Source organism: Bidens hawaiensis, unplaced genomic scaffold (genome assembly GCF_021521415.1).
Source record: "Bidens hawaiensis isolate Kalapana, Puna unplaced genomic scaffold, B.hawaiensis_p1.1 tig00000416_1, whole genome shotgun sequence".
Lineage (NCBI taxonomy): Eukaryota > Viridiplantae > Streptophyta > Magnoliopsida > Asterales > Asteraceae > Bidens > Bidens hawaiensis.
In genome coordinates this window covers 352,409-424,497 of record NW_027491029.1, presented here as the reverse complement: position 1 = coordinate 424,497, position 72,089 = coordinate 352,409, and the positions used below count along the sequence as shown (strand labels likewise).

General features: G+C 36.0%; 1 protein-coding gene across 2 annotated transcripts; it reads left to right on the top strand.

Annotated features, from left to right (window-relative positions):
- The first annotated feature begins 43,197 nt into the window (after positions 1-43,197).
- LOC143624710 (NAC domain-containing protein 54-like) lies at positions 43,198-50,662 on the top strand. 2 transcript variants are annotated; one of them, XM_077095275.1, is made up of 6 exons: positions 43,198-43,405; positions 44,060-44,337; positions 44,425-44,751; positions 47,798-48,214; positions 48,671-48,746; positions 49,903-50,662. In XM_077095275.1, exons 1-6 carry the CDS (start codon positions 43,249-43,251, stop codon positions 50,493-50,495), a joined length of 1,848 nt encoding a protein of 615 aa, XP_076951390.1. In that variant the 5' UTR covers positions 43,198-43,248; the 3' UTR covers positions 50,496-50,662. The 2 variants fall into 2 exon arrangements, with proteins under 2 accessions (XP_076951390.1, XP_076951389.1); XM_077095274.1 differs by having other exon boundaries at positions 44,419-44,751.
- The last annotated feature ends 21,427 nt before the right edge of the window (positions 50,663-72,089 follow it).

The following is a 72,089-nucleotide window of genomic DNA, read 5'->3' as shown; positions in this document are numbered from 1 at the left end:
TGCTCGAGGAGACCTGGGAATTACTGCAAGCAGGGATCGTACGTGAAGTAAAATATCCCCAGTTGATATCGAATCCCGTTATGATTGCCAAGTCTGACGGCAGTTGGCACATGTGTGTCGATTTCAAAGACCTGAATAAGGCTTGACCTAAAGATGCGTATCTCCTATCCGAAGTGGAGAAGAACATAGAATCCCTCACCCAGTTCCCTCTAAGATGTTTCCTCGACGCGTAAAAAAGGTATCATCAGATCCATATGGACCCTATGGACGAAGAAAAGACGGCGTTTTACACCAATGAGGGGACCATCTTTTATACCAAGATGCCTTTCGGCCTGAAGAACGCGGGGGCAACATACCAGAGTTTCACGGATCAACTGTTTGAGCCACAAAGAGAAAGGAACGTGGAAATATATGTAGACGAACTGGTCATTAAAAGCACCAATGAAGACATAATGCTGGAGGATACCAAAGAAACTTTTCGTACACTGAGGGGGGCCAACATGAAACTCAATCCGGGCAAGTGTTTGTTTGGAGTTGAGGAAGGCAAGTTTCTGGGGGTACTCGTGACCAAAGAACGCATCAAAGCTAACCCCGAGAAGGTAGAGGCCTTTCTCCATATGAGCCCTCCAAAGAATATTAAAGAAGTCATGGGGCTCAACGGGAGATTGGTAGCCCTAAATCTCTTCCTTTCCAAGATCGCAAAGGGAATCATCCCATTCATGGTCGTCCCAAGGATGAGCACCAAGAAGAAAAAAATTTGCTAGGACATCGAGGCTGATAAGGCTTTCCATGAATTGAAAATGCATCTGTGCGAGCTCCAACAATCGTCTCCCCGAAGCCAGGGGAAGTACTTATCCTGTACTTATCTCACACAGATTGGACCATCAGCTCAGTTCTCATGGTCGAAAAGGGGGACGCTCAGATACCCATATACTTCGTGAGTCGCACCCTAAAAGGTCTAGAGGAAAGGTACTCAGCCATAGAAAAGCTTGTGCTATCACTTATCTACACAGCTAGAAAGTTAAGGCGATACTTCCAAGTTCATGTGATATGTGTCTTGAATGATAGACTCCTCCAGCAAGTTCTCATGAAACCCGAAGTCTCAGGGAGATTGGCCAAATGGGCAATTGAATTGGGAGACCCTGCCATCGAATAAAAACCTCGAACCGCATTCAAGGGTCAGGTTTTGGCCAATTTCATCACTGAGACAACTTCTGAGGGAAGTGCTGAACCTACAGTCCAAAAAGAGCTCACAGAGGTTCCTCTGGTCGAATCGCCCAACAACCCCGAGGAGCCTCTCTAGGATCTTTACACTGATGGAGCCTCTAACGAAGATGGAAGCGGGGCAAGGCTTATCTTCATCAGACCTAAGGGAATTGAACTAACCTACGCTGGACGACTAGATTTTCCCAGTACCAATAATGAGGTTGAGTACGAAGCCCTTATGGCTGGATTGAGGATGGCACAGAAGGTTAAAGCCTAGCAAATCAGGGCCCATGCGGATTTGTTACTGGTGGCAAACCAAGTGAAGGGGGACTATGAGGCGAAAGACACCAAGATGATAGAGTACTTGAAGAAAGTGAAAGAGTTGCTGCAAGGGGTTAAAGAATCCAGGGTCATACACATTTCCCTGGGGCTCAACAAGAAAGCTGATGCCCTGAGCAAGTTCGCATCAGTAGCATTCGATCATTTGGCCAAAGATGTTAAGGTGGAAACCCTCAAGCAGCCATCGATAAGGGAAGCTACTGTGGCACATGTAGAAACACCTGGGGAAAGTTGGATGAACCCCATATTCTTATACCTGCAACGGGGTATTGTGCCTGAGGACCGACAAGAGGCATGTCGGCTTAGAGTTCAGGCACTCCAATACGAAATAATTGAGGGGCTTTATATAGGAGGTCCTACCTGGGACCCTCACTCAAATGCATAGACCATACGGAAGCCGAATACGTCATCCGAGAGATACGTGAGGGGATATGCGGGATGGACATGGGGGTCAAAATGGTAGCAGCTAGAGCTATGAGAGCTGGTACTACTGGCCAGCTATGTTTCTAAGTGCACTAAAAGAGATACAAAAATGTGATAGTTACCAAATCTACGCTCCCATCACCTGTCAACCAAAGCTCAACCTCACACTTGTCAGCTCATCATGGTCGTTCCAGAAATGGGGGATTGATATAGTGGGACCCTTTCTCGAAGGGTCCAGAAAGGCCAAGTTCTTAATAGTAGCTAGTGACTACTTTACAAAACGGGTGGAAGCTAAACTATTGACGACCATTACGGGACAGCAAGTGAAGAGGTTCGTTTGGGAAAACATCGTGTGTCGTTTCGGGCTCCCTCGCTTTATTATGAGTGATAATAGGAAGCAACAGGTGGTCTTTTTAAAGAATGGTGTCACCAATTGAAAATCAAGCAAATTTTCACATTCGTGGCTCACCCTCAAGCCAATGGACAAGTTGAAAGGGCGAACCAAAGTATCGTGGAGGGAATAAAAAACAGGCTCGGGTGACAAAGAAACTCATGGGTGGATGAGTTTCTCTACGTTCTACGGGCTCATCAAATAATGCCCAAGGTCAACCACGGAGAAACCCCTTTCAGCTTGACTTACGGAACTGAGGCTATGATACCTGTCGAAATCGGTTTGCCAACTAACCGAACTCAAATGACGGAGCAAGAAAACGAGAGGGATCTCAGGTTAAATCTCAACATGCCGAAGAGATAAGGGAAATGGCAGCTCGAAGGGAAGTCGAGTACAAGAAGAAAATGGAAAAATACTATAATTCAAGGGTTAGAGAGGTCAAGTTCATAGTTGGGGACTTGGTTTTAAAGGAGAACGAAGCAAGTAGACAAGAAGATCAGGGGAAGCTGGGACCCGATGGGAAGGTCCCTACCCAGTCATCTGGGCCGGGGATAAAGGCTCATACAAATAGACATACCATACGGGAGGGGAAGCCCATAGGACTTGGAACTCCATGCATATAAGGAAGTATTACGCATAAATCCCTCAAGGGGAAAGAAAGGTGATTGCGTTAGGTCACCAATACAATGTTTTGTGATATCAAAAGGGCCACGCGGGCTCAAAGTGAAGCATGAAAATTCCATAATAAACTCTCCATGAGTACGTTAACACATGGAAACCCGTTTTGATTAGCATTTTTTGTAACTTATATGTGTAAAATGTAAACAGGTAACAACAAAAAAAATTTGTTGAAAAGGTAAGTATCAATAACATGTTAACACGGGATGATTCCCCACAAATAATCAACAAAAATCCGTTGAATAGTCTAGCGGAATTCACCGTCTCTCCGAGAGACAAAACAAATGGACCCGTCCATATTACTAACATCTATACCTTTATACCCTTAAGGGTGTAGAGAAGGCCTCGCCGGTAGGCTATACGGTTAACCAAAGTAATAACAAGAGTCAAATGACTCCAAAGGAAGTCACAAACAAATGCGATCAATGCATAGCACAATAAACATACGATATCACAAGTCTTACTTAACCCCGAGGGGCAGGATACCAACATAAAGTCTAAGCCTCTGCGAGCTTAATACACAACAGTCATCCAAAACATAAAAAACAGGAAAATAGTTCAATAAACATAGAAACACCAAACAACACGTCAAACCCCGTCACCTTGGCAAGGGAGAAGGAGGATTCACTACGGAAGCCAATGCCTTTATCTCACCAATAGAAATACCAGGAGCAGCGAAAATTTGAGTCAAGATTGGAGGAACATGATTGTTGTAAGCAACGAACGCCTCTCCAACTTTGGTTACGACTGTCTCGGAAAACGAGGGAACTTCAAGAATGGGAGTACCCCGGGCACTATGATCATAACCAGCTTGAAGACCATGCTGGAAGCCCGAAAAAAATATTTCTCGGTTCAGAACATCTCTCACATGGCAAGTCTCACGACATAACTTGGCCCTGCCATAAACAAGAGTAAACCCTTCAGTCACCATCCATGTCATGTCCGCCTGAGCTTGGTCCAGGTTTTGCTGCAACTCCTCCCTGCCTTGACGAAGTTCCCCGATGTGCTCATCCTGCAACCTTCATCTAGATATCTTCATGCTGTGCCTGCTCCTGTTGAGGAATAGCCTCCAGCTGAAACCACAGGATTATCACTAAGGTACTAGTAAAGTATGCACACCACGAGTTAGCACAAAATTAAAAAAGGGGAGAAGGAAAGAAAACTACCCTCTTGAAGCTTCTCCCAAACCGCCTAATAAGTAGCATAGTTGGCCTCCAATTCTACCATACGATTCTGAGCAGCTAAAAGATCAGCCTCTAGGAGCACGACTCGAACCTCAAACGCCTTTAAACATGCTTCCATAGACGAAAACTCCAAGATCCTCTCTTGTGTGAGAACTACCTTCTGCCCCAGGTCTTGGATTTTCTGCTTATCTTTTTCTGTCGAACGCTTCAAGCAAGCAATCTCTTCTTGGTTTTTCCGAAGGGTCCGATCCACATCAATCACGGCCTGACGAGTAGCAGCCCCTAAGGCCAAAGCACGATAGAGGTGGGTCCCAAATTCTCCCACTAAGTAATCAACCAACAATGACTGGATGTGAGCGTAGTCAACTGGGAGAACAACCTCAGTAAGGAAATCATGAGCTTGCCGGGGAGTAAAGACAGAGGCTTCCACAGTGAATTTCCACTTGGGAATGAAAATATCACCCGTCGAAGAACCACCGGAGTCTGAAACTGGAGGATAACTTGGAAATGAGAGAACCACTTGAGCTTGCTTACCTTTAGGTTCAGGCTAAACATCTTTAGTGGGTCCTACTTTGAGGTTCCTTTAAGTAGGTGAAACAACAGGAAAGGCGAAATCCGAGTCCAAGTCTACGACCACATGAGAAAACTGAGGAGCATGCGAAGAAGAGGATGCCTTACCAAGGTAGGGACGCTTGGAGCTTTGCAGCCTGTCCTTCAAGGAAGCATCAAAGATGTCTGATAATGGGTTCTTCTGTTTAGGAGAATCCTCTACGGGAGTCTTAACAACGGAATCAGGAGCGGAAACATCCAAAGAAGCAGAACTGGCTGGGGCACTCACCTTTGAGCTAGTTGGGGGAGAAACAGGAAGCTTAACAACCTCTGCAGCTTTCAACGAACCTTTTTGATAGATTTCCATCAAGCTCATTTCTGCAAAAACAATCACAAACTTCAGTGACCAGCGACACATAACGAATTAAGACAAGAAAGTGCAAAATAATAAATGACCTCGGCCACCCTCGATCATAGCTAGACGAGTTGACGGATCGGACCATATATGACTCAACCAGGTCATGTATAACAAGGGTTCGGGGTAAGTCATGGCCTCCGTTCAAAGTTGGGAGAGACAAAGAAAAAACTATCTATCCACTCACGGGGGTAAAATCCAATGGGCATTTTGGAATAACAAGACAGGTATTTGTCAATCTAACTACGTTCAAAAGTAAAACAGTCGCCATCAGACTTCAAGCGGTAAAATCGACAGAATAAAGGAACTGAAGAGCCTACATAGAAATTGGGCTCTTGGAATAGGATAACAGCCCACCAAGCTACAAATAAGTTATTGACCCAAGAGACAGGTTCAAGCCCAAGAAGGAGAACATATAACAAGACAAGAACCTTGGTCAACAGGAGGTGAGGTCACTATTGGCCTAGCAGGGAGAAAGGTCCAAGACACACATGCTCCAAAGGATGAGAGCAAGATCCAGCAGATAATAGGCTGCCTCCTGCAACCCCTGAGGGGAAGTAAAGAAACCGCAGGATAAAAGATCAAGTCAAAGGCCCAAGGGATAAAAGGGAGTCCCCTTGAATCTTATATTAGAGGAAGCTTGATTCATATTTGAAGGAGATCAAATCTTGTAACATAGATACTAATTCATCATAATAATAATCACTCTTCTCCTATTATAGATCACCATTCTTATCTAGAACCTTCACTGAATCCTTGCTTAATTACTCACGGTTCAACTAGGGTTCTAACATTGCGCCATCCGTGGGACCTTCTTGATTGAATGTCTCACCAAAATCTTGGAAGAATGGATGATCAAAGCCTGAAAGGAATACCACTACTCTTTCCTTCCATCTCGGGCGACGACCACCATCAAATACACTGTCGCCTTCGTTGTCTCACCGGCAAAAGGTTCTCGGTGTTGTATGTCCACTGTATCGATAAACAATTATCAACCCAGTTCAGATTCTTCAGCGTTTTTCCGTTGCCGGAATCTTTTTCCGACCTTTCAAAATATTCCGTGAAGTCAAAAAATCTTGACATATTCTCCGGCGAGTCTTAAAAAATATATATAAAAAAATCAGGAATCTTGAAATACTCTTCGGAGAGCATGCATCGAAGATCAAAGGCGAGAAGAAAATGGCAAACGCCTACACGTTATTTAGATCTACAAACGTCCGATTGGCAAAATCAGGAAGCGAGCTCAACTTTGAGCCATTCTTCTCAAATTTTAGTCCTTTCAGCTCAATTTTGTAGCCCCCATCAACTCACTTTTAAGCCTTTTTAGTCTTCCCAGGCAAGTCTTCTCGTGGGACTCCATCCAAAGGGACGACCAGACCTTGCCAGTATCTTTGAAGGTTTTTTTACGGTGACACCGGAGACACCCCGCCGGTATCTCCACCCCTAACAAAAATAATTGGTATGTTCTCTCTACCTTGTTACGTAACTTTAGCACATCATATAAGTTATAAGAATTTTTTTACACCATCATTAAACTTGAAGTTCCACTAAATCACCAAAGCATGAATTTCTATATGAAAACACAAAAAATTTAAAAATAAAAAGTAAATGAATAAATAAGGAAAGAAAAGTAAGGTCAAATCCAACATTGGCCTACTTGATAAAGTTTTTGTTATCATAAAAGGTTGAGAAGTCACCTTTGGAAAGTATTAATTAAATATTAATGTGTTGTAAAAGAAGAGACATAGTCACATGGTGAAGGATGTGTGTTGGAATCTTCAAACACAAGCTTCACGATTAACAAGGTCAGAGGATGGGAAGTCTGCATTTTTCAAAGTTGATGTGACTTAACCCACAAGCATACATCTTTTTGGACAACCATTATATGCCCATGCATTATTAAAGTTTATTTATATTCTAAACATTGAAAAAATTTGAAGGCGAACCCCTTGCCAGGGGGTGTCCTGGGACATTTACTTTGATATGAAGGCCCTTCTTGTGATTCAGAACAAATCTCCTTGCAAAATAACTCCCCCAAAAATAAGGTCCCTTGCGGGACCATCTCCTCAAAATGAAGCCCCCTATTGAGAAATTGCTCCAGAACTAACCCCCTTACTAAATAACCCCTCAAGAACAAACCCCCCGTGTAATATAATTTCTTTAGAAAAATGTCCCTTACTAAACAATCCTTCATACCAAAACCCCTTCCAAGACAAGAAAGTCATAACGGAGCCTCCTTCCAAGGAGGAAACCTCCTTTCAAGACAATTTGTATATAATGATGCTCCTCCCAAAACAATCCTTTCAATAAAACCACTCCTCCCACACAATCCCTACAGAAGCCTCTTGCCATATTACAAGAATCTTTTCCAAAGAAGAAGATTTCCTTTCAAAGGAAGGAGGTATTTAAAAACTCCCTCCAGAAAAAAAAAAAGTATCATTTGGGCAAGGGTTTCCTGCAAAGGAAAACAACATCTTCCAGATTTTCTTTCTCAAGAAGAATAATCACTTTCCAATTGAGGAAGTATTTAAAAATTTCTTCCCTACGTGGAAAGAGAGCTTTATATAACAACATCTCATATTGAAAAATAATCCCCTTCCATTGGACGAGGTATTCGAGAAGCCCCTCCTGTTAGGAAGGAGAGCATTCTACAACAACTTTTTGCATTACAAGAGTTTTATCTGAAGGAGAATAAACCCCTTACAAGGGATGGAATGTTTGAAGGGGACGACACATGTGAAAGGTTAATTCCATTCAGAAGGAACCACCTCCCTACACCAGCATGGAGCTGGGGGACTAATTTGACATTGCATCATTGTGTCGCGGGTTTTCGTCATTGACAGCTCTTTAATAAAACAAGAGGAGCCCCGTTCATTAGCTTCTATGCATGAAGACGTATCTTATAAAGAGATCACCATTTTAGAGAGACTTCCAAGGAAAAATAATTCCCTTCCAATGAATGAGGTAATGGAAAAGTCCCTTCCAATAGGAATGAAATATTTTTACAGCAACATCTCATATTTCAAGAGTGTCATTTTGAAGAAGAAGAGTTCCACTCTAAAGAGTGATAAAGTCGTTGTGAATGGAAAAAAAGCCTCATGTGGTAACACTTCACATTCCAAGAATTTTCCATGGAGAAGAAACTTTCATATCCCTATTATCTTTTATAAGAAGGGAGTGGGCCCCTTCCGGTAGCCCCTTATAGCATTCTTCATGTGTAAGACTTTTAATATATATTTAAACTAATTATGCTTTTTATATTTATGATTAACAAATATAATTGGTCGACCATAGTTATAATTCCCCCAGATAGGATAAAGCCCTCTAAAAGAGGCATCATACTTATAATTCCCCCAGATGGGATAAAGCCCTCCATAGGAGGCCCCATTCTTATAATTCCCCCAGATTGGATAAAGCCCTCTAAACAAGGCACCATACTTATAATTCCCCCAAATGGGATAAAGCCCTCTTTAAGAGGCACATCACTTATAATTCCCCATTAATGAAAAAAATGACATCAATGCTCATTCACAAGTGTGAAAGGAAGACCTGGCTGAGGGGCTAAGATCCATATACAAAATTAACCTCATCCATTAGGTACAATACTTATAATTACCACGTGTGAAATAGCCCCATCCATGAGGCTCAATAATCATAATTACCCCAGAGGAAAATAGCCCCTTCTAAGACTCTTAGAACTTATATTTCCCCCAAGTGGGATATGGCTCCTTGTATGCAGCTCACAGCTTATATATTTCCCACTAAATGGGACACCATACATATACCCCCCCTCCCCCTTCCCAAGAGGGAAAGACAATCGAATCTTCTTCACAACGAGTCAAAGGAAAGCCCGACTACAAATCGATAGCTAACCTACTACATCCACCTCACAGGTTGTAAACCTTATAATCCATTCGCATACATATTGAAAACATCATGATACACCCGTGAGCAAGAGGTGAACCATATAGCCCAAAATGTGTTTAAATGCACCCTTTTAGTCAAAACACAATATCCACTAACATCTTTAACTTTATTTATTCATATTTACCGACAGGAGAAATATATAGAAATAATTCAAATCATCATGATTAATGTCGGTGGTTTGATACATTTTCATCATATATTATCACATTGGAAATTGTTTGTGTCTTCGTTTCTATGTCCAATAATAGTAAAGTAAGAATAGCAAGATCATTATTAGAGCTTGTTAATTGGCTGCTAACAACTTTGGGAGGGTTATTCAATAAGAAGAAAGAGATTTATTACAACCAACATAACTACCCAAGAGAGAAAACTTAACGTTTTCTTGGTTATGTTAAAGAAACTTGGGTTCAAAGTCTCTTATCCCAATCATAAATAATTAGCATTAGGGGACTGGGAACTTGAAGAGACAATTACTGGACTGGGCCCATTGTGCGGGGATGAGCTTATAATGTTTGGTCCTTATCTCATCTCATGACTTCGCCATCTCAACCTTACTAGGTCCAAATTTGATCAGAAAAATGGAATCAACCCATTGTGTTTATGGCTTACTCATCCTTTATTATATAGAAGAGGGACTGTGTATTTATTTCATGGTAGATTTAAACTATCAAGAGACTTAGGTCAGGCTCATGGGAACTAAATATCATCTACATCAGCCTGGTATCGAAAAAGGATCTCGTCCGAAACTAGCCCAATGAATGAGTCTAAAAAGGATGAACATATCCCGTATGTGATGAGAAAGATCAGCTGGGACTGCATTAGTCTCTTGTCCTTATCATAAAGAACAAAGACTAGGGGGCTTGTAAATCCTTCTATAAAAATGGGTCTTCGTCCCATGATTGGGACCAAGTCAAGAAAGCCCAGGAGAAACCAAGATACATAGAAAGTACTAGTTACTCCAACCAAACATCCTACCAGTCAGATAAGAAGGAGATATGAAATATAAATTTGAAAGTGGGAAAGGGTGCCAACAGTTAAGAGAAAGGCAGATGATTCGAAAGGTATCATGACATCTTGAGGGAAGCATGAGAGGCTATTTCAAAATGTCGTCGGCTAAAGTGTGGGCCAGTAATGGGCTGAAAGGATAAAAGGGGATCAGATAATATAAATCAAAGAAAGATAAGGATGAGCCGGGTCGGGGTTTAATCCATACCTTTATCATAAGTTATAAGGATAATAAACAGGGAACACTTGAGGAAGCTACCCTGAAAACAAGCCCAAGAATAACATTATCACTCTTGCAATCACTAAGATAATGGTGATATTGACAAAGGATATCGGCACTAACCATGTGAAGAAAGTCTAAAGATGGACAAATGTCTTTAAAAGGTAAATAGAGAAGTGTTGAGCTCTTTGAGATAACTCGAAAGTCGGGTCAATAGAGAAAACAACATCTATAGACACCTCCAAAGAATAAAGAAAGAGTCAGGGAGGGTGAATTAAAAATGTAACGGGGGACTAATATAAGTCCATTACGCTTTTCATAAATAACAAGCAAAATGGACTGGGGAGACTTGAAGGTGTTACCTTAGAAATGGGTTCTCGGAATGATAAGAGAAATATGCCCACTAGCAAACACGGGCCTAAATTTAGTATGGCTAAAGTAAGAGAGCCCAAAAGAGTGTATTTAAAAGACCTCCCAAAGTAAGTAAACGAAATCAAAGGTTCTAGGGGGGTTAAGGACTTACCCAATTGATCTAAACAAGTTCTTAGCATCAACCCAAAGGAAAAGGTTAGAACAACACATGTGCCTGGCCATGTTGTTGGAATGGATGGGGCCTAAGTTAAAGAGAAAAATGGTTTCAAAAGAAAATTCCCATGTCAAGAACCAACATCCGATTGAAGTTTAAGGTGGATCACTCAAGAGGTCACGACAGAGGTAAAATAGAGACTTATTATGAGTCCACTGTACTCGTCATAAATAACGAGCATAATGGACTGGGGGGCTTGAAGAGCCTACATAGGAATTGGGCTCTTGTAATAGGATAACAGCCCACCAAGCTATAAATAAGTTATTGACCCAAGAGACAGGTCCAATCCCAAGAATGAGAACATATAACAAGACAAGAACCTTGGTCAACAGGAGGTGAGGTCACTGTTGGCCTGGCAGGAAGAAAGGTCTAAGACACACACACTCCAAAGGATGAGAGAAAGATCCAGCGGATAATAGGCTGCCTCCTGCAACCCCTGAGGGAAAGTAAAGAAACCGCAGGATAAAATACCAAGTCAAAGACCCAGGGGATAAAAGGGACTCCCCTTGAAGCTTATATAAGAGGAAGCTTGATGTATATTTGAAGGAGGTCAAATCTTGTAACACAGATACTAATTCATTATAATAATAATCACTCTTATCATATTATAGATCACCATTATTATTTAGAACCATCACTGAATCCTTGCTTAATCACTCACGGTTCAACTAGGGTTCCAACAGGAACGGTGGCAAAGCCCCCAATGGTTCGACAAGCGATCTCGAAATGGGTCACTCGTAAATACCCAAGTAGATGAACTTGAGAAAACCCTAATCGGTGATGCTTTAACAGGGCCATCTTAAATTCGGTAAGCAGGTATCGGATACTAGCACATTCGATGTTTTTGGTATAAAAAGCTATGAGGTTCGGGCGGCTGATCGCCGTTTCACCCGGATCAGGCAACATGGGAGATAGAGACAGTGGAATATGATATTGAGCATAGGGAAAACATCTTCTCTTGGGAAAGCAAAGAGGTTGTAGTGGATAAACCTTCGCGACTCATTATTTAGAAAGTAAATAAAGAAAAATCGACACTAACCTGGAGAAAACACACAACGAAAGGATGCCTAGAAGGGAGACGAATGATCGATGGAAAAGTAAAGAAAGGGGAGAGAAAAAAGTAACTGATGGGAAGTAAGTATGATGGGATGAGGGCAGGGTTATAATGACGCTATGGGAAACCGTGTAAGTTCAATATAAACCACATGTTTTACCGCCTAGATGAATTGGCCAACCATGGGCCTGTGAAGCAACCGGATGAACAACAATGTGGGTTGGGCTAACTATGAATAAAGAAAATACCCAGCCAGTCCATACTTATGAGAAGGGGTAATATTATTAAGACCCAGGAAAAATAAATGGAATGGTTAGACTGAGTCCATTATCATTGTCATATATAACAAGGATAATAGACTGGGGGACTTGAAGAGCCTACTTAAGAATCAGGCTCTTAGGACTGAGCTGTGGCCCACTTGAAAAGCTAACAAAATGGGCTTGAGCCTAGAAGGTAGGAGACACAACAAGACAAAGACCCAAGTCAACAACCAGGGAGGTCGTTATCAACCTGACGAAGGAAAGCACCTAGACGCATAAGCTTTAGAAGAACAGGAAAAGGTCCAGTGGTCAATAGGATGTCCCCAGCGAACCTGACAAAGCATGGAAGTAATTACTGGGTATAGGAATCTCCGTTAGACCCCATATTATGAAGGGACACAATAGTATAATGGCCATATTAGAGACACCAACCCTAGTAGTCTCAACCAACCATTGTAAACCTTACAATCTTTGTACTCTTGGCTGGATTTTCTAATAATATCGATAACCACACTTGAATCACCATTTCTCTCTTGAACTATATACGAATCCTCACTTATCATACACTATTCAATTAGGGTTCCAGCACCTATCATAATTTCTAGGCATCGAGGTTCTTCCTCAATCTGATGGCCTTTTCCTTTCCCAAAGCAAATACATACTTGGTCTTAATTAAAACCAACATGAGCGATTTCAAACCGGCACCTACACCTATGACAACATCGGTCCATTATAACACCACCGATGTATCTTATTTACCTAATCCTACCGAATGAATATAGGTCCATTGTTTAGGCCTTATAATACTTATCATTAACTCGTCTTGCTATTGTTTTTGCAGTAAATAAATTATCACAATTCATGCACCGCCCAACAAACATCCATTGGGAATTTCTAAACGGATTGCTTCGTTATTTACATCGCTCATTTCATCATGGTTTGCTCATTCGTCATAATTCCCCTTTACAATCACATGCTTTTACGAACGCGGATTGGGTGGGTGACAAAGAAACATATAGAAGTACAACGGGACATATGTTTATCTTGGTTCAAACCCAATTGCATGGAGTTCAAAGCGACAACCAACCTTGGCTCGATCATCTACTAAAGCCGAATTTCGAGTCGTTGCATCAACTACAACCGGGGTACAATGGATCATTTCTTTAATGACCGAGCTAAGCAATAAAACTGTTGTAACCCCAACCATCTATTATGACAATCTAAGTGAAACCCACCACTCAACAAATCCTATGTTTCACTCAAGAATGAAACACCTTGCACTTGATTTTCATTTCATTCGTGAAAAGGTGCAATCCGGCACTATACCGGTAACGCGCATTAAAGAAGATGATTAATTAGCGGATGCCTCAACAAAACCGTTACTCAAAACACACTACGAGTTATTATCCAAGATTGGACTTCGTTCTCGGACATCGATCTTGAGGGGCCATATTAAGATCCAACCAGATCCGGTCAACAAAACCGAGCATCACCCTACGATTTTCCCCAAGACCATATTTGAATTTTTGTAACTTCCTGATTTTTAACATCTTGTGTTTATTTCCTTTGATCTTAGGCCTATTATTATGCTGTTCTTTTTTTATTCTCTAGTATATGTAACCTCAAATTATAATTGAATAATCAAGTAAATTGACGATTTTATACTATTGTACATGAACAAATGATATAAACTTATGGTGTATGAGTTTGCCTTTCAGAAAAAATAAATAATAGAATTGCATATTGAAGTTCCTAGTATCCAAGCAAATTCAATCAAAACATTTTTTTCTTTTCATATTACAAACCTTTCAAACACGTTTTAGTTTTTTTAAGATGTTTGGTTAAGAAATACCGTTTCACATTTGTGTCATGTTTGGTATAGAGTAATGTTTCATGACTTGTTAAATTGTAATTAACTATTTTATTGTAGAAACAGAATCAAAACATGAGCAATTTTTAATATTTTGTTTGTGTACATACTGGTTGAGGGGGGGGGGGGGGGGGGGGGGGAAGAATAGAAGAATATTGAAGGAAGCTTAAAACTTAGAAAAGGGGAAAAGCACATAAAGATGGTTTGATGAAAAGTAAAAGAAACCCACCACATGGGCCCACTTGCATTCACATGCCGAAAGTTGGACCCACTCTGTCTTCATCACCGTTAACTCCTGACTATCATCAGTTATCATCCTCCTTTTTACCTTCATTATTCCAACCTTATGTTTCTTGGAGGGTGGGTTAAAAACTATCGCTATGCCATGGTTTGTTTAAAAACCAATTGTTTTTCAGTTAAGCTTTAAACTAAATCACCTTGTATGTTGAATTGTTCTTAAGTTATTAGCTGAAAATGAGAAGCGACTGATAATGAGACCATAAACCATTTAACATAACAAAAATTTAATAACAGTTATAAGACCATGGTCATGTTATGGAATAGAAAACGAGCTCATAACGAACCCGTCAAAACCTTAAGAACGAACCTTAACTCACATTTCAACTAAAAATAGTTTGATTGTTGCTATTTTTATTATGTGACACGATCCGAACCGTTCAACCAGACAGGATAGAAAAGCGCGAACGTTAGTGATAGATAATCTGTCGTCCGCCCCTCGAAAATTTCCAAGCCATAGAAAAAAAGTATCCTCGCTAGTCGTTACACAATTGCATATATACTCTTTGTAAGCTATGTATATAGTTTTGATTATTATAAGAATTTAAAGAAACGTATGAGAAATTGATCCAAACTATATTTGAAGTTACCCGTTCTAATATTAACTTGTTTTTCCCTATAAATCTAGCAATGAACTTTGCGCGTTCGCTAATACTACGAGCTTACAAAATGGATTTTATGACTAGTATAATAATCTTTATACATAGTGTAAAAAGATATTAGGCTATCTGTAGTGAAGGGACTACAAATTGGGAGAATTGTGACACGGGACGTCCAATCAACAAATTGTAGGAATTTGTATTTTGGGTGTAATGGTGTTGTAGGCTAATATATACATAAATCATCTTACATTTATATAAAACTGGTCTAACCTATAAATAAAATCAAAACAAATATATGCATACAATGTTATTTCTACTTCTCTACATTTGTTCAAAATGCTTCCTTGATAACGTCTTTAAAATCTTCAAAATCGCATATGCATATTCTTCAATAGTTTGAGCAAGAAACCCTATTTTCTTCCCTTATTCTAGTAACACTGTGTACATTTTCGGTCCAGCTAAAGATAAAAACAACACATATCAATTCCGCAAAATATAAGTAGATTAGAATATCTATCAAAATAAGGACGCCAACCCTATAATATATGTTAAAATGGAGCATTTAGCCGTTTACATGAGACTGCAACTTTATCAAAGTAGGTTTTGGTTTAAGCATTCTATCAAACAATTAGTTTGCATTATCTATACTATATAATAAATAAAATTTACCAAGTGACACATGTCATCACCAAGTTGATACTTATAAAATTTTTTCCTCCTCTCTCATATTAAATACCTTTGACTATTCTCTTTCTTATTAATAATTTGTATTTCATTTTTTTTTACTTTTTAATCTTTCATTTTCTCTTTTTAATAACTCTTTGCTATTAACAAATTTTGTATTTCGTTTTTTTACTTTTTAATCTTTCATTGTTTCTTTTTAATAAATCTTTCCTGATTTAAACAATTAAATACCAACATAAATATGTTTTTTTTTGTTTTATAAAATATATTATATTAGTTATTAATATTATGTTAAGTAACCAATTTTCACGTTAATATTGAATAATGATTCAAAAAATTAAGGTTTTAAATATATTAGATTAATTAAGGTTTTATAAGAAATGATATTATTGGATGAAGAGACAAAATCAATTTTAAAATTAAATTTCAATAAACTTTAACTTATTAAATATATATGATTATATACTAAATTAAAAGTCTTTTTCTTTCCAACCCTGAAAAGACAAATTCACTATTGATGTATTCTTAGTGTTTATGTTAACTTAAACGAGCGGGTTTCTTTAACCGGTTAAAATATCAAACATGGTTCAAGTCAAAATAGTTTATGATTAAAATGAGTTTCGGTCCACGGGTTGGTTTAAAAAAGTAGTCATTTACTCTTCTTTTTAGTTAACTATTTAATCAACTCATCATTTATGTTAAGTTTATAATCTTAAAAATCCACAAAAATATAAACATTAGATTACATGTTTTGGTTTTTAAGGTGGATAAAACAACTTGTCTTTGGAATACACATGTTAGACATTAGCACACTATTAATCATATGATAAATTGACTTTATATATTCTTCTATTATTGAAGATTTAAAAAAAACAGTTTTCTTTAGTGACCGAGTTATACTTGCACCGAAAAACAAGGTCGCTCAAGAAACTAGCAACCGTTCGCTACCCATGTTCTATCAGTCATAAAATGATACGTTAGAAGAAAGTATTAATCTCCTGATGTTTTAAATGACCTTAAAATCGAAGGTTGTCAAGTTATACATTAGTTCTAAAAGTCGACGTTGAAGTAATGTTGCTTAAAGTATTAACTAGAAAATTTTTTTATGCAATTAGACTAAACAATATGTGAAAATACAATATGATAACTGTGTTATAGAAGCTGAAATCATATCCGAAAGTAATATTGAAACTCACATTTTTATTCTTAAAAAAAATCTTATACCTTTAGATAAATTGATTAACTTCAAAGTATGAATTTTTCACTTTATAGTTGTTTTGCATTAAAGATTAATTAAAGCTAAGGTCAATTATTATAGATGTTTGGTTTGTTTTTTAGACAATTTATTTTAACTCATGGTAGTTATGTGAAACTACTAAGTTTTTATATAGAAATAAAGTTACAAATAAAATTACAAGTATTGCGTACAAAGATTTATTTAGAGATATATGAATTTCTAACAACTTTTTAATTCCATATTGTGAAATGTATAATTTATTCTAACATACATATATCTTTATATCTTTTGAACATATTTTTTTTATTTTATATTTTGTTATTATTTAAATAAATTTATTTATTCTAACTTGTGTGCTACACGGGTAACTAACCTAGTAAGTTATATATGAAACAAACATTAAACAAGTTTAAAGGTAAAGTGTGAAGTAAAATAATATATGAAAACTACAACACATAATAAATTCAAAATGTCTATAACACAATTAAGTTTATGTGAAAGTTACTTTGTGTGGCCCAATAAGTCATATTGTATTGGACTAGAAAAAAAATAGTTTTAACGTTGTTCGAATCATACAATGTTTATCACAAGCATCTCCTTTACATGAAGTAACACTATATAATTCTTATTTAAGTTATTTATCAAACACTTGGTGTGCATTATGTTTTCCTATAATTTTATGCTTCTTTCATTTTCAAATAACTCCAAAAACAATATATCACTTTCTTTTTTAAATATTAATTATACAAACAAATAAAACTTTAAAAAGTCAAAAGGACGAGACACATACCTATAGTGAATTATTGCAGAAGAAGCTTCTTCCTTTAATCAATAAATATATGTTTAGCGAATGAAGGCAATCATGGAATGGATATGTAACTATGTAACTACATCATAGACATCAAAAAATCAACAAGCTCACCATAACGATGACCCTAGACAGATGCAATATTCCAGTCAGTAAACATAAGCACATAAACAAATCCTTACTAAAATTACGTAAAGAAAACAGAGTTCAACTTTAACATAACAAAATCAAGCTTCATAAACCCTAACTAAATTATAAACAGAATCAACGAAATATACCTCATTTTAAGAAAATTTGTAAATGCGTATGCAACTTGAACAGTGGATTGAGAGAGGTAGAGTATTAAAGAAAGCCAAATTTAAAGGTTAAAGAGGGAAGATAAAGTTTTTGAAATTTGTCAAAGGAGAGAAATTAAAACATTATGCATTGATAGAAGAGAACCTAAAAATCTTAAATAAATCTAGTTTTTAATAAATAACGCTACTTATAATAAGTTTAATAAACAATGATATATTTATCTTATTTACAACGATATTCAGTGGTGGGAGGGAACCTCAAAACATTAAACAACGCTACCATTCAATAAACAACGCTAATTTACAATAAGTTAAATAAACAACGCTAGTTTTCTTCTTATCTGCAACTACAGGAGGGAACGTTAAAACTTTGAAAAACGCTAGTTTTCAATTAATAATACTATTTTTCAATAAGTACAATAAACAACGCTAATTTTCTTCTTATTTACAACGATATTCACTTATGGAGGAAAACTCAACATTTTAAACAACGCTAGTTATCAATAAACAACGTTATTTTGCTATAAGTTCAACAAACAACGCTAGTTTCTTCTTATTGACAACGGGTTTAGAAAATTGTTCTTTTTAAAACAATAGATTACATCTTATTCAACGGTTGACTATCATACCGTTGTAAAGCATCTTTATGATTGTTTGTTAATAGACATTTTCGTAGTAGTGCGAGCTCCTCTATCAAATGGTTTTAAGATAATAATAATAGCCGATTACTCGCATTGTTCACACGGTCTCTATCTACCTTATTCAACAAGTTTGAATGAAATGGAGAAAGACGGAGGCTAGTTATTAGGGTTTCCTTATTGAGTTTTGTCATTAATACAATAGAAACTCAAGCTTTCATATATGTATCATCCACCTAAATGTAAGGCCCCGATCCCGGTACGCTACTTGGACATTGGATTTACTCATAAACATAGTTCTAAATATCAGAGTTAATTAAAACTTTTCGCGGAATATAAAACTTCAAACATATATTAGTTAAGTCTTAAATTTTTATACAATATAAAACATGTCTTTAAGATCAAGCAATATTAATTAAGTCTTCAGATGCCAGCTTCTTTATTCTTCTGTCATGTGTCATTCATCAAGCCAGCTGTCTCATCATACTCAACTGCGTGCATACTAAAAGTCAGCTATGCTGAGTGAGTTCTAGTTAACGAGACAGCATACACTACATTCACATACTTACATATATACGTATCCGAAGATACATATAACATACTTATATGTTCGCTACATTCGCATATATTATTAGGGTATGTTCCATACATTCGCAGATATTATGAGGGTCTGTTCCCTACATTCGCAGATATTATCAGGGTCTGTTCCCAACATTCGCATATATTATCATGGTATGTTCCCTTCTTAACCATACAAACAATTCATCTCGCTAGCATTCATACCTTTCCTTATATATATTTATATATAACTTTATGAATTCTTTTAACCTTACCACTTAAGGTAAGTGTATTAACTATTCACATCGATTATGCACAAAGCCCCGAAAATAACAAGGAAATAGGGCTAGAAACTCACTTGTATTATGTTAGGTTCGGAGCTAATCATAATTCTCTTCCTTAGCTGTGCACGACTGACTGTAATAAGGCACATAAGTTAACTACTACCCTAGTGCTCGTTTGCGTCCTTGTCCCTTCTTTCTAGGTCTTTCTTATTTTAAGCATTACCTTTCATTATTAATTGGTTCCTTGTTCTTAGTGTATATTCCGTATAAGTCCATATTCGTATATTCTATACATACATAAACGTTATACATGCCTTCATACAGATACGTTACACGTGCATATACGACATACTTACATACACGGCGTATATACATATTCATTACACATATACATACGTGGCATACATATACGACATACATACATGGCGTATATACATATGCGTTACACATACATACACGACGTACATATATGGCATATATACACGGCACACATACATATGTGTTACACATACATACACGGTGTACACATACCGCATAGATACATATGCGTTACACATACATATACAGCCGTCAGCCGCCATTAACCACCATGGTTGACCGGAGTTTGATCGTTTATGACCCAGGTAGCTTCGGGGGCTAATGTGACCCTTAACCTCGTTTTTGGTTGGTTAAACACCCAAATAAAGCTAGATCTAGATTCAAACGACTCATTCGGCATCCCGGGGCTACGGTGTCGGGTTCTAATTTGTTGGTCAGCTGAGATAAACGATTTCTTACCTTCGGTTGGTCTTGGATCGTTTAATAGAATAATGTAGAGAGTGTTTGGATTAAGTGTGTTTTTTTATGATGTAGGCTAAGGTGTAGAATGATGGAGATGGAAAATATTTAGGGTTTAAGGGGTGTTTATACTCCCTAAGCCCATGAATCTTAGGCCCTTCGCATATATTATTTGGGCCTGTTCCCTTCTTAATCGTACAAACATTTCATCTCATAATCATACATACCTTTCCTTATATATATATTTATATATAACCTTATGCATATTTTTAAGCTTTTCTATATCGTTCATATAACATTCATACATCATTCATAGCAATCACATATCATACACTTCCCACTTAAGGTAAGTGTATTAACTAATCGCATCGAGTATACACACAACCCCGAAAACATAACAAGGAAATGGGGCAAAAAAATCACCAAGATTCTGTTACGTTCGGAGCTAATCGTAATTCCCTTCCTTAGCGGTGCACGACTGACTGTAATAAGGCACATAAGATAACTACTACTCTAGTGCTCGTTTGCGTCCTTGGCCCTTCTTTCTAGGTCTTTCTTATTTTAAGCATTACCTTTCATTATTAATTGGTTCCTTGTTCTTAGCGTATATACCATATAAGTCCATATTCGTTAACAATATACATACATATACGCTATACATGCATACACGCATATACATTACACGTACAAATACGACATACTTACATACACGGCGTATATACATATTCGTTACAAGTATACATACGCGCCGTACATATATAGCATACATAAACGGCGTACATACATATGCGTTACACAAACATACACAGCGTATATACATATGCGTTACACATACATACACGACGTACTTATACGACATACATACACGACGTACATATATATGCCTTACACATACATACACGAATTACATATACGGCATACATACATATGCGTTACGCAGACATATACGGAATACACAGCGTATACACAAATACGTTACACATACATATACGGCCGTTTATACATATACCCCCGTATATGTTCTGTTCAGCCGTCTTTTTCGCGATTTTAGGGGTTTTCTTCAATTCCGGCGTTGTCAGCCGCCGTTAACCACCATGGTTGGCCGAAGTTTGATTGTGAATGACCCAGGTAGCTTCGGGGTGTCCAGATCTGAGCTAAGGTGACCCTTAAGCTCGTTTTTGGTTGATTAAACACCTGAATAAACTAGATCTAGATTCAAACGAGTCATTCGGCATCCCAGGGCGGTGTCGGGATCTATATTGTTGGGTCAGCTGAGATAAACGATTTCTTTCCTTCAGTTGGTCTTGGATCGTTGAATAGAAGAGTGTAGAGATTGTTTGACTTAAGTGTATGTTTTTGATGGTGTAGGCTAAGGTGTAGAATGATGGAGATGGAAATGATTTAGGGTTTAAGGGGCATTTATACTCACTTAGCCCATGGACCTTAGGCCCATCTTTGACGTGATATCGAAGACTCACTCAAAAATAAACCAAATACAACTAATTAGATAGCGGTAACTGGGTATCGAACACAGGGAGTTTGTGGAAAATGCGTTATTAAGTAGCACAGTAATTATTCTATATTAAACTAAGTGCAAAAGTAAATTCAAAGATTTGGTTGTTTGGTTTTGATTAACAAAAAGAACTAAAGCAATAAACGAGTTTTAAACAATATAAGAAACAATGCTCTCTCACGATTTCAGGTTTTCAATATTAATAAAGTTAATGTTTACATTTGGGATGAACAACATACACATAATTCATGAAAGTGTGTTTGAAAGTGATCAAAGAGGACTAAGTACTTGGATTATAAAAAACGCAAGGTTATCACTCGATAATCAGTATGATACAGTTAACCCTAATTCTCTTCTACTAAATCTCGATTGCCTATGGCACCAAGAACGTATAGTTAAGAATACGAATGTATACTATACTAACAATTACAAGGCAAACGCACAATCACCATAGCAATACAATCAATTGATCAAATTACTATCCCACAAATAACATAAACAATTCACAAATAGTCAATTGAAACCTTACAATTCGGGAGAGAACATAAAGATTACTAGTCACTCATCATTCGATTCATCATCGCCTCAATTAAAGTATGTAGCTAAATCTAAAATACCAATTCAATGACTACAATCACCAAAATAAAGTACTTGCACTCCCAAAATCATCCTAGAGGTGTTTAGAATGAAAGAGAGAAGAAAAGACATGAAAAAACTACTACAAATATAATGAGAATCGGGCAGTTACGACCCGCACCGTGGCCCACGGTTCACACCGTGGGTCACGGTGTCTCTCTGCATAAACTGGACCGTGGCCCACGGTCACCATCGTGGGTCACGGTGGTCTTCACGGTGGAGCAGAGGCCACGGTACGGTGGCCTCTATCCACTTTTGACATTTTGGACCGTGGCCAACGGTCTCAACCGTGGGTCACGGTGGACTTCAGCCTCAAAACTTCATTTTTCCCTTTGTTTGATCTTTTTAACTCGTCGGTTCCTTCGGTTTCTTCGTTATACACCATAACAGCTCCGGAACCTCCTCTTAACCTGCAAATAACCGAACACACCGTAGTTATCTAATTCCACAAGATAAACCATTTCAATACATAATTATTACGGTTTTAAATCACTTAAGGGTTGTCCCATGGACCACACGTCAATCTTCATCTTAAGTCCATAATTAATTCCACATATTCTAGCCCACCATCGTTTTATCTTTATTATTAAATTATTATTATTATTCAACTAACTCAAATTAATTCTTCCGGCGAAAATAATATTTTAATATTACTCAAGGAAATCTTTGGATGTTACACTAAATAAACAATTAAATTTCCTTTAATAAAGTTTTTAGGACGTTACAAGTCTACCGTCCTTATAAAAGGTACAAGCTAGACAAGAATGGGTACAACTTTTCATTTATTCTTTGAATTCTCAAGGAGATACCCTTGGATCCTGATTTCCAATGCTTCCAAAATACCTTAAATTCACTTATAACTTTGCTAAGTAGTTGTTTTACCTTTCGGTTGACGATGGCTGCAAGTTCATCAACGTAATTTAATATGTTATGCACCTTTATTACTTCCAATGGTAAGTTTCTTATAAACAGATATACATATGGGTATATTATTTGAAAAATGAAACCTCAAACCCGTTGATAATATTTTTTTTCCCGTGTAATATTGGCGAGTAACAAGATGAGTGTGTATTCTGTCCATTTCCTCTTGAATTTCTATGTAACATAAATCCATAAATTTGTATATATCCTTCTGGAGTTCAAAGAAAATAATTATGGTGAGGATATCATTCGTGTGTCGTTTAATAGGTAACAATGTCATAAATTTTGGTTTGGTTATTTATGTTGAATGCTCAAGAACATGTTTCTCGTGATGTTGGCCATCCCCATAGTCATGTCAAAACGCGACATAAATTGATCTAATGTATTGTGTGCATTAGAATTAGTTTTAAAGAGATGATTGACACTCACATCAAGATGTTTTTAAGAGATGATTGAAATTCTCAGACCTATATGTTTTCTTCGTTAAACAACATATGGTAGACAATTTGTTCGTGAGTGGTTAGTCGACGTTAAAGAGGAGAAAAAGTCGCCGTAAGTCTCTAGTTTAGTACGAGTTGGGAAAGCACAAGAAGAGTGTCAGGTTACGTCAAAACTCAGATATGAACCAAAAGTCGAGTCTGTCCCGTTCCAGTTCCATGTCTAGTTTGGAATGAAGAGTGACTGGAATGTAGTGAACAAGGGAATAAAATGGATCATTACCATTCATTTATCTAGTTTGGTTAACCTATAGGATTAAAATGAATTATCACCTTATGTTGTTTGGTATCCAAAAAATTGTATGGTGGTGGCGACGACGATGGTGGTGGCTATGGTAGTGGTGGTGGTTGTTTTTGTTAGGTGTTGTTGTTGTTGAGAAAGTAAGGTGAAGGAAGAATGAAATGAAAAAAAAAAGAAGGGGGTGGGAAGGAATAGTTTAATGTAATGAAATTTCATGTGTAATGGATAATTCAATTTCATTGATCAACCAAATAACACTTCTTTTCATTCCCACGCAATGAATCATTCTACATTTGTCATTCCAGCATACCAACCGTACCTAAAAGTGACAACAACTATTAATTTATTAATAAAACTCAAGTGTACAATTACAATAGATATATCAAATGAATCATATAAATCATACAAATATTTCTTTAATTTATATAACCTAAAGCCCAACTAAATAGTCTTCTCAAACTTTCAACTCTTCAACTAGCAAACCTCTAACATGCGTGAAAATATAGTTTTGTCAACATAAAGTTAGTGAGCGATACTTAAGTTTTTATGTATTAATATGATATAGAAACAAATCATATGTGAAAATGACAACTACCCTTGATTATGTAACAATTACCAAATAGGAATAGATGTGGACCCGTTCTAATTAGCACACAACTAAAAATATTGAGGTATTGTATGCATAATAGATGAGGCCAAACCACATGACAATAAAATAGAAAAGTAAGTATATAGCATAACATCAACGAGCAATTAATCAATAAACATATAATATTGAATGGTAGTTGTGGAAATATTTGTGTAAATAATTGAGGTTGATATAAGATACACGTGTTACCCCCAAAAGTAAAGAGGAAAAAGAGTGGTGAATTACTCACTTTGAAATTAGGCAAGCAAAGATAGTAAATAAGAAGAATGAGATAAGCGAGCTGACAATCCAAACTTTAATGCAAAAACCCTAACACAAACATCATGAAATTAAATTGATGGAAATAGTATTAAATAGTTATTTCACAAAAGGTTGACTAAAATTTATGTTTTTAAATGTAAAACTCAAGATTCGTGTTTAAATGAGTGTGCAGTTTGTGTTTGGTTCGAATGTCGATATGAGATCGAATTCGGAGCCAACATCACCAAAATTTAAGAAATAATATAAGATGAAAAGAATAATCAGATTTAAAACCAGTCAGAATAGTAATTAATCAAAAATTCCCAAATTAAAGTAAGATAAACCCTAAAACGAATTTAACCTAATTAGATGATGAAATCCCTCAATTTATCAAAATTGAATGAGGCCTTTTAATATAAAGATGATTTACAACAGAAAACATGTACAAACTTACCCAAAAATTGGATTGGGACTAGGAGAATCGAAAAACTTGAAGATGACTGAGTTTCAAAAGTCAAAGTAGCAAGAACATGAGACTGAAGCACCAATGGACGGGACGGATTTGGGAGTAGTAATCAATGAGAAGCAGATGAATAAGGTCCACGGGTGTTGATTTATATAGAGGTTATGTTTATAACTTGTTTTTTTATGAGATTTTGCATATCACTCGTTTAGGGAAAGATATAATAATTATTAGGTCAAAAGATATCAACTTAGGGGACAAGTTAATGAGTTACCAATGGGAAATTGTCCACATACATTTCCTGGAGGTTAATTTCGAATCACAATTCGTTTGGAATCGATTTAGTGAACATATTCAAAGTTATCAGTTTTACAGCCGATAAAGGGGTATATGGTGCATCGCGATGGATGAACCCCTTGACTGTCGGGTAGCGTGGCAGACCAAAAAAAGTTGCGGAAGACTTCACTCTTCGTGTATCGTGAAAAGGAGGGAAAACACCATTTTTGAAATATTACATTTTACACCCCTGGATTTTGATTAAATGCAATAATTACATAAAATGCATGAAACTGGGTTTGCGAAATATTTAAACAATATAAACAAACACAATTCGATATGATTAATGTAAACTAACATGAAATAACAATCTCACATTAACCAATAAAAATCCGAAAACTTAAACATGTCAGGTTTTCAGGTATCGGAATTGACGAATGATACAATCTTCCACAATAGTCTAAAAACCCTAAGTGTTTTCATCCTAGCACCATGATGACAAAGGGTTTACATTGAGGCCGCCTGTGTTTTTTGAACAACACATGATCTGTATAGGCCTTTAAAATAAACCAAGAATGATCTCATCTAAACAAATACGACGCACGACTTGTATGTGCCTGTAAAATAAACCAAGAATGATCTTATCTAAATAATTACCAAGGAATTTAGCTTTACATGACAAAACAAAATGTAAGGCCCCATTACCGGTGCCCTGCATTGGACGTTGGAATACTCATAAACACTGTTCTAGAGATAAGAGTTAATTAAAACTTTCGCGGAATAATATAAAACATCAATCATTCGTTACAAATATCCATAATTTGTCTTTTAAAGCATAACATAAATTATAACATTCAAAACATCATGACAATCTTCGGATGCCATCCTCTTCAATCCTGCCATGTGTCCATCTCAAACCAGCTGTCTCAATCTGTTAACCTGCGTGCATACTAAAAGTCAGCTACGCTGAGTAAGTTCTAGTTAATCACATAATTTACTTTACATACACATATATGTGCCAGAAGGTACGCATTACATACATAACCTGTACTTCATTTGTCCATACACATTTATAGCTAACCTTACGTTATAAAGGGCATTTCACCCTACATACCTCGGATATTATTAAGGTCTGGTCTTCCTTCATCCTCGGATATTATTAGGGTCTGGTACCCTCCATCCTCGGATATTATTAGGGTTCGGTCACCCTTTCTTCCATATCTTCATACCATACCTTTCTATATACATAATTGTAAGTTTCATACATACATACATCATTCATTCTTCATATACAACAATTTTATCATCAAACCTTTACCTGGCAGTACATGCAATATCCAAAGATCGTTCATGTACCGACAAGCAGTCAATCATACCTTTCACATAAAACATATATGGAGTACACTTATCACTTAGGATAAGTGTATTAACTAATCACATCGAGTATGCACACAGCCCCGAAAACATAACAAGGAATGGGGCTAGAAACTCACCTGAACTTGATTAAGTTCACCGTTAATTGTTATTCCTTTCCTTAGCTGTGCTCGACTAACTGTATAACAATTACACGTATCAATTAACTATCACTACTAACATCGCGTTTCCAGTCTAGTTATAACCCTCAACGAACAGGGGTCCGGGGGCAGCCCTGCCAGCGGGGTTTAGGGGCGGCAGCCTCTAGCAGGGTCCAAGGAGCAGAGCCCCTGGCTGGGGTTAAGCTGCTAGGTCACATTGGAAAATTTTTTTTTCATTAACTGTCTTAACACATTTTCCATTAGGATTTTGAATCATTAATTAATTTGCTAACTTAAAAGTCCAAGGGCTTCTTTGTAATTAAATCATTCTTTTTCTAAGTCCAGGGACCATTCTGTCGTTTTGTTAAACTTCTAGTTCATTACATTGCTCTTAACGAAATGGGGTTCATTTTTTACTTCTGTCCTCCATAACGAATTGGCTAATTCGTTACTTCATAAAGAATTGGCATTTATAGCGAATTGGTCCTTATAACGAATTGGACTTATAACGAACTGGACCTTATTTGTTTGGTATTGTTAACGAATTGAACTTCTTAGCAAACTGAACCCTTATAACGAACCGGTCCTCATAACGAATTAGACCTTATAACGAACTAGTTATCATAACAAATTGGACTTTAACGAATGAAGCTAATTCGTTATCTTTCCTTAACGAATTACTTGCTAGTTCGTCCTTTCCCTGTTAACGAACTAGGGTTAGGTCAGAGAATGTCAGTAACATTCTCTGACATTCCCTTACCTCGTATACTTTTCCGGCGCCGCCTTTCCGGCGCGGTCATCGCCAGAAAACCGTGATTTCGGCGGAAAAACGAGATCGCACTCGTTTTCCACCGTTTTTCGCCCCGTTTGATCCAGATCTGAGCTAGGGCCACCCCTAAGCTCATCTTAGGTTCGGTTTTTACCCGATTCCACCAGGTCTCGTGACTTTAACGGTTTAATGGTGTCGGCTCGTCGTTTCGTGACTGAATCTAGCGGATTAGAGTTCATACAACATCATACTATCATTACCTTAGATCGGGATCGGTTTTCTATCTTGGTTCGGATAGAGAAAGGAGAGAAAATTGAGAGAGATCTTAAGTGTGTGTTTTGGTGGTGTATGGAATATGTGTGAAGTGAATGATAAATGGGTAATTATGACTTATATAATTATGGATCATGGACTTAAGCCCATGATCTTTCCTTCTTTCCTTCATAACCCAAGTCCATAACCCATATCCATTTAATCCAACACTAGCCCGACTCATAATAACTTGTATTTTCATTTATTAACCGAAACTAGAAAACGGGATGTTACACAAAAACAAAGTAAATACGAATGACATGATAGATACACATTTTAATAAAAGTGAACAAACTTATTAAGAACCCGAGAAAGTACCATCAACGTATCCCAAGCTTAGATCTTCGATCCTTGGCCTTCATGACTGATAATGATCTTTTAAATCCAGGTCTATAGTTGTATTCATATTCATATTCAACAGTCCCCTAAGAAACTAATGTGTTTTACCCCTCACACCATGATGAAAATGGATTTAAACCGAGGCCATAGTGTTTTTTAAACAACACATGATCTGTGCAGGCCTGCTAGTGTACGGACAGTGTAGGTACATTCTGGCCCACATATTGGCTTCATACCAAGAAATCACTGATTAGGGCATTGACCATGCATTTTTAAGTGTGCACGAGCCATACAGGTAGGGGTTCTCAGTCATTGACTCGGACTGAAGGAACTAAAATTTTATTGGAATCAAATTCGAACATCTTAAGGTTCGAATTTTGTTTTTGAAATTCCATTTAGATTTTGTTCAAATTCTATATAGCAATCTTTTTGCAACCATACATGCATACATACATACATACATACATACATACATACATACACACAATACTATAATCCCCTATCATGTAATAAAAGTGAACAAGAGAACATCGACCCTTGATTTCGCATAAAAAAACACGGTGCATAATTCTAAATTAATTAAAAAAGTATAGGCTACGTTGTTACTTTCTAAATTGCATTATTTTATTCATGTATAATTATGTTTATTAATCTGTAATTAATATATATATATATATATAGGGGAAGGAACTTTTGAGAACTTGATGAGTTGTTAGAACTTTAAGAACTCAATATGAACACGCAATCAATTAAATGAGTATTGAGTATGTAGCTAAGAATATATCTGATTAAAAAACTAATCAGAAGAGAGAATAAAGAATTTGGATGATTAAACAAGTTTACATGTTAGTTACACATGTGTAAAAAGTTGATTTGATGTGTAAAAAAATATTGTATTTTTTTAACGTTACTTACACTTACATATAAAATTTATAATCCCTATTCATGTAGTAACATCATTTTAAATTCATTCAGTTTGAATTGGTATTTTCTCCATTACAATTATTGTGAAGAGACATATACAACCGTTAATCTTGGGCAGTTTCTTTGTGAATGTATGTATAGCCAAAAAAGGACCGTATTTAAAATCAGGTCAAGTTCTAATTATTTAAGTTGACTATGTGGTAATACGATCAGCTAAGCCTTATTTGGCTACTCCAGGAGCAACTATTCATGGGCATTATGGGAAAATCCTTTACGAAGGAGATAAATTAGTTACATTTATATATGAAAAATCAAGATCTGGTGATATAACGCAAGGTCTTCCAAAAGTGGAACAGGTGTTAGAAGTGCGTTCGATTGATTCAATATCGATGAATCTCGAAAAGAGGATTGAGGGTTGGAATAAATGTATAACAAGAATTTTGGGAATTCCTTGGGCATTCTTTATTGGTGCTGAGCTAACTATAGTGCAAAGTCGTATCTATTTGGTTAATAAGGTCCAAAAGGTTTATCGATCCCAGGGGGTGCAGATACATAATAGGCAAATAGAAATTATTGTACGTCAAATAACATCAAAAGTGTTGGTTTCAGAAGATGAAATGTCTAATGTTTTTTCGCCTGGAGAACTAATTGGATTGTTGCGAGCGGAACGTATGGGGCGCTCTTTGGAAGAAGCGATCTGTTACCAAGCCGTCTTATTGGGAATAACAAGAGCATCTATGAATACTCAAAGTTTCATATCCGAAGTGATTTTTCAAGAAATCGCTCGGGTTTTAGCAAAAGAAGCTTTACTGGGGCATATCGATTGGTTGAAAGGCCTGAAAGAAAACGTTGTTCTGGGGGGATGATATCTGTTGGTAGCGGCTTCAAAACACCTTCAAGAAAACCTAAAAACATTGCTTTTGAACTAAAAAAAAAGAATCTATTAGAGGGGGAAATGAAAGATATTTTGTTCTACCATAGAAAATTATTTGATTATTGCCTTTCTTCAAAGAATTTCCATGATACATATGTGTATAAAAACTTCAATTTTTTTTGTTACGTTGATTTTTTAAAGTTCTTAAAACTCAAAATGTTTATCAAAGAAATCAATCATATATATATATATATATATGGGAAGGATATTTTGAGAACTTTATGAGTTTTAAAAATTTTAAGAACTCAATTTTGGACCACACATTTAATTAAATGATATGAAATATGTGGCTGAGATTAAATTTAATTAAAGAATAAATCAGGAGAGAGAATAAATATTTTTGATGATTACACAAGTTTAACTATTAGTTACACATGTGTAAAAAGTCGATTCAGTGTGTAAAAATATAATGTAATTTCTTGTACATTACTTACACTTACGTATTACACATGTGTAAAAAAATATTCAAAAAAATAAATTGTTACGTTGAGTTATTTCGAGTTCTTAAAACTTAAAGCGGTTCTCAAAAGAAATCAATCCATCAAGTAATCGTTCGTAGAAGTTATTATCACGCATTTCATGTTAATATCGTTTTTATTATAGTGAATATGCGAAAATAGTAGTTGGTTCTCTATTTTTGTGTTTTGTTTGGTAAATCGAGTAACAATATGTCAATACCAGCTTGTATTTGTTTGATTGCAAATATGCAGTACACGAATCATAGGTATATGACATGAATCGGATCAATATACGTTGTGATTGTGTGTTTTGTTTGTAAATCAAACATTATTGTGTTTATCTCGGTTCACATATACAATATACACTGTTTTTGTGTGTGTTTATTTTAAATCAAACAATAGTATGTTGATATAAGTTAATATTTGTTTAGTTGCATATACTTAGTACATGATTCATGTGTTCGATTGAATGTTTTTCAGATATGTTTGTCAAAACACGATAATGTTACCTTATACGAGTATATTCATATACAATACATAGGTGTATTACATTATAATATGGTTATCTTGATGTAAAAACATGTTTTTGTGTTTATTGCACGTATGTAGTGTTTTTCAACTGAATAATAATATATTTACATCAGATCGTATTTTAAAAATGACTTGTTAAACATCGCACGTTCTTAGCACACGAATCACATGTTCGAATACATATATTTTTTATTTATGTTTGTTGAACATATATAACTGTTTATGTTATCAAGCATAGCCTTTTATAATGAACATGCGCATCATGTTAGGTTGATGTGACATGTGTCCTTTTGTTTGTATACATGTATCATGTAATGATATCTCAAAAATCTTGTCCGTTAAAAGCTCGCTTACACAATTATTTATTGCATATGCACCAAGTTATCGTAACAAGACGATAATGTTAAAAAGTTCAGGAAAAGACAAGAAAAAACAACATCAAGCCACCGGAAAAGTGAATGAAAGTCACGATAATGGATAATGATGTGCAACCAAAAAACGTGATAAAGATAAACAACAACGAAAAAGGTAACAAAGGGTTTGCATATGATAACAATTTTGGTACATTATATTGTTTTTTTTACAATATTTAAAAGCGCAGATGTTCGATTATACAGTTTTTTCTCTCTGTTTTTTTTTTTACAAATTCATACAAAACGAGGATGATCAAAAAAAGAGGATGGAAAAGGAGTAATTTGAAACAAGGAAGACGGTCAGGCATTGAAGAGGCAAATTCAGGTAAATAACAAAAAAGTGACAATTTAGTTAAAACATATGTATGTATACATAACATTACGTGTATTTTACAGCAAAAAAAACAAGGCGTTAAAACGCGCACATGTAACGAAACGTGCAACATTGTCCGATGACGTCTACGATGGTGAAAACGAGGAAAAAATGATAACGAATGTGAGGATATAGAAGACATGAATGACAAAGAGGAAGGCGAAGAGGACACCGCCATAAATGGTGATGGTATGACCCTTATAAATAATGATAATTAATGTTTTGGTATATGCATTATATATACGATACATATATGCATTACAGCATGCATTGCCATGTATTATACGTGTGACATTCATGACAAAACGAGGTATACCTTATTCACTACGTAACGAGTAAACGATAAATCGGTTGATTCGTAGTGATTAAACGAGTAACCGCCCGATACTAATTATGATCCGTATGTATACCGAGGGGTCATATATGAGTTATATATATATATTATATTGGCTAACATATTGATATTAAGACCCCAGTACGTATAAAACTATTTAAATGAAAAAAGGTTTCGTTTAACAATACATTATGAGTTTAAACGCAATCGTTAACATCAAAACGAAGCATTGTAGCATCCTTCAAGCCGAAAAAAACTTATGGAACACTTAAATAAGATGTTTTAAGCAATCCGTGAAAATATTTAGGATTTTTACAATGAGACAGTACGTTTTTCTTATTTTTACAAAAATGGGCTAAAAAACGCTCGTTTTCGCGCTGTTTTTCGCACTCGAACTATTTATCTTGCGAAACACCGAACCCAAACTAAATTTTAGACCAAGACCGAACATTGGAATGCAAAACGAGGCAGAAATGGGCCAAAAAGAGACCCAATGGGCCCCATTTTATTTGTGGACACCAAACACCCCTTTAGATATTTTTCAAAATTCTTGATATTTCTAAGTTATTTTCACACCTTAACACATACTTTGACCTGCTCTCTTGCTATTCTTTCAAACTCCAGCCATAAACCCTAAGGTAAGGTCAATTTTTTGAAGATTTGGCCAAGTTTTAACCATGTAATTAACATATAAACATGTCTTGATTAGTATTAAGCATGTTTAACCATTCAAAAATCCTAAAAATCACTTAAAATCATGTTTTGATCTTAAAAATGTTTACAAATCAGAACCATATAGATTTTTGACTAAAAAACGGATTAGAACATTGATATAACGTTTTTACGGTTTAAAAGTTCAGTTTGGAACCCTAACCGAAACCCTAATTAACAAGGCTTGATGATGGATGATTTAAGATTGGTTTTGTGTTATATGATATGTAGATACACTGACTTTGTGACCAAAGACCCGGAGAGTCGATAAAACAACCAAAAAACACTCGAAAACCGACAAGTTATTACCAGTTTAATCGTTTAGGGGCTGTTTGTGCTTCGATTGTGACGTGCTTGTTGTTAGTTTGCGAAACTTTTCAGGAACTAAGGATCATATAAGTGAGTCCCTGCTCAAATTTGGTAATTTTTCGATAAACGGAGAATATTTGGCAAATTTATTGCCGTTTATCAGATTTTCCGGGAATCGTTTGTTATAAACGGATTAATTATCGGTTAATTATAACACTTAAAATGATTTTTTATAATTGAATAGCTAAGTGTAAAAATTCGAAAAATAATTTTATAAATTTCTAAATATTTTAATTTATTTTTACAAATATTATCATAATTTATATATAACTACATAAATAGTTATGATAATTTAAAGAATTAAATTATATATGTTTTAACAAAACCGGCAGTTTTGTGTTTAACGAACTGACTGGTATGTCTAAACGTCAAAAGTGGCCAAATATCATAGTTTTGAATTAATTTGATAAAAACAAACTTTTTACGAGATTTCCAGACAATTCGAGTGGATTGTACGCGTTTTGTATAATCAAACCCGTAAGAAAATGGAAACGAACCCTGCGATCAATCTAGTTACCGAAACCTTAAACTTCTTTTATAAATCAGATCATTTTATCAAACAATATGTTTACTTAAGTTTATGTGATCTTACCTATTTCCGAAATGCGTAAACGATCAACTTGGCTAAGCACGGAATACGGTGAAACAGAGCCAAATCTGGTTTTAAACATTCCATAACGTACACGTCTCAATCTAAGACTACTGACATGTTCTGGGCCTAACAGCCATACCCAGACTAGTTATATAGCCCGATTTAGTTTAAACATTGTACTACTATTAACAGTACTATACCGGTTATAGGATTCAAGCTATAATCGAGGTACACTAAGTTCTGAAACATATTACCAGCGCGAACTACAATAAGGTGAGTTTCATGACCCCACTTTCTAAACTGTTTTACGAACTTTTGTGGTGGAAAACATGTTTACATGTACTTATGTACTTGAAAACCTTTTATGATGTCAATAATCTAAGTGCTAACACTTGAAAGGCCTCCCACACGAGTGATTAACTACGACCCGAAGGCATGTGAATAGTACTATTGGTTTGACAAACCCAATTGACAGGGCCGGAGGGGTATGCCGGAACATGTTTTTACAATTGCACATAACCATGCGAACCTTTTGTAACATGCTATGTGGTGTTAGACATAGTATATACTTGAGGCAAATAGAGCCAATGTGAGCATAGGAAGTGCATGTGCAGTGGAGACCACGTAATGGAAGTTGGTTGAGGATTCACTCGTGGCTTAGTATAATTACATCGCATATATACCAAACATGAATACTATGATTACATATACTAGTTTTGTTTAAACTTATGAAACTCACCAACTCTTTGTAGTTTACCCGTTTTAACATGCTTTTCAGGTGAGCAAAAGTTGGAATGATTGCTTATGTGCTCGGTGTTAGAAGTGAATTTGAATCGCTGTAAATAAATGCAAGAATATAGTAAAGAATAAGAAGCCCCAAGAACTGGTTATATGCTTTTCACCTAGTTTGTAAACTTAGTATCAGCCAATGTAATATGATGTAAACAAGTTGTAATTTTTCTTTATAACAATATGGTTGATACCAGAGGTGTCAGTTACATTCTCGTATTACGCTTCTACAATTACCTAGTCGGGGTGTGACAATACGTTGTTTATGCAAATTTGGCCCATCGCACGTATTCATTAATGGTGTATTACATGTTTACACAGATCTGTTGTATTAAACGTTTACGCGGAATCGGTGTAATACATATATGTAATACATATGAATTATTTGAATTATTTATGCAATACATATATGCATTGTAGGATGTATTGTGCATTTGTGCATATGCAATACCATTGTATTACACGTTTATGTGAATTTGGCGATTAATGGTGTATTAAACGTTTATGCAGATCTGTTGTATTAAACGTTAAATGGAGTTGGTGTATTACATATATGCAACACATATGTATTGTTTTATTATTGATGAGATACGTATATGCATTATAGGATGCATTGCACATATGCATAATCGGTGTATTACATGTTATGCGGACTTGGTGTATTGCACATACGTTATATATAATGGTGTATTATATGTTTACGTAAGCCTTAAGTATTACATATATACAATAAAGGTGTATTACGTATATGCATCATTAACGTATTACGTATATTCATTAATCATGTTTTACACATATTTACACATATAAAAGCGCGCCATACAAAGTAGTAAGTCGAGCGTAACTTCAGTACAGTAGTAATACATACTTGTAAGTTGTTCATGTTACATATGTGCTTTATATTGACGGTTCTTATATGAAATAGATTAGTAATACATATTGTCATCGTACGTGTTTGTTATAATGGTGGTCCTTTTTATTAGACAGCTCAGCATATATAGCAATTACTTAATATCAGTTGGACACCTAGTGAAGATATAATGTTAGCAAGGCCAAGAAGAATGGAGTTACCATGGCAGCAACATATAATGTCACGTATTGGAATATATTCGCGATGCGACATATATAAAGGGGGCGACTAGGTCAATTTTTATTTTAGCATGTGCGATGTTAGAAAGGCTGAACATGTCAAGATTATTTGGATGAGTTACAAAGCTCGCATAACTCGCATTTTGAATTATTGAGCAATTAAATCTTCTAAGAATATTCTATGCTGTGGGTATTTGTGACATCCCACATCGGTTGGGAAGGAGAACTAAGCCTTATTTATAAGGAGGTGGATACCTTCCCCATCATAACGCGTTTTGGGCGCTTAATGGTAGTGGATGAGAGGAGAATTCCACCGTTAAGCGTGCTCAGGTGGGAGTAGTATGAGGATGGGTGACCACCTGGGCAACCAAAAGCAAATCCGTGAGGCGATGGTGGTACATCCCGGCCAAAGCGGGCAATATTATGGTGCGGTTGTAGCTGGGCTGTTACATTATTTCGTTTTAAATGTCAACGTGTACAAGTAATGGGTGACAAAAGATGTAAAAAAACAGAAAATACATCCAACAATGGGACTAGTTAAAAGGATGTATTTTTAGTAGTTTTATATTGTTGTGTATGATGAAATTTGTGCATTGGTTATTAGAACATGAGATGGAATTTGAATATGAATGTTATGGGATATATACATGGTGGTGTTAGTTGATGTAATGAAATTTATAACCGATTGTTACAGTTAAAACTCATATTCTAGTGTGAATTTTTTTATTCATTTTCCTAAAATCAAATGTGCAATTTGGCAGCCTTTAGATGTGTGTTTTTGCTGTATTCTGGTAGCATTAAAACTACACATTTGCATTCATTTTCATACAGCCTGATGTGCACTTTTGGCATCAATTTTCCAACATTTTTTAGTTTGCATTTTGGCAGCAACGTATCCCAATAAATAAAAAAAATTACTTCAACTTATTGCATCAAATATGAATTACAAAACATTAATCAAAACTAGTATATCAATATATAAGACTTTTACATTTGGTAAAAAATATATATATATGACCTATACAATATTTCAGGTCAATTTGGATTATAAATACAAGCCAAAGAACAACCTACAAACAATTAAAACAATTTCCTGTTTTTTTTTATTTTTTTTTATTTTGGTGGTTCTTTCAAATGCTTCATACTTGTTCATGGTTCTCGCCACCCAACAAAACTACTGCTATGTGGTTATATCACCACCCAACAAATCCACAAAATGAAACAATATCTTAGTCAAAAACCATCAACGACGTGAAATTATAGTAGTAATTAACTAGTGAATCCGACATATGATATCACACAAACCTTATCCACAACTATCTCTAACAAATTGTTATCCGCCAACCATTACATAACTTCTTCATAATTAGGATACGTATGCTCATCAGCTCCAATAAGCCTAACTAAAACGTTTGTATAAAGAAGTAATATAAGTATACAACCAATTATTCACCAAGTAAGAGTGATCATATAACTAAAGAAGTCCAGTTGCACATGCCATTTATTTAATCATATAGTCAACAACTAGGCTTGTTGCGTGCTAAATAAAAAATTTACTTACCTCTGTTATTGAAGTGATTCTTATCAAATCAATGAGTTAATGGAGAATATGCATATGGGCCTATAGCATATACGATTATATATTCAATTATAAATCCAATATTCCATGTTTACATATATATTAATTTCATGTTTACAAATCACAGGTAACATTATATTACATATATTTAATGTAAATAAATAAGTTGTTATCTTGTTGTTCAACAACATAAATTTGGAAGAGATTACAAGTAGAATTGATAGAACTTAAAGCAATATCAACATAGGAGCCCAATTAGTCATTCTGATCAAATAAATCACATGTCATTTATATTACATATATGCAATACGTAACATTATATTACATATATATATTATATACATAAATATGCTACCTTGTTGGTCAACACTAGCATATTGTAATAGTATACAATTATGTTTGCTCGAATTTGAATCAAAAGCAGCAGATGACTTGGTTGAGCACTCCAGTACAACAAATTAGGGTTTTTATTCATCAAATAGTACATGTTTTGCCATAGAGTCGCCTAATTATGGAATTACGGTGCCAATTTTGTTTGCATAACTTTCAGATGAAGTAAAACCTGATCAATTTACCTGGAAAATGGTGAAACACCTTCAATTTTCATATGCAACGACTGAATTCAAGGCTAGAGAGTCGATCTTCAACGATATATACACATAGCGATGCATAGAGAATCGATCTTCAATATCTATTGTCGATTAGGGCTCAGATCGATGGATGTGCTTCAGAATTGATCTTCAATAGTTGTCTCAGGGGAGATGGGAAAAACAGAGGTATAGGGGTTCTCACGATGTGTTAGATTTAACTAGGACTTTTACAAAAATAACCCTCTATTTAGAAGTTCTTTAGTTCTCTCGCAAAGTATGAGTTCTCTCTTAGTCATTCCCATACACACACACACACACACACATATATATACTAGTAGAGTGCCCGCGCGATGCGGCGACGCCGGCAATTTACAACGCTTTAGTCGTTTTTGTTGGTTAATAAGACAACTCGTGAGATATTGTATAATAGTACTTTAGTTCATTAGTTATGTTATTCGTATAATAATTTTCAAAACTTTATTATATATCTATTTATACTGTTATTATTGTTTCAAGTTAGCAACATCAATATAGTATGTCTTTTTCATAACCGTTACACGTGTGAAATAAAATATAAATTGACATTAAAATTATTGTCTAATTAAGTAAACTATAATTCCTAATTATCTCATCTTGATTTTTCAACCACCATTCATCATTGGCGAAAATGTTATCTAAAGATTCACAAAGAGGTTTATGCCCAGGTTTCGTTGATACATTTGGTGGTGGTTGAGATTCTTTTTTGTTGTCTGCTTGCATTGCCACATCTTCTATAGCAGGTTTCGATACTGAAAAAAAAAATTAATATTAGTCTCTTATATATGTTTTACAAAGTAATAATGTTATATGTAGTTAGTATACATACCAAAAGTTCAAACTTTTTCTACGTTTCGTCCATTATAATTTCCTAATTTATGTAATACAAAAATGATTAACTTAGTATGATGAAAAAACATGAAGAAAAAACAAGTAAAATCAAACACTTGTGCCATTAGATAAACCTCGTGATGGATCGATATTTCGCATCAATGTCAATGGACATCCAATATTCAATCGAAGCTTATGAGACGGCAAACTACTAACATTTAGTGAGTTTAGGAACTCGTTCGGATAAAAGTTGAGGTTATCGCCCTCAACTTTGTCGAAACTATAATAAACCCTTTCTTCACCTTAAAAATTGTCGATCATTTGATATTAATAAATTTTTGGTATATATTGATATGTGGATAATTTTGTGATTCCACAACTAAATAGAAGTTAATGTGTAGATTGAGTTTATTTTATTTTAATGGTTTTGTAATTGAATTATATATTTGGGTGAGTTGGTTTTGTAATGTTATAGTTGATAATGTAAAATAAAACAAGGGGTGTTTATAAACATTTTATAGGTTTTTAGTTTCATACCTAAGTTGTACTTTAATGCTTTATTGACTTGTACATTATAATCTACAAATCGGTTTTGCAACTTTTGTATATCGAAACGTCGACAAAAATAAGCACGTCATAAGGTTGGTTCGGGTTTTTTTAAGAACATTTTATATTTAAAAAATAGACGAAAGCAAAAAAAAGGTAAGTTTGTCATTTTTTTTATAAAGATGAGGGGTAGTATGTGTAAACATTTCTAGATATTACAAAACTCAACCAAAGTTTAAGGTTATATAGTGTAAGTTTTATGGGATATATATTGTAAATATAGAATAACAATTAGAAGTTACGGTTAATGATTAGAGTAAAGTCAAAAATGCCCTCATTTATTTAAATTTTATGCATTTGAAACTTGTACATGTTGCAATATAGATTGAACCTTTTAAAAATTAAGAGGTCCTTGGGATTCTCTTTATATATATATATATATAATTGTCTATCATAAAATCCTAGGTGTCTCTCTCAGGTTGGTCCCCCCATTTTCTAGAGCCACCAGATTGCTTGATTTATAAATTAAGGCTTCTCATGCATTTGAACCAAATTCGCGGGTGTAGGTCTCACCAAATCCGGATAGTCTTTAAATGAGTTATAACATCTCATTTATTTATAAAACTATTTCATAAGCAAATAATAATTTTCACGGGTCATGGGTCTCACCAAACCCGAATAACCCTTAAACGAGTTATAAGTACATCTCATTTATTTGTAAAATAACTCTTTAATTATCAAAAAATAATTTTCGCGGGTTAGGTGTCTTACCAAAATATAATAGCATTATAAGTTCTCATTTATTGATAAACACTTTCATTATCAAACCCTAATTTATTTTATCTGTTTTACATGTTCTTCGTTGCTGGTCTATCATCTCCATTGTCGGTTAACTTCCAATACTACCCACCATCGTCAACGCCTTTTTTTTAATTAGACAAATATTTATGTCCATGTTTGTACATTTAAAAAAATCAACATGCTCGTGTTTGTTTATGTTTGTTCGTTAAAAATCTAAAAAACCTAAACATCTCAACTGATAAAATCCAAACGTTAAAAAATATAATAACAAACTAATATATATATATATATATATATATATATATATATATATGTATGTATTAAATTAAAACAAAACCACTTTAAAAAATAAAATAATCATAATAAAATAGCAAGACGCTTAAAAAGAAAACTTTCAATAAACTCTCGTAAAAGCATTCTCATCCAATCCTCCATATTATGTGAGGGGGTGTTTTTATAATTTAGAGAGTGATTTAGGGTGTCGTGAGTAAAGAGTATTTATATTTTAGAAAGCGTAGTTATTTTTCTGTATATTTGAAAAGCTATTGTTCATCCCCTATAATTTTTTAATATATTTTGAAAGTGGTTGCGAGTGAAGGAAAGAAAAATGGTAATGATAAAGTTATAAAAAAGTATTATTTAATTGAAAAATAGGGAGAAAATATAGTGTGTTTTAGTGTAATTTTGGATTTAGGGATAGGAAGTTGGATGGGCATGCTCTAACACGGGAGGATCAAACCAGTATATATATATATATATATATATATATATATATATATATATATATATATATATAGGGAGGTTAACGTACAATAATCAGTTATCGTACATTAGGTACGCGAGCTTTTTGAACGTTGATGATAATTCCACGCGGTGGCAGTTTCGTAAATAACCCAAACAGTAGTTGGCGATCAAATTCATCGATTTAGCATCGATTCCGATCCAAATTCTGAACTCCTTAATCTATCTCATCCAATTTCTAAACTCCAATCACAACTTACAGTATGAAATCTCAAAAGTCAAAAACCAAAACTGAAATAGAACGTCACTGAACATTAAAAATCTTCAAATTTATCAAAAATTGATGATTTAATCAATCGATTATGAAAATACAGATTAACACACTTAATTGATCTATGATTAGGGTTCATGTTTAAACATTTTGCTCAAAGTTTAAATGTTCTGATCAAAATGAACACCAAAATGATGATTTAATCAATCGAATTGATATGTAGAAGTGTTTAGATTCATCAATCGATTATGGAATTGCAGAAATAATGCACTCAATCGAGCTCTGATTAGGGTTCAAAATATTATGTTTAAACGTTCTGAAACAAAATTGAAGACCTATAAACGTTCTGATACGTTCAATGAAGTTCTAAGTGTGAAAAAAAATGAACATCTTTAAATGTTCCAAGAAGTTCTGAGTGTTCAAAAAAGTTTAGAAGTTCTGAACTTCTAAACTAAAAAAAAAAATTAAACACCTGTAACATGAAATTGAACACTGAAATCACTTCATATATTCTCGTAATCGTCAAAAAAATATCAATTGACCGTATATTTGATCATCGATTTGATCATATGATCAAAATATGAAACGTCTGCAACTGGGTTTCAGCAAATGGCGTATTTCAATTCAAAATCAATTGAAGTGTGTGCCTGCAAATGACGCTGGTGACGATGGCTGAATCGATGCAACGGTTAATTAGGATGAAAACGATTTGAAATAATTTACAAATTTGCCACCGCGTGTTTTGAAATCTAGGGTTGAGGGTGTCGTGTACGTAATGTACGATAAACAATTTTCGTATTTGATCCTTTGTGTGTGTGTGTGTGTATATATATGTTTGATTTCTTTTGAGAACCGCTTTGAGTTTTAAGAACTTGAAAGAATTCAACGTAACAACATTTTAAAATTTTTTTTTACACATGTGTAATACGTAACTATAAGTAATGTACAAAAAATTACCGTAATTTTTTACACACCGAATCAACTTTTTACACATGTGTAACTAAAGTTTAAACTTGTGTAATTAACAAAAATCTTTATTCTCTCTCCAGCTTCATTTTTTAATCAAATTTAACCTTAGCCACATATTATAACTCATTTAATTAAATGTATGATCCAAAATTGAGTTCTTAAAGTTTTTACAACTCATCAAGTTCTCAAAATATCCCTCTCATATATATATATATATATATATATAAAAACAAAAGAAAGAAAGAATCATGGTGATTGGAAAAAACAAATTTGTTAAAAGATAAAGCAGTATACCCCACCCAACCCTAGTTGCTTTTTCTTATAATCTCTTTTTGTTCTCTTATCAAATACCTCCATTCATTCCATCCTTCATCTCTTTCAATTCTCCCTGGTGCTCCTCTCCTCTCCCTTGCAATTCTTTCCCTCAGGTCTCTCTCTCTCTCTCTCTCTATATATATATAATATCAACCTGTATATATATGTCAGTGCATGTATGAATGAATATACACATATATATTGTGTGTGTATGTGTTTGTGTTGTATATACCCTTGATATAGCATTGTGTAGACGTACGTGCTGTTAAAATGATTTGAAAGCTAATCATATTTAACTTCTTATGCAGTCTTCTTCCCACGCTAAAGATCATAACAAACCGTTTTCGGTTTGGGTTATAACTTAAATAAATCCAACTACCAAACATTGAGATCAATGGCACCAGTTTCATTGCCTCCAGGATTCCGTTTTCATCCTACAGATGAGGAACTCGTTGCGTACTATCTCAAAAGGAAAATTAATGGTCATGAAATTGAGCTTGAAGTTATTCCCGAGGTTGATCTTTATAAGTGTGAACCATGGGATTTACCAGGTATGTACGTTTGTTTTTTAATTACATGTCTATATATCTTCATGACTTAGTAATTGAATTATAATATGTAATTATTTTTAAGCTACTAATTAAGTTGACATAAATCAAGTGTTTACGTATTAAAGAACTAATTTACAAGGAATTTGTTTTTACTTTAGGATTATTCATATATAAGATATTCTATATAAATTTTGACAAATAAAAAACAAGAATTTTTTGAACATTAATCAAACCAATGATACTAATTAATCTTCTGTGTATATATTTTTAGTAGATTGTGTTCATAAGAAAACAAGAGTGCATATGGCTTAAAGGTAAATAAGGGTGGCCCAGCCTCTTTTAAGTTCCTATTAGAACACAAAAATTCGCAATTTGATCGCAAAAGATGGAAGTCAAAAAGAAAGACAAGAGAACTTGACCACATTTAACTTGTTCATTCAAAGATAAATATGATCACCATCTTTTTGTTTCTTTATTATTTCTTTTTCCCTTGTTAATTGTGTATTTCTTATAACCTATGTGTTATAAATAAAAATTAAATAATTTTTTTTTTCCTTGAACTTTGAGACAACAAACTTTAATAACTTAAATTCACACATTTATATATAGATGGATTTGAAACTTTTGTGATATGAGGTTGTTACATTTTGTTAGGGAAATCATTATTGCCAAGCAAAGACTTAGAATGGTACTTTTTTAGTCCAAGAGATCGTAAATACCCGAACGGATCAAGAACAAACCGTGCCACAAAAGGCGGGTATTGGAAGGCAACAGGGAAGGACCGAAAAGTGAACTCACAATCGCAAGCCATGGGAATGAAGAAAACCCTAGTTTACTATAGAGGGAGGGCACCCCATGGTTCTCGTACCGATTGGGTCATGCACGAGTATCGTCTTGATAAAAGAGAGTGCGAAACCGCATCTGGCTTACAGGTTTCACTCATATGCGATGTTTACTAATGAATTTAGTTTTAAATCTTATTAACGTGACAATCAATCCTTTTATTCCTAAAGTTGCAGGATGCCTATTCACTTTGTCGCGTGTTTAAAAAGAGCTTGAACCCTCCAAAGACAACTGCAACCGGAGATCAATATGTAACTACCTGTAGTGATCACTTATCATCTGTAAACCCTTATTATGAGGGAAGAAGAGGAGGTGAAGACATGGAGAAGTTTAATAATCAAACACCACCACGGGCTTCAAGTTCCTTAACTATACTTCATGGATCACATAATCTAAGTGAAACAAATGATGTCAAATGGATGCAATACTTATCAGAAGATGCATTCACCTTCAACAATTCATCTTTTTCCACATGTGGCAATCTTCCTTATCCTCCCTCAAAGGTACAACCATCTACTATATAGTCATCGTACAATGGGCATTAAATCTAATCTTACTAATAAAAAAAATGAGAATGATGTAACAATCTCACACTCTCTTCTCATTCATCATATCCATTCATAGATAATAAGGCAAAACCATTTTAACAAATGGGTTATAATTTTCTTTTTAATATTCTAATCTTATCTCATTCATCCTAACTATCCATGAGTCATGGGTAAAAATACTTTTGGTAAATGAGTTATAATTTTCTTTCTATTTATCTAATTTCTCATCTTATTTATCTTACCTATTAATGGGTCAAAACAAGTTTGACAAATAAGTTATAATTTCCCTCTAATTCTCTATTCTCTCATCTCATTCATCATAATCATCCATTGGCAATGAGTCAAAACAATTTCGACAAATGTTAAATATGAAGAGGTTTTTTCGAATTTGTAAATTTGAGATTTTATACTTCTTAGGGTATGTTTGGTTAGAGGTAATGAAATGAAGGGGGAATGGAATGGGAGAAGGAATATAATGAACAAGAGAATGAAATGGATCATTACCATTCATTTGTCTTGTTTGGTTAACCTATGGAAATGAAATAAATCATTAGTTAATGTTATTTGGTATCCAAAAAAGTTATAGGAATGAAATATAAATGATAAAAACACTTTTTTTTCTCAGAGTAAGTTATTTTACAAAAAAAAATGGTGGTGGTGACGGTGGTGGTAGTGGCGGTCAGGCGTCAAGGGCGGTGGTTATGGTGGTGGTGGGAGGGGTGGCGGTGGTCAAGCGATGGTAGCATTGGTAGTGATGGTGATGGTAGGGTGGTGGCGACGGTGGTTGAGGTCAGGTGGAGGTGGCAGTGGTCAAGCGATGGTAGCATTGGTAGTGATGGCGATGGTAGGGTGGTGACGACGGTGGTTGAGGTCAGGTGGCGATGGCGATGATAGTCAGGCGGTGACGGTGACGGTGACAATGGTTGCGGTGGTTACGGTGGAAATGGTAGTGGTGGTTACGGTAACAATGGTGGCGACGGCGTGGTGGCGGTGGTAGCGCTAGTGGTAAGGTGGTGGTGGTGGCGACGACGGTGGTGGTGAAAACGGTGGTCGTGGTGGTGGCGGCGTCGGAGGTGGTGGGGGAGGTGGTGGTGGCGACGGTGGTTGAGGTAAGGTGGTGATGGCGGTGATAAACAGGCGGCGACGGTTGCGGTGGTTACGGTGGAAATGGTAGTGGTGGTTACGGTGACAATGGTGGTGGCGGCGTGGTGGCGCTAGTGATAAGGCGATGACGGTGGTGGTGACAAAGGTGGTGGTGGTGGCGTCGGAGGTGGTGGCGGAGGTGGTGGTGGATACAACGAAGGTGGCGGCAGGTGGTGGTGGCTATGGTAGTGGTGGTGGTTGATGTTGTTAGGTGGTGATGTTGTTAAGAAAGTATGGTGAATGATGATGGAATGAAAACAAAGAAATGGGATGGGAATGAATGGTTTTGATGTATTGAGATTCCATGTGTAATGGATGATTCCATTCCATTAAGCAACCAAACACCATATTTTTCATTCCAAAGCAATGAATCATTTCATTCCATCTATGATTACTGCATACCAAATGCTACCTTATTGTTTGTATTATATATTTTTCTAGCTTTAGAACTCGTGTGATACATGAGATCCTTAAAAGAAATACAATTAAACTATAGAAATTAAATATAATTAAGTTTTAGAAAAAGACTCACATTTTATCAAATTAAATGGTTTTATAAGTTTATAATATATTTTCTAATAGAATATATATACAAATACACGGTGTATTCTCACACAATTTCTTCATAATTATTAAAAAGATGCAAAGTAATTTTATAATTATATAATATGTACATATATTTTTTATAGGAATTGCGAATTCTTTTCACTATAAATGACATAAAAAAAGAACATCATATATTTAATTAGTATGAATAAAACACTCTTTTGTACTACAGTTTCGAAAGAGTGGATGAAAACTCTATAGATCCATGGAGGTTGAATTATAATATTTTAGAATAAAGTTGCTATTCATTCATACTTCTTCATGTCTTTATCATCTTAGACCTATAAATATCGTTTATTAAATTTTACCACATCATCTCCCACACTCAAAAGTTTGTATAAACTGATTTAATAAAAACAAAGGTAGATCTAATTTCATTAAAAATATAAATATTGTTATTATGTCGACATAAATACCTCCATAATTTTAATTCCTATAATTTAAGTAATTAATTATTTGATTAAATGATTGATTAATATATATTTTGATTGCACTGACATAAATATATTTTTATTAAAAATAAAAGAATATTTTGAGCATAAAATTTAGGTTATTAAAAAATCTCTAAGTGATATGTGTCTCAAGTTATTTTCTTTTATTAGAATGGAAATAGGTATATTTTCTTTTACTTTAAATTTTGTTCGTTTCTTTCAAATAATATGCCTTATTTATTTTTATTATTTGAAAAATTCCATGTAATACAATAATACATGGGGTTAAAAGCTAATATACATTTAAAAATGTCTCTAAATCCTTGTTCGATCTATGTGAACATTTATCAAATTTTCAACGTTTTACATACTTCTTAAAACATTACATAAATTTTAAAACTTTCTATTCATAAAAAAAATCAATCTCTCTCTCTCTCTCTCTCTCTCTCTATATATATATATATTAGCATGACTTTTCTACCATCTTATAACTGTAGAAAAAAATATATACCGTAAATAATTATCTTTTTTATGTGTGGAAATGAGGAATATTTATTTTGATGCAACAGTGTCAAAATATTTTTAAACAAAGAATACTGGTGTCGACATATCTTTACAATTATAAATGTTATTCTGTTTTATAAATTTAGATTGTGTCAGCGTTGTGGTAAGGACTTGGGATTTCTTGAACCATAAAATGAAACTTATCACAGTATAATAATGGTATCACTAGCATCATTAACTGAATTTTAATCTGTCTTCCCTTGATCATGCATGCATACTAAACAATAAAATACGCGTTAATTACTATTCTTTATCAGGTTGATATAGCTATGGAATGTGCAAGGTTGCAGCAAAGATTATCTCTACCACCATTAAAGCCTCAAGATTTTCATCATGACGGAGTGACAAATTACGTCGAGTTAAAGAACATACCGCAATCAAGCACTGGACCACCAATTGGTTCTCAGCAGGACATACTGCATGAAATCCTTTCAGTTGGTTCTCAAGATTTTATCAATCAGGATGCATGGGGTGGGAGTTATGCTGCTGATATTTATAATGACTTTACCTTTATGCTGAACAATGACATGAATCAAATGCAAGGTAGCGGATTCGTGGGAGATGATCGAAATACAAGGCCTATTGAGATTGATGATGCCGATGGACAAATGAAAACGGATCCGATAGTGGAGAATTTGAGATGGGTCGGAATGTGGAACAAACATCTTGAAATGGTATGTACTTTTTCTATTATTAATTGCTCTAATCAATTTGTAAACCATCAAGATCATCCAATCATCAACATTTAACAAGTCTGTGGCTGAATATACCAAAATATTTTTCAAACGATATTTCTATGAAAATATATATAATAATTGATGTTTTCCATTTAAATATTTAAAGAGAAACTAAACAATATTATACATAAATGCATAAAAGATTCAATAGAGAGAAGAGTAAACGGGAGTTAGTTTATATTAACAAGTTAAACATTGTAAAATAATATTATCTTCATTGACATTTGTCTCATTTTAGATCGATGTCCCGTTGAATTTTTCTTAGTATATTTTGTAGAAAGTTAACAATGTTTTTATGGTTTAATAAATTATGTGAATAAATAAAAGCAGGATATAAATTAAAGATATATACAATAACTCTATTTGAAAGTCTATATTTGTTTATGTCTACAGGCCTTTTTTGATGATCACAAGAGTGTTCCGATGGAAAAGATATCATGTTTTGGAAGTGAAAAACATGAGGTTCAAGGTACAACTGGTTAAGCCTTAGTTAATGACGCTCTACACTTTTAGTTATCATACTAGCAACAAGAAAAAATATAAATATATGAATGGGACGCCAAATTTATATATTAGTTATGATTCCACTTATAATCCATAAATTTACTCAAATACTAACAAAAACAGACTAGTGTAGACTAGTGTCTTCTACTGATCACCATATTAATTCTACAACAATCCTACAAGCCCTAAATTAACCAAAAAACTTACTTAAAGTTGTTGCAATCTTTTAAACGTGTTATGATATACGATTTTCTTTTTTTAAGGAACGAATTTTATCATAAAGAGTTTCGTTATGTCAGCTTGATAGATTTGTTTTTTCTTCTAGTGTGATGGATTAGTCTCCTAGCCTTGTGACTGGCCGGCTCCGAAGACACGAAATTGTTTTTGGGTCAAAGGCGAAAATTTTTTTGGGCCTTACGTAAAAGAAACATTTTTTTTGTTTAAACAATTTAATTTTAAGTGGGCTTACTTACTACTTAGTTATGATTTGAGTTGTGTAAAATAACTTGTGTATAAAAATAAACATAAATAAAACTTGAACCCACAACATCTTGGTTAGATGTCATGTCTCTTTTCCACTAGACCAATCTAATGGCTATAAAATTATGTTGAACATTGATTATACATAATTTTTTTTATAAAAATACATAAAAAAAATTCTAAATTTTTTTTTCGGGCCTAGCGGAATGTCGGGCCTGTGGCCGTCGACTACCCGGCCACACCCCTAGCCGGCCCTGCCTTGTGATTATACTGTAATGATGTTAAACAAAAGAGTTTTGAGAAGAGGGTATTGAATATTACAAATAGTTGACTCATAAATCATTTAAACACGAATATGTCATTGGGGTTGTGATCCAATGGTAGAGACAAAGCTTCTAATACACTAAAATTTGGGGAGGTTGTTGGTTCAAAACCCACTTCCAACAAGGAATTAAGAAGTTCACCTTTCAAATATATATATATATATATATATATATATATCAAATTATGTACGTACCTTAAAGACCAAGACGTAAAGCTCACTTAAATATTATATATTTGACTATTTGTCGCTCAACACACAAATTAAATGTTCAAAGGCCATATAAATATTTCTAACACCACAACACAAACAGTTTCAGGAGAAAACAGCCACAACAACACCGACCACTTCGAATTCTTCAACGAAGATAGGAAAAACCTTAGCAATGATTTCCTAGATGTTGAAGGTGACTTGGATGATTTTTCGACCACTCCAATTGTCGAGATGTACCAAAAAACCGAAGTGAGTCATGGGTTATTGGTTTCAACGAGACAAGTCTCCAACACATTCTTCCACCAAATTGTACCATCACAAACAGTTAGGGTCCAACTGAACCCTGGAAAAACGATAACACGTGAAACGCAACTTGACAAGAGGCTCGGATTTGAGAAGTTCAAAACATTAATGAGTTCAAAGCGGTTAGAGACCACAAGCCCTATTGTGAACCTGGTTTCCTTATTGCTAATATGTTGCATCTATCTTGGAAGTAAATCAATACCAGATTATGGTAATTGTGGCATTTACCGCGATGGTGACGGCAAAAATATTGAGAAGAACAATGCGGAAGAATATGAAGGAAAATGGAGGGTTTCAAATTTGGTTATCGAAAAGGTGATACGGTCATGTGTGACCTTAGCTTTAGCAATTTCTACTATTTGTGAGCATCATAATTCTTTGACAAACATTTCTTGATTTAATTTGTTTGATTTGAATCATTTATGTACTCAAATTATTTATAACTAAAAATGACTATATGTGAAAAATTACAACACTCAAATCCACAATTTGTAGTGTAACTGTACTACTAATCTATTATATGAGTGATTGATGATTTTACCCTAGCTTATTCATACAACGATAACATCAATATGGTGTTCATATAAGTTGTTCATGTAACAAGAAAATGTAGCATACATTGACTAAGATTACAAAATAGATCGTGGGATTTAATAGCGACATACATATTCTCTAAAAGCATGTCGAAGGTGTCTCTTGTCGGTAATACTCCATCGGAAAACATGGTGCAGGTAATGTAGTTATAGAACAGTTACTAGCTAGCAGAATTTTTAGAAAGATCACCGACATGATCACTAGAGACATATTGTAGATACAGATCGATGGCAGTTACCATAGTGACGGATCATAAACGGACTCGATTGAGATAGTTATAAAAGCACTGTAAACCAAAAAAAATAAATTTAATAAAAAGTATATGCAAAAGATGATTATAATTAACCGACACGATAAAAATCTAGCAAAGTAGCGGGAGGGTATTTAGTTGTTGACGGTCTTGACTATACATAGGGAGTTTGGCTAAGCTTATTTGCAATTATCCTTTCCTTTGTGACACTTATTGTAACATTCTACTTTTAATAATAATAAATAAAAGAATTTTGTTTATGTAATGGTGTGTTCTTATTTAGTTAAGTTAAATAAAAATAAAAGAGTGTGAGTTTAGACCATAAAAGATGGAATAAGAAATGGTGATGGGCCTTAGGTTCATGTGCTTAGAGGTATTTAAACACCCTTAAACCTCCTTAAAACCCTCATGTTCCTTCATCCGGCCTCACTACACACTCAAAAACACACAAAAACACTCTTTTACAACCCGGATTCAGATATGGGCTAAAGAGAGGAAGATTTCGTGATTCAAACAATACCCGTCTAAATCACGTGTTAACTCATATCCGAACGAAACTGGATCCAAGGAAGGTACGTTCTTGTTGTTAAGGTTAGGTTTTTGAGGTCGGTTTTTTCGTAGGATTTGACATTATGGCAAATCGGGTTGTATAGTTGTAAGGCCCCATTCCCGGTTCCATATTTTGGTGTTGGATTTACTTATAAACACAATTCTAAATACCAGAGTTAATTAAAACTTTCGCGGAATATATAACATTTCGAAAACTTATCTTAAACAAACATCTTTGTCTTTCATGTTAAAACATCAATCATGAACATATAATAATTCTTATAATGTCAGCTTCTTATTCTTCTGCCATGTGCCCTCCTCAAGCTAGCTGCCTCAATCTACTCACATGCGTGCATACTAAAAGCCAGCTACGTTGAGTGAGTTCTAGTTAATCAGGTAACATACAATAAGTTGACATACTTGCATATATACGTATCCGAAGATACATATTACATACTTAGCCTGTTACCTTTCTTTCATTCGTACATATATACTTTCTTTCATACCATCACACTTTCATACTTTCATAATTCATACATTACTATCTTTATCATCTCAGATATTTGTAGGGTCTGGTTCCTTCCTTCTCTATCTCAGCTATTATTAGGGTCTGGTCCCTTTATTCTCTATCTCAGACATTATTAGGGTCCGATCCCTTCTTTCTCAGATATTATTAGGGCCTGGTCCCTTCTTTCCATACAACCATACATACAATTCTATACTCGTACATTCTATTATATACATTCATACATATTCTTAATCATTCATATATCATTCATGAATCTTACGTAAAACTCACATTTCCTGGCGATACGTGCAATATCCGAAGATCGTTCACGTACCGACAAGCATTCATTCATAACCTCAATCATTATCACAAAAATCTTATAGGGCATACACTTACCACTTAGGGTAAGTGTATTAGCTAATCACATCGAGTACGCACACAGCCCCGAAACCAATGTTTTGAAAACCGGCCCGACCGAGACCCGACCTTAATTTCGGTCCGGTCGGGGTGTAAGACCCGTTAACTATTGAGCCGGCCGGTCTGCGCGGGCGCCGGTTGGACCGGACCCGGTGACCCGACGGTCGGACCGTCATATTTGGTTTTTTAGGTGATAAATTGATAATATGCAGATCCTTCTCCATCCAGCCACACCTCCATCCAGCGACCTCACCAGTCACCACCGCCGCCCCACCACCTGCGACCCAAATTGATATTATTATTAATTGGTAAGTAATCGTTTTACCTATTTGGTTGTTAATACTTACAGCCTTCAGTTCATCATTGTGAAAAACTGAATACATTCACCCCATCAACAATTATTGAAGGAATCAATCGTCGTTGATGATGCGCTCTTCATCAAAAGAATTGGAGGAAGATTTGAAGTTTGAGTTAGGGTTAGATCTAGAGTTTACTGTAATATGAAGGAGAGAGAGAAGAGAAGAGAAGAGAAGGAGATAATTTAGGAATAAACTTTTTGTTTGAATAGATATTTTGTTAAGACTTTTTATTTTTGGAGATATTATCTCTCAAAAATATCCTTATTTATTAAAATGTTTATAAAAATTATTTTAATTATATATAAATATAGTTATATTATTTATGACGTCATCCGGGTCAAAGACCGGTCCGACCTCCCGGGTCGGTCCGACCTGTGACCCAGTAAGGTGTCCGGGTCGATGTCCGGTCCGGGTCTAAAAACATTGCCGAAACATAACAAGGAAATGGGGTTAGAAACTCACCTAAGTCCTGTTACGTTCACCGTTAATGGTTATTCCATTCTTTAGCTGTACGCGACTAACTGTATAACAATTACACGTATCAATTAACTATCATTACCCATATCGCGTTTCTAGTTTAATTATAACCCTCAACGAACCAGGGTCCGGGAACAGCGCCCCTGGCAGCGGGGTTATAGGGGCGGCAGCCCCTAGCGGGGTCCAAGGGGCAGAGCCCCTGGCTCATAAAGTTCAAGGGCTTCTTTGATTAACTGCCCTGGCTCATAAAGTCCAAGGGGCAGAGCCCCTGGCTCATAAAGTTCGACTAACTGTGCAATTTTATTTCCATTAATTGCCTTAACACAATTTTCATTAGAATTCTTAATTTATTATTATCACACCCCGACCAAAGGCGGCGGAACATGCCGGGGTGCAACGGATTGCCCAAATACACAAGACACTATTTAAAGTGACAATATTTAATCAACTCATTTTATTTCATAAAATCAATAAACAACACATCTTGTTTCATACAAAACAAATCGAATACAAATAAACAAATATATATTTATTGTTCGTTTTGCTAATATCTTAAAAGTCTTGATACGTTTTTTGTCAAGTTCTTGAGTCAACAAAAGTAAATCTATAACATTGCATAAAATAAAGTTTATCAACACAAAGGTTGGTGAGTAATTTCATAGTTTGAACAATATGTAAATAATAAGAAATGTCCACAACTTGTATACGAAACAATAAATAAAAGAAATAATTTGGATAAACATGAGGTCGCTAATAAGAATACATTAGCGGCACCGTCTATAATAGAATACCAAATAGATTCGGATATCATGAGGTCGTTAATAAGAATACATTAACGGCACCGTGCTATAAGAGAATACCAGATAGTTCACGGATTTATGAATCAACCAACCAAAAGCGGTAAACACATAAGCATATACGCATGTAAGCATAGAACACCAAATCGAGCATTTATTTAAGTAAAGTATAGAATAACGTTTGTGGTTTAAGACTCAAGTATAAAGCATTTAGATGAATAAGTATGCAATACCACCCCCAAAACGAAATATGGAAAACGGGGTATGAAAGTACTCACGTTCAAGTAACAAACTTGATTTGGTAACAACGACGAGTAACCGGAAGAATGAGGTTTAACGAGCAAGGTCTAGGTGAAAGGAAATTTTGTATATGAAAGGTTGTCTAAGAAATATTTATATAAAATAAATGAAAATAAATGCAAACAATTTAAAGTTTAAGGTTTAAAAATGTAAATATTAATAAATTGTAATATTAGTCTTTAAAAATATAAGTTTGCTCGAAACCGGGTTAAAGTATCCAGCCTTAATATTTACTCAACCTATTTTAAGTAATAAGGCGGGTAAAAATGCTAGAATGCAAGTCCCTTTATAATCTAGATACTAAAACGGGTTTTAACGAGTGTTTTGGGTTGTTGGTTCGGATCTTGATAATTGGTCAAACCCAAAGTCAACTTTCCAAAGTAATGAATGTTATGAGATAACTAAATAAAAGTTAATAACATTTAACCAAGTATGTAGTTCTATTGTTTTAGAACTAATAACGTCTGTTAAGCGAGTGTTCGGTTTTGTCGGTCCAAACTTTGTTGTAAGATCATGTTGGATCCAACATTTCCAAGTACTTAAGAAAATAATTAAAATCAGTTTATAAAGTATTTTTAAAGATTTATACAAGTCTTGATAGCTAAAAACACACTTGTGTGTCTTAAGCGAGTGAAAATCGGTTTAGTTTGGTTTGGTTCGGTTTCCATCTCACAATAAGTTCATAGATGGTTTCCACATGCCCAAATATCAAAGAACTTGTAATAGTTTATAAATGATGAAACTTAAGTTTTACAACCCAAAAGTTAACAATAAAGTCTTTAAATGAAAGTTCGGTTTGGTTCGGTTTCCATCTCACAATAGGTCCATATATGGTTTCCACATGCCCAAATATCCAAGAACTTGTATAATAATGTACAAATGAAAATACTTAAGTTTTACAACCGAAAAGTTAACAGTAAAGTCTTTAAACAAAAGTTCGGTTTTCGGTTCAGATGTAGTTTCGAGTTAAGACCGACATTAGAATCTACAAACCCATAACCATAGAACTTATAAAAATGATTTTATGAACTGAGATCTAACATTAAACATGTTTAAACAAGTATTTAACAAAAACTAGTAAGTAAAGTTCGGTTTACGGTCTAGAGCTATTTACGGTTACACCGAGACATAGACTCTTAAAACCCATAACCTTGGAACTTGTAAATAGACTAAAATGAGTAGAAGTTAAGCATGGTTAGTAAGCAATAATAAAGTTAGATGGTTAGATGCGGAAAATATATAAAATGGCCACGAAAGTCCTCCATATAGCATTGCCTTACGAGGTCCGAAACCTCACCGAACGAGACCGGATAAGTAACTACCAAAGGTAACAAGGGGTGTATATTATATATATGTTGCAAAAACAAGTTTGAATCATATGGAGTTAGTAGAAATCAAAGGAAAACTCTTGTTTGACTCTTGAAGGTCAAACAAGTAAGAACTTGAAGATTGAAGCTTAGAACTTAGGTTGAGAGTGTTTAATGAGTATGAGTAGGTTCAAATGAGTGGTGAGGCTTGGTTTTATAAAGGATAAGGTGTTAGGGTTATCCATAAGTTTGCTTTAGAGATTTCCAAGCTTTCTCATTGGTTTAAAGGGTCAAACAAGTGATAATAACAACAAAAAAATGAACTTGGCATCTACAGGTCTGAGGCCGCCACGCGCGGCCTCCCTAGCCTTCATGGCTGCTTGGTGTGGCGCCCATGAGGGTGGGGTTTGGTCAGCTCGTCTTGCGTGGTTCGTTTTGCATCCCGGAAGTTCGTTTTTGATGTAATTTGATCGTTTTAAAGGCGTTTTCGAATCCCTAAAAGGGGTTTTTCAAATTGAACATGTGGGAATGATTTAGTAACATAAAATCCAATGTTTTATATATTTGAAATGTTTGGGATATAAATCGGGTCGGTCTACTTAATAAACAATTACAAAACAATTATATGATTGACTCGAAATTGACGAATGTCACAATTATTTTATTTGCTAACTCATAAAGTTAGAGGGATTCTTTGAAATTAAATCATTTTATTCTAAGTCCAGGTACCTTTCTGTCATTTTTTCAAAGTCTAATTCTTTATCTAATTCTTTAACGAATGGGGGCTAATAACGAATGGACTCATTCGTTACTTCATAACGAATGGACTCATTCGTTACTTCATAACGAAGGGCCACTTATGGACCCTCATAGAGAATTGACCTTTATAACGAACTGACCTTTATAACAAATTGACCCTTATAACGATCTGACCTTCATAATGAATGGACTCATTCGTTTGGTCTGGCTAACGAATGAACTCTATAACGAATGAGGTTCATTCGTCTCTCACTTAACGAATGGCCTTAACGAATGATCATAATGAATGAGGGCTCATTCGTTAGTTTTCTGTAACGAATTGCTTAACGAATGAAGTTGATTCGTTATTCTTTCTTAACGAATTGGCATAGCGAATGAGTCTTAACGAATGAGGGCTCATTCGTTAATTCTCCGTAACGAATTGCTTAACGAATTCGTTACACATGCCGTAACGAGTTGCTTAACGAATTTGTTACACACGCCTAGGGTTAGGTTAGAGAATTTTAGAACATTCTCTGACATTCTCCTTAAATTACGCGCCGCCTTTCCGGCGCCGCCGTGCTGGAAAACCGGGCGATGGCCGGAAAAACGTGTTTCTACACCGTTTTTCTCTGTTTTTCGTCCCGATCGTTCCAGATCCGAGCTAGGGTGAACCCTAAGCTCGTCATTCGATCGTCTTATGCCCGATTCCATCCGAATCTCATGACTTTAACGGTTGAGGGTGTCGTTAGTCATTTCGCAACTAGATTTAGTGGGTTTGGATCCATATAAGATCATACTATCATTACCTCGGGGTCGGGATCGGTTCTTCTTCTTGGTTTCGGTTAGAGAAAGAGAGAGAGAGAGAGAGAGAGAGAGAGAGCTTAAGTGCGTGTTTTAGGTGGTGTATGGAATGAGTGAATGAATGAATTAAGGAAGGAACATGGTTTATATATGATGGGTCATGGGCTTAAGCCCATGGTCTTTCTTTCTTACTTATTTATCCAAATCCACTGCTCATATTTATTTAACCCAGCACAAGTCCATCTTGTAATAACTAATATTATTAATTTTATTAACCGTAACAGGAAATGGGATGTTACAATAGTGTATGAAAAAACATAAACTTGATCCTAAACAATTTGTTTTGAATGAAACGGGACAGCCGGGAATTGTTCGGTCCATGTTAAAGCAAGAAAATGAGGTTGTTTTTGTCAAAACTCGTTGTATCAGTAAAACGGGCATAACGATATGTATGAAGGTGATTAGAATGGAAAGGTATGAAAAAACATATTCGAATCGAGTTCATGAGAAACTTGATTCGTTTGGAGGTAAAATGAATCGAATTGAAACGAAATGAATTGAAACTAATCGAATCAAAATGAAACGCATCGAACCGAATTGAAACGAAACGAATCAAATCGAACAGAAACCCTATTTGATTAGAATGAAAAATCGATTTGATTAGAATGAAAACTCGATTCGATTAGAATGAAGACTTGATTTGGTTAAAATGAAAACTCGATTTGTTTAAAGATGCATTTTTCTATTGAGTTTTTAATGAAGACTTATTAACGAAAATAAAATTTTCCCCCAGCCAGGGGCTCTACCCCTTGGATCATGCTAGGGGCTGCTGCCCCTAGAATCCTGCTTCTAGAGGTGTTGCCCCCGGACCCCCCATTCGTTAGGAGTTTCACTTACTTAGAATCTGAATTAGCTATGGGTAGTTAATTGATACTTATAATTGTTACATAGTTAGCCGTGCATAGCTAATGAGGGGTTTATAGTTAACTCATAAAGAAACAGGAATCAAGTGAGTTTTCTAGCCCAATTTCTTTCCTATGTTTTTTGGGGTTGTGTGCATACTCCTGTGTGTTTAGTTAATAAACTTACCTTAAGTGGTAAGTGTATGCTTTGTGGATGTTTAATGAATGATATACGAATGTTATAGAAAAGGTAAGAGTAAGTATGGACGTATGGTTGTATGAAAAAGAAGGGACGAGACCCTAATAATATTTGAGATAGACGGGACTAGACCTTACTAATATCTGAGATAGAAAAGGAAGGACCAGACCCTAGTAATATCTTATATAGAAGGGACCAAACCCTACTAATATTTGAGATAGAATGGACTAGACCCTACTAATATTTGAGATGGTAGAGCTAGTTATGCATGTAGTATGAAAGAATGTATGTATGTAAGAAGGAATTTATGAATGTATGTATGTATGTATGTATGAAAGAAAGGTAAAAAGGTTAGTATGTAATATATATACCTTCAGGTATGTATATATAACTACATGAAAATGATGTATATTGCCTGATTAATTATAACTCACTCAGCGTAGGTGACTTTTAGTATGCACGCATGTGAGTAGAATGTAATAGATGGCTCGAGAAGGGACACATGGTAGGAGAATAAAGAAGATGGCATCTGAAGAATGAGAATTGTGATATTTTTTATGTTTGAACTTTAAGACATTTTTGAATGTTTGTTTAAATTCTAAGACTTATGTATGAATGGTTGACTCATATTTATTTCGTGAAAAGTTTTAATTCACTATGATATTTAGATATGTGTTTATTAGTAAATCCAACGCCAATGTAGGACACCGGGCCTTACACTTATTAAAAAATTATGTTTAAGTAATTTCCAATTAACAAACTGAATTAAAGTATAATTTGCTACATAGCCGTAGCACGGGGTGGTAATTTTTATCAATTCTTGTTTGTAGGTCCCTTGACCGGATCTAACAACACAACAAATATTACTAGTTATTTTGGATCAACCTATACACTAGTTGGCGGAAACAACTAGTTAGGACCGAGATCTCGGATCTTGAGTGTGTGTTTATTTCCGTGAAAGTTGAAAGAGAAAAAAGAGAGTTTGTAAGTTAAGGATAAGATTTGCGAAAGGTTGTTTTGTGTATGAGATACACACACATTATATAGTATGTGTATTCTCATGCACATACATTTCAAATAAAAAGGCCCAATTGGCTCCAAATACAAGTGGCCTTGTTCCCAAACATACATAAACAAGACTAACAAAACATTAACAAAATATATGTTGGAAATACAAAAGACTAATACTAGAAAGGGGCCATACAATCTCCCTCTAGTCTTTAGTATTTGCTTTATTGACTTCCATCACCACTCTTGTAAGGCCCTGTTACCGATAGCCCTACTTTAGTGTTCGATTTACTCATAAACGCAGTTCTAAATATCAGAGTTAATTAAAACTTTCGAGAAATAATAAAACTTCAACCATAACATTTTACATAACCATCAAATCTTGTCTTATAAAAAATTCATAGTCATTTAAAGCAAAACATAGTCTTTAAAAACATCACAACATTTCTTCGAGATGTCAGTATCTTTGATTCCATGCCATGTGTCTTCAATCACGCGAGCTGCCTCAACCTATTTGCCTGGTTGCATACTAAAAGTCAGCTACACTGAGTGAGTTTTAGTTAATCGCATAACTTACTTTACATACACATATACGTTCCCGAAGGTATGCATTATATACATAACCTATACTTCATTCATCCATACACATTTATAGCTAACCTTACGTTATAAAGAGCATTTCACCCTATATACCTCGGATATTATTAGGGTCCGGTACCCTCCATCCTTGGATATTATTAGGGTCCGGTCTCCCTTCATCCTCCGATATTATTAGGGTCCGGTACCCTCCATCCTCGGATATTATTAGGGTCCGGTCTCCTTTCATCCTCAGATATTATTAGGGTCTGGTCTCCCTTCATCCTCGGAAAATATTAGGGTCCGATATCCTCCATCCTCGGTTATTATTAGGGTCCGGTCACCCTTTCTTCCATACCTTCCTACCATACCTTTCTATATATATAATGGTAAGTTTCATACATACATACATCATTCGTTCTTAATATACCACAATTTTATCATCAAACCTTTACCTGGCAGTACATGCAATATTCGAAGATCGTTCATGTACCGACAAGCAGTCAATCACACCTTTCATATAAAACATATATGACATACACTTATCAGTTAGGATAAGTGTACTAACTAATCATATCGAGTATGCACACAGCCCCGAAAACATAACAAGGAATGAGGCTAGAAACTCACCTGAACTCGATTACGTTCACCGTTAATTGTTATTCCTTTCTTTAGCTTTGCTAGACTAACTGTATAACAATTACGTATATTAATTACTATCACTATCCATATCGTATTTCTAGTCCAATTATAACCCTCAACGAACGGGGGTCCGGGAGCAGCGCCCCTGGCAGCGGGGTCTAGGGGCGGCAGCCCCTAGTAGGGTTTAAGGGGCAGAGCCCCTGGCTGGGGTCGAGCTGGCAGGTCAGCTTTGAATAATTTTATTTCCATTAACTGTCTTAACACATTTTCCATTAGAATTTTGAATCATTAATAAATTTGCTAACATAAAAAGTCCAAGGGCTTCTTTGTAATTAAACCATTCTATTAAAAGTCCAGGGACTGTTCTGTCATTTCATAAAACTTCTAGTTCGTTACTTGGTTCTTTAACGAACTGGTTCGTTATAACGAACTGGTCCCTGAAACGAATTGAACCCTCTAACGAACTGGTCCTTTGAGAATTAGTCCATATAACGAACTAGTCCATATAACGAATTAGTCCATGTAACGAATTGGACCTTCTAATTCGTTATCTCTGTTAATGAATGACTATAACGAATCAAGGGTAATTCGTTATCTTTTTCCCTTAACAAATTGGATACGAACTAAAGCTAGTTCGTTAATCTTTCCTTAGCGAATCAGCTGATGAATTGCCTCTAGTTCGTTAATCCTCCGTTAACGAACTAGGGTTAGGTCTGAGAATGTCAGCACATTCTCTGACATTCCCTTAACCTCGTATCTTTTCCGGTGCGGCCTTTCCGGCGCCGTCGCCGGAAAAAACGCGGTTTCGCCGGAAAAACGAGTTTTGACTCGTTTTTCACCGTCTTCGCCCCGTTTGATCCAATTCTGAGCTATGGTGATCCCTAAGCTCATCTTAGGTTCGGTTTATACCCGATTCCATCCGGATCTCGTGACTTACTCAAGCTGAAGAAACTTATTCAATGGTCACTGCTAATCGCTTTTGGTCCCAAATCTTTGGGGTTGCTTTTTCCAATAAACGTTGGTTACCACTAAACTATACCCGCTACAATGCAATTATTATATCTAAATGGACCTTTTGTCGAGGCACTTCTGTATATGTGTAACTGGGCTTCTTATATAAGAAGATATATTTTACTTACATAGTACAGACTCGCTCAGGAATTTAATGAACCAAGCCCTTTTTTTAACTCAGTGGTAGAGTAATCCCATGGTAACGCGTAAGCCCTGGGTTCAAACCCGACAAGGGGCTTTGTTTTTGAACGACTTCACTCCAGTCACTAGCCCTGCCTTCGGCATCCCCCTCCTTGCGGTTAAGGTAAGGACTTCGGGCATGGCCAGCTCCCATAGAAACTTTAGCATGGGCTCATGAACGCACACCTTTGGCCAATTTCTAAAAAACATGAAGCAGCTCCAGCTAAGAACTTTTAATTGATATCTGAAATAGACTAATGCCAGAGGAATCATTACTGCAGGGCATAGAGGGGGAGGTCATAAGCGTCTATACCGTAAAAATCAAATATTGCAAAGTCCCGGTATTTATTACCAGTCAGAATTAAACGATAACGGAATTTCGGTCTATACTGGCACCATAATATCAGATTGGGGAGGAAGATTAGAATTAGAAATTGATAGAAAAGCAAGGATACGGGTTCGCGTGAGTAGGCAACAAAAACTATCTTTTGAGACAAGTCGTGAATATCGAAGTCTTTTTTTTACAGTGAAAGAAGTTGGAAAGAAGTTGTAAATAATAGATTACCTAGAGAAATAGGTAAAAGAAATTTCCATCCAAGATTTAATAATTGATCCATTCTCAGCCGCGGTAGAGTCCATCTTGTTGCGATAGGAATGAACAAGAACAATCTTAGATTCCTGGACCCAATTCAATTCAGTGGGATCTTTCATTCACATTTTTTTCAAACGGTTTAACGGTGTCGGCTCGTCGTTTCGTGACCATATCTAACGGGTTTGGGTTTATACAATATCATACTATCATTACCTCGGGTCGGTGCTCGGTTTCCTTTTTGGTTTCGGCTTAGGTAAGGAGAGGACTAGAGAGAAAGCTTAAGTGTGTGTTTTGGGTGTTGTAAGGGATATGTGTAAATGAGGGATTAAATGGTGATTATGGTTTATATATTTAGGGATCATGGGATTAAGCCCATGGTCTTTCCTTCTTTCTTTCATAACCCAAGTCCATAACCCATATCCATTTAACCCAAACTAGCCCATCTCATATTCTATTTATTGTTGGTACATGTTTGTCAGTAGTTCATAGTCTAGTATTTGTTATCGAGTCTGTAATATAGTTAATGGTTTGTTTATGGTTTGTTTTGTAAACTAGCGAAGTTATCAGCAAGTTCGCTATGGCGAACTTGCTGATCTAGCGAGGTTACTGACAACTTCGCCAGTGGCGAAGTTGTCGTGTTTAAATAGAACGTTTCAGCAGAGAACGTGGGTTAGGGTTTTGGTGTTACGTTTTGTTTCGTTTTGTTCTCTGTAACAGTGACCTACTGTCACGGGTTTGGTTATTCAATATAACGTGTTTACCTTATAGCTCGTGTTCATTGTTCGTGTATTCAATCTCTACAATATCTACACTCGTACCTATATACGCAGGGATTCCGCACCTGCGTTGTTAGAGATTTCCCGTGTACGATCCGCGTTCAGGAACCTTCAATTGGTATCAGAGCCATCGGCTCGATTGTGAGGTTCGGGATTTCACGCGGGTGTAGATTTCGTCTCATTTCGGGTGTTACCGGGACGAGTTTTTGGTGTGTTTAATCATTCAAGCTACCTACCAGTGTGTTTAAGCCTTTAAACCTTCAAAATTCTCGTTAAAATCCGAGTTTCAGATCTGAACTGTTCTTCGTGTTCATCGGGCGAAGTTACCGTTCATCGGGCGAAGTTGCTGAATTCAGGCGAAGTTGCCGTCACTGGAGATTAGGGTTTCGGCGAAGATATAAGGATTAGCGAAGTTAACCACAACTTCGCTTACCTCATAAGTTCGCCACAGCGAAGTTATCCGTAACTTCGCTTACCACCCAACTTCGCTTACCACCCAACTTCGCTTACATCCTAAGTTCGCCCATTTTAAGCGAAGTTATTTTTAACTTCGCCAAGCCAAGCGAATTTAAGATCCAGCGAAGTTCTTGTTCAGCGAAGTTAACTTCCAGCGAAGTTATTCTTAACTTCGCCATCTGAGCTGTTTTAATATTTTTTTGTGTTTTTCAGGTTTTTCAGGTTTTCGCAAGGATGTCCGCGATTAACATCTCAGATTTAGTCAAGATGGAGGTAGAGGCGGGGTCAGCCACTAAGGCCCCGAGGTTGATGAAGGGAACGGACTTCGTGGCATGGAAGGACAGGTTCATCCAGTATATCAAATATCAGGACGCCAAGATGTGGGTGTGCATGCAGGATGGATATGTACCCCCAACCATGCAATACGAAGGACGTGATGTGGTGAAGAAGTACAGTAAGATGGATGACGAGGAGAAGAAAATGTATGAGGCTGAGAGTAAGGCCCATGCTGCTATTACTATGGCACTACCTCAAGAAGTTCTTCATACATTCCGAAAGTACACTTCTGCAAGAGAGCTCTGGGATGCTCTGGAAAACAGATTCGAGGGGAACGTGGGTATACGTGCCTCAAAAATTAAACTTTTAAAAACCCAATTCTCCGTCTTCAAATATTTGAAGAATGAATCCTTAGATGATATTATCACCCGATACTATCACTTAATGACAGAGCTTAGCAACTATTCAATTGCCTATCGAGAGGAGGAGATCGTTGAAAAGCTTCTAGATGCTCTCCCACCGAAGTGGGAAATGTATACCGTGTTAATGAGGGAAGACAAAGACTTTCCTAACTGTGACTTAGAAACTGCAGTGAACAAGCTCAGAACGTATGAGCTAAATATGGTTCGAAAGGAGACACCCACAGACCAGATACAAGACCCTGGTATGTATGGTGCTAAAGTTAACTCAGGCTCAAGTTCAAGGCCTGAATCTGCTGCATTTTATTCGAAGGGGGAGTCAGGTTCTGACTCTGCACATGAAGGAAATGTTTCTGTGAACTCAAATGGGGACGTATGTTTTGTTGCTGGAGGATCTAGTGCTTCAAAGCCTCAATCCTCTACAAGTGGTTATTCAGCTGGTCCCACAAGCAATAATTACACCAAGATGCCTATGAGTGTAAAATCTGCTGAAGAGCAGTTTGCAGTCTACGCTTCATTTATTGCTTCATACGAGAATTATATCCAGGGGAAGATTATGGACCCTGCCGTTCTTGATGAGGATTATGACCAGATTGATGCTGACGATTTGGAAGAAATGGATTTGCAATGGCAAATGGCAATGATCGTGAGACGGGTAAAACGTTTTATGAACAAAACAGGAAGAAAGTTTGTTGGTGGTAGGCCTGGATTTGACAAATCAAAAGTAAGGTGCTACAATTGTCAACAGTTCGGGCACTTTGCTAGGGAATGTAGGAATGAGAGAGTTGAACGGGGACAAGTTAGGCCTAACCAACACTCTGGAATTAACCGCGAGATCAATGCCATGTTAACTAGAGAGGCAGGAGAATACAACTGGAACCAACACTCAAGTGGTTTGGGTGAACAAGCACACATGGCTGAGACTGAAGCTGTAGAAGTTGAGAAGGTTGATGGAGAGAAGAAAGCAAATGAAGAAGAAACTGCTTTCATGGCGAACGATCAGGATGGTAGATCCAAGGTATGTCCCAAAATTATTTGTGCTAATTGTGAAAATTTGACTGAGCAACTAACCAATATAACTGATCAGTATGTCAAATTAGATGCTGAGTTTAAAACTGTTAAAGAAGATCACCATTTCATTAAAGCAAGAGAAAACAGTTATAAAGTTAAGATAAAGGCTTGTGAAAAAGACATTAAAAGTCTTAAAACTAAACTTGCTGAGAAAATAGAAATTATTGATCTTAGTTATGAGGTTTTGGAAGAAAAGACAAAATTGATTGCTGATAGAGATAAACAGATTGCTGACCACCAGGTAAAGGTGGTGGAACTGAACCGCAAACTTGAGCAGTTCAGAAACTCCTCGGCTATCCTTGATCACCTTGTGAGTGATCCAAGTACCTCTGCAAAGAGGGCAGGAATCGGATACCACGAGGTTCCACCACCCTTTAACCATAATTACACTTATAATCCAAGTGTTCAGAAATCTGTTGATTTTGAGATTGCTCAGTCAACCCCAATTAGAATTACTAGTGTCAAACCAAGTGTTAGCTGTGGCGAAACAAGTTCGCCTGTTTCTAGTGTGAATATTTCTGTATCAAGTCCAGTCTCATCAGATTCGGATATGTTGTCCGAATCTGGTCAGACAAAAGAAAAGGGAGAATTACCCACCAGTGGAGATAATGATAAAGTTTCTAAAAAGAGTTCTCCACTCAATCCGTACGTCCCACCTTATGTGAGACGAACGGCTGGTAATACTACCTCTACATCCAAACCAACATTTGACAAGAAAATGGAGAATAGATGTTGCTTTAGATGTAACAGGTTAGGACATCTTGTTGCAGATTGTCCTTTGAAACCGAGATTTAGAGATGTGAAGCCAAATAAAAATGAGAATAAGCGTCATTTTATTCCAGCTAAAAATGAAAACTTTAAAAATTGCCAAAATGTAACGAATTCAAGTTTTCATAAAAACCAACCTCATTTTTACAACCAAACCACAAGAAATAACACTTTCTATTCTCAAAGGTTTGGAAGGCATTACACTCAATCTGCAGGGAGATTCCCTAACAGGACGTACAGAAATTATCCTGACGCTAACTTAAGAAAGCCAGGGTACGGGATGTATCGATCCAAGACCAACTGGTCTTGGGTCCCAAGATTCTAACTCATTGTTTTATTGTGCAGGAACAGTTGAACAGGGCTGCCAACAATCTTTGGATTGTAGATAGCGGCTGTTCCCGGCACATGACTGGCAACAAACACTTGTTGCAAGATTTAAAACCTGTTCAGGGAGCTAGAGTTAGTTTTGCTGGTGAAAGTGGAGGACGAATAACTGGAAGAGGAACAGTGTCAAATGGGAGGATGACACTAGAGAATGTGAATTTTGTGGAGAAGTTAAAGCACAATCTGCTAAGCGTGTCGCAGATTTGTGATAAAGATTATACTGTCCATTTCACGAAAGATGAAGCGATTGTGTTAAAGCCTGGTTTTCAAATACCCGAAGAATGGATTGTGATGAAAGCTCCACGTGAGACAAACACTTATGTGATGGATATGAGGTCAACTGTAATGTTAACTGGAGAATCATGTTTACTGACAAAAGCTAGCGAATCTGAATCGGAGCTGTGGCACAGGAGGATGGGACATATTCATCTTCGGAAGATGAACTACCTTGTCAGAAATGGGCTTGTGATTGGTGTTCCTTTAAAAAATTTCAACTTTGAAGATAAATGTATTGCATGCAAGAAAGGAAAACAACATAAGAAAAGCCATCTCACCAAGAAGATTAATTCAATAGGTGGTACTCTAGAGTTACTTCATATGGATCTCTTCGGTCCAGTGAATGTACAAAGTCTTGGCGGTACTTCCTACTGCTTGGTGATAACTGATGATTACTCGCGATACTCGTGGGTATACTTTCTGAAAACTAAAGATGAGACTGCTCAGATGGTAAAGAATCTAATTACAAAAGTTGAGAATATCATGAGCAAATCAGTTAAGTACATCAGAAGTGACAATGGGACGGAGTTCAAAAATTTTGAAATGGAAATCTTCTGTCTTCAGAAGGGCATTGAGCATCAATTCAGCGCTCCGTATACTCCACAACAGAATGGAGTAGCTGAAAGGAAGAACCGAACGTTGATAGAAGGAGCCAGAACTATGCTGGCTGACTCAAAACTTCCTGTGATGTTCTGGGCTGAAGCGGTGGCTACTGCCTGCTATGTTCTGAATCGGGTGTTAACGGTTAAGAAGCTTGGAAAAACGTGTTATGAGCTTATGCAAGGAAGGAAGCCCAACTTGTGCGGTCTTGAGCCATTTGGGTCTCCTTGTTCGATTTTGAAGCCTAACTCGAAATTTGGGGAAGTAGCTGATGAGGGAATCCTCGTTGGTTACGTTGTTGGGACCCCCAACAGACGGATCTTCAATACTTCCACTTGCAAGGTGGAGGTGGTCTGTAACACTGACATTACTAGTTACCAACCGCCAAAACCAAGCAATGGACCGGCGGAGCTCTTTGATTATGTTAAACTTTTTAAGTCGTTTAACGTGCCTGATCTGGAGATTTCTGAAGTGGAAGAAACTACTGCGACGAAGATGATTTTTGATGACGAAGAGAATTTACTGCACCATCAGATGACTGAAACATCTCAACCTTCCACATCAAACCCTTTCAATACCCCTGCGGCCTCAACTGAAGACGAATTCATTAATCCGTTTCACTCTCAGCCTGAAACAACCATAGATGAGCTCTCTTCAAACTTAGAAGACAATCTGCATGTCGGTGCTGTACCGACCACGAGAATTCACAAGAATCACCCACTGGAGAATGTTATAGGTGATGTGTCCTCCGGTGTACAAACCAGAAGTAGTTTGACCGAGAACACCTGTGTCTATACCAGCATAAGAGACACAGGTATACTGAATGAATGTTTGTACTCCTGCTTTATAAGCCAAATTGAACCAAAAAATTATCAAATGGCTTTAAAGGACAGCTCGTGGGTCGATGCCATGCAGGAAGAGTTGGCTCAGTTCAAGAAGATGGAAGTGTGGACTTTGGTTGAAAAACCAAAGCATGTGCATGCTATAGGCACAAAATGGGTGTTCAAATGCAAGAGAGATGATAAGGGAATAGTCGTGCGTAATAAGGCGAGGCTGGTGGTTAAAGGTTTCAATCAACAAGAGGGTATTGATTACAATGAAGTTTTCGCTCCTGTTGCCCGGTTAGAAGCAATTCGACTGTTTTTGGCATTTGCTGCTTTTAAGAAGATGAAGGTTTTTCAGTTGGATGTTAAGAGTGCGTTCCTTAACGGGAAAGTTGATGAGGTTGTGTATGTTGAGCAACCTCCGGGTTTTCCAGACCCGGACTTTCCTGATCACGTATACAGGTTGAGCAAGGCATTATATGGGTTACATCAGGCTCCTCGGGCCTGGTATTCAACTTTATCTGATTACTTGCTGGAAAATGGTTTCGAGAGGGGGTTGATAGACAGCACGCTTTTTGTAAAGAGAGATGGATGTGACTTCCTGCTGGTTCAAGTCTACGTGGATGACATAATTTTTGCAGCCACAAGAGTATCCATGTGTCAGGATTTTGAGGACGTCATGAAGAAACGATTCGAGATGAGTGCAATGGGTGAACTAACTTTCTTTTTAGGTTTGCAGGTGGATCAAAGGAAGGATGGTATGTTCATTCATCAAACGAAATATGTTCATGATGTGCTGGAAAGATTCAAGATGGGGGACAGTTCTCCATTTGACACACCAATCTGCGTCAATCACAAACTGGGAACTGAATCAGACGGTGACGCGGATGTGGACCCTACTCAATATCGGGCGATAATAGGTTCTTTGATGTATTTAACTGCTTCTAGACCTGATATTATGTTTGCTGTTTGTCTTTGCGCTCGTTTCCAGGCAAACCCAAAGGAATCTCACATGAAAGGTGTGAAGAGGATCTTGCGGTACCTCAAAGGCAAGCCGAAACTAGGGTTGTGGTACCCGAAAGGTGGAGACTTTGAACTGATAGCATACTCGGATTCTGACTATGGTGGTTGTAATCAGAGTCGGAAGTCAACAACGGGAGGCTGCCAATTTCTTGGAGGAAGATTAGTTTCATGGCAGTGCAAGAAACAAACATCGGTTGCAATTTCAACATGTGAAGCTGAATACATGGCAGCATCCAACTGCTGCTCCCAGGTTTTATGGATTCAGCAACAATTGCGCGACTACGGTTTGAATTTTCTACTCTCTCCCATTTTAATTGATAACACTGCCGCAATCTCAGTCATTAACAATCCTGTGAAGCATAGTAAAACAAAGCATATTGACATTCGTCATCACTTCATACGGGATTGTGCTGAGAAGAGACTCATTAAGATCGAAAAAGTTGATACTCTTGAAAATCTTGCTGACTTGTTCACAAAAGCTTTTGATAAATCAAGATTTCTTAACCTGATTGAGCTTAACGGGATGGTCAATCCCGAGTAACCTTGTTTACCTTAAAAAAAAAAAAAAAAAAAAAAAAAAAAAAAAAAAAAAAAAAAAAAAAATGTCTTTATTGCTTAAAATTAGTCGGTTATCTCAGTTTGATGGACATCTCCTCGGATATGTTTTGGTCCTTGTTTTCGATTTAGGAGATGAGGATAGCCATTAACCGGAAGACTGAAAGTAACTGGGGCAGTCTTGACATGTTTTCTTTCAGTTGCTGAAAATTAGTCGGTCATTCTTAGTAAGAAGGACACATACTTGTATGTGGTCGGTCCAGTTGATCCAAGGATCTTCAGGATAGCCGTTTACCTGATGACTTTGACATGATTGGGGCAATTGAAGTCAAAATTTTTTTTTGGGAAATGAAATTACTTTTCAAGTCTATTACTTCGTAAGAAGTTCTTTGCTATGTTTAACAGAAAATTGATCCAACCTTGGAAAATGATAGATATACTGATTGTGTGTGCTTAGCTAGTGAAGTTATTAGGCTTAAAAGGCTTTAGAACAGTCATTGTATGTCATGGTGATTTTAATGGTGCGTAAAAGTGTATGTGATACTAACTTAAATTTACTCGAATTTATGTGGAAACTCCTTAAGAGTTTTGCATGGCTTCATACATATCTTTTCGAATGATAGGCAGAAAGGCGACTACCCAGTCATACACGAGCCCGTGAGTGTTCTGATTCCCGTAAAGAAAGCATCTCAAGACACTGCAGTGATCCAGATTCGGGACTTGCAGTAGTTTAGTACTCCGATGTAAATACTGATGTTGATTCAAAAAAAAAAAAAAAAAAAAAAAAAAAAAAAAAAAAAAAAAAAAAAAAAAAAAAAAAAAAAAAATTTTATTCATGTATCATTTTTGTACTTATGAGAAATAGTGACAATCAAGACGAGAACCGAGACTTCTCAAGATTTCTCAAGTTTGGAGTAAGAAGAAAACGGGAAGCAGACAACAAGTATCTACAAGTTAATCAGACACTATGGGTCGAAGTCAATTCGGGGTGACGTGGGTATAGCCAAATACGCTTTGAGAATAGATAGAAGTCATCATTACCTCTGAGTTGTTGCCATCTTAAATTTTTGAGCTTAACCGAACCTTAATCCGTATCACAGAAACAATGATAACCATTTAAGTTATTACATGCTTACAACCTGTCTCTCTATGTCATAATACAGCCAAACACGGATCCAAGTGACAGTCACATAGCTAGTATGATTCCTGTTCGGATCTTTTCAAAAACGTAGTGGTCCCTGACTAGACTGAAATTTGATCCCTTATTTCGTTAAAATTATATAAGTATTTTCTGTTACGTAGTTATTTTATTTTTATTATTTTATTATTATTGGTTACTTGGACATAATCATTTTAGTTATAACTCTTTTTGGAAGTTTTCAAGGTTAAATGACAGATTTTTCAAACTTAAAGGGCTGATTTTGAAGGTACTGGCGAAGTTGTTGAATTTGGCGAAGTTGTTGAATTTGGCGAAGTTGTGCTTAACTTCGCCATGGCGAAGTTAATCGTAACTTCGCCAGACACAACTCCGCCCTATATATGTTCTGAAACACTGTAGCTCTTTCATAAATCTTCCGGCGAACATATAACCTCAAATCCTTCGGCGATCTTTATACTCAATCGTCTTTTCGATCTTGTGTTTCTTGTTACTATTATTCTTGTGATATGGCTGCTGTTGGAGGAACTGGTGGTAATGACGGTGATGACCAACGACGACAATTCTTTCCATCCCACAACCAATATATCACCTTAGATCCGGATGCACGAGGCTTAGATGATTTCAGGGAGATTATCACATTTCTCCAGCGATCAAGGATATTTCATGCTTTAACGACAACATTGCCCATCTCCCTACCAAACATTGAGGACTTCTGGGAGACAGCTTACCTTGATTGCAGGGCTGAGCCTTCGGTGATTAGAGCAACCGTAAATGGCCAAAACATACAATTCTCTTCTGAGGATATACGGTTGGCTCTGCAATTCGGTGCAGAAACCAGAGATGACCCTACGGAATTCACAGCTCCTTTCCGTGATGGAGCATATTTGAGAATGGGCTATTCGGGTCCACTGGGGGACTCACAAAGGAGGAAAGGCTTTCTGCTGGACCAATGGCGGTTCTTGATGCATGTGTTGATTGTTTGCATGTCCGGCAGGAAGGCGGGGACAGACGGAATGGGGGCGACGATGCAATCGGCTATGCTTGCGCTGACTTATAATCGCAGATACTCATTTAGTCAGATGATATTCTATGAGATTGATCGCCAAATACGGGCTGCGGTGCGCGAGCGATTCACTATGTCTCCGCGCTTCTTGCAGATGATTATCAATCACATTGCTCCGTCTCTACCGCAA

What these genes read in the sequence shown, in the direction of transcription:
- LOC143624710 (XM_077095274.1), top strand. Translation starts at nt 43,249, where the DNA reads ATGGCACCAGTTTCATTGCCTCCAGGATTCCGTTTTCATCCTACAGAT. An exon ending in GGAACAAACATCTTGAAATG is followed by an intron (nt 48,215 to 48,670) that starts GTATGTACTTTT and finishes TTATGTCTACAG; the next exon opens with GCCTTTTTTGATGATCACAA. An exon ending in TGAAAAACATGAGGTTCAAG is followed by an intron (nt 48,747 to 49,902) that starts GTACAACTGGTT and finishes AAACAGTTTCAG; the next exon opens with GAGAAAACAGCCACAACAAC.